General features: G+C 45.1%; 2 protein-coding genes and 4 long non-coding RNA genes across 16 annotated transcripts in view; 2 read left to right on the plus strand and 4 right to left on the minus strand.

Moving 5' to 3' along the window:
* The window catches only part of LOC126991313 (uncharacterized), an 8,542-nt gene extending 4,988 nt beyond the window's left edge, over window positions 1-3,554 (minus strand). Inside the window, exons 1-2 of the long non-coding RNA XR_007745400.1 lie at window positions 3,194-3,554; window positions 1,505-1,694 (exon numbers count right to left, since the gene is read on the minus strand). This is a non-coding gene — a long non-coding RNA (uncharacterized LOC126991313). The remainder of the gene's footprint in view (window positions 1-1,504; window positions 1,695-3,193) is intronic.
* Window positions 3,555-15,105: 11,551 nt separating this feature from the next.
* LOC126991310 (V-type proton ATPase subunit e 2-like) lies at window positions 15,106-26,313 on the plus strand. The gene is made up of 4 exons (XM_050850093.1): window positions 15,106-15,621; window positions 21,227-21,274; window positions 23,209-23,296; window positions 24,762-26,313. Exons 1-4 carry the CDS (start codon window positions 15,524-15,526, stop codon window positions 24,792-24,794), a joined length of 267 nt encoding a protein of 88 aa, XP_050706050.1. The 5' UTR covers window positions 15,106-15,523; the 3' UTR covers window positions 24,795-26,313.
* A 1,206-nt stretch (window positions 26,314-27,519) lies between these two features.
* Window positions 27,520-30,516, plus strand: LOC126991311 (uncharacterized). Of its 3 annotated transcripts, none has more exons than XR_007745398.1 (2): window positions 27,520-28,890; window positions 28,959-30,516. It is a non-coding gene; the product is annotated as an uncharacterized LOC126991311 (long non-coding RNA). The 3 variants fall into 3 exon arrangements; XR_007745396.1 differs by having other exon boundaries at window positions 27,520-28,822; window positions 28,891-30,516; XR_007745397.1 differs by having other exon boundaries at window positions 27,520-28,822.
* Window positions 29,197-47,307, minus strand: LOC126991312 (uncharacterized). The gene is made up of 8 exons (XR_007745399.1): window positions 47,167-47,307; window positions 45,659-45,842; window positions 45,371-45,527; window positions 44,519-44,586; window positions 44,109-44,323; window positions 36,910-37,060; window positions 30,345-35,300; window positions 29,197-30,188 (listed from the first exon to the last, which is right to left on the minus strand). It is a non-coding gene; the product is annotated as an uncharacterized LOC126991312 (long non-coding RNA).
* Window positions 47,308-48,475: 1,168 nt separating this feature from the next.
* LOC126991308 (uncharacterized) lies at window positions 48,476-54,343 on the minus strand. Of its 9 annotated transcripts, XR_007745393.1 has the most exons (5): window positions 53,877-54,343; window positions 53,481-53,777; window positions 52,394-52,789; window positions 48,949-49,146; window positions 48,476-48,653 (listed from the first exon to the last, which is right to left on the minus strand). XR_007745393.1 is itself a non-coding variant. In XM_050850090.1 (4 exons), the coding sequence occupies exons 1-4, from the start codon at window positions 54,341-54,343 to the stop codon at window positions 50,772-50,774; spliced, it is 1,014 nt and encodes a 337-aa protein (XP_050706047.1). In that variant the 3' UTR covers window positions 50,582-50,771. The 9 variants fall into 9 exon arrangements, 6 of the variants coding, with proteins under 6 accessions (XP_050706047.1, XP_050706045.1, XP_050706044.1 ...); XM_050850090.1 differs by lacking the exons at window positions 48,476-48,653; window positions 48,949-49,146; window positions 52,394-52,789 and adding exons at window positions 50,582-50,922; window positions 51,999-52,097; XM_050850088.1 differs by lacking the exons at window positions 48,476-48,653; window positions 48,949-49,146; window positions 52,394-52,789 and adding exons at window positions 50,582-51,021; window positions 51,999-52,097.
* Window positions 54,344-56,285: 1,942 nt separating this feature from the next.
* Window positions 56,286-59,060, minus strand: LOC126991315 (uncharacterized). The gene is made up of 3 exons (XR_007745401.1): window positions 58,887-59,060; window positions 56,630-56,718; window positions 56,286-56,415 (listed from the first exon to the last, which is right to left on the minus strand). It is a non-coding gene; the product is annotated as an uncharacterized LOC126991315 (long non-coding RNA).
* Between the last annotated feature and the right edge of the window lie 9,530 nt (window positions 59,061-68,590).

Consider the following 68,590-nt stretch of genomic DNA (forward strand, 5'->3'; position numbering starts at 1 on the left):
TCTTACACACACACACACACACACACACACACATGCAGAGGCAGTGTGGTCTCCCCATAAGAAGAAACACATCAAGAAACTAGAAAGAATACAAAAGATGGCAACAAAAATGGTTCCAGGGATTGACATACGAGGAGACAGTAAAGGAAATGGACTTACCAACACTAGAACAAAGAAGAGAAACAGGAGACCTAATACAAATCTACAAATTAGAGCAAAATGGAAGAAGTAGACAACGAGGAGTTACCACTAAAAGAAGAAATTACCACCAGGAACACAAGAGGACACAGTCAAAAATTGAGGAAGGGAAGATGCTTGAGAGACATAAAGAAATATAGCTTCCCGCAAAGAAGTACAGAGGTTTGGAACAGACTAAGTGAGGATGTAGTATCAGAAAGGAGTGTGCAAAGCTTCAAGGAAAAGTTGGATAAATGTAGATACAGAGACGGGACCACACGAACGTCAAGCCCAGGCCCTATAAAACTACAACTAGGTAAATACAACAACTAACTAAACACACACACACCTGATGTGATAATCTGTTGATGCAGTGGGTTAAAGGAGAAACAAGGCTAAGAGGAGATGACCAACCATCAAGACTTGACCTAATTTTCACAAAAAATGTTGAGTTAGATGAAGGAGTCAGTCACGAGTGCCCCTTAGGAAAGAATGGCATCAACTATGACAGATGAAAACTATGGAAGGATTTGAATACCAAGATGAGGCATGTAAGGAAAAAAGGAAAAACTATGCAAAGGAAGATTATGAGGTTGGACTCAAGACAGAGAATTGCAACAAAATGGTCCCAGAACTCTCGAATATGATGTATGAAGACAGATTGAGGGAGATGGACTTGACGACACTGGAACAAAGAAGGGAGAGAGGAGATTTGATCACACTGTACAAGTTGGTAAATAAGTTTGATGAGGAAAGAGTTGGAAAGTTTTGTTTATTGGGTGCAACATCTGTGGTCATATGCCAGGGAGAGACAGAAGGGGAAGGAATTATAGGAGAAGGGAACAGACCCCAGGAGACGAGACACAACCCCCGATTAATACCTGGTAGTACCCATTCACTGCTGGGTGGACAGGGGCGTAGGGTATCGGAAAAGCCGCCCAGATTTTTCCAATCCGCCCGGGAATCGAACCCGGGCTCTCTCGGTCGTGAGCCGAGTGTGCTAACCACTGCACCACGAAGCCCCCTGTTTGATGAGGTGGATAGAGATGATCTCTTCTTAGCATCAGTAACGCAGGGGCTGAGAGGACACGGAAAGAAACTTAACAAAGGAACCTGATTGAGTGACTGGAAGAAGTAAAGTTTTTCACACAGAAGTGTTAACACATGGAACAGCTTGCGGGAAGAAACATGGAAGCATGGACTGACAGGCCGCAGAAAGGAGTATGTGGAGCTGGAAAGGATACAGAAAATTGTAACTAAAATGGTCCCAGAACAGATTGAGGGAGATGGACTTGACGACATGGACACTAAACCCTTCATAGAGCACCCTGGTGTTGGTGGTGGTGGTGGTGTGATCTGGCCTCAATGGTGGTGGTGAATGGTGTTGATGTCCTCGCTGGTGGTGGTGGTGGTGGTGTTGAGCCTTGGGAATGGTGCGTGTGGTCAACTCCACCACCTGGTTGGCGTTCTGGAAGGTGCTCCGATGGACCAACGCGTTGCGACCTGACATCTTCACGCTGAAATAATAATAATAATAATAATAATAATAATAATAATAATAATAATAATAACAAATATGATAGAGGCAATTTCCTATACCAGTGTAAGCTATGAAGAAATAAAAATTGTAGTAGAAATAATAATGATAATAATAATGATAATAATAATAACAATAATAATAATAATAATAATAATAATAATAATAATAATAATAATAATAATAATAATAATAATAATGTGTATTGTTGAGGGAGGGGTAGCCTATTATTTTTGAGACCCTGACTATTTATTTCTGTGCAAGGCATGATGATATTTACTATGGAGGCAATGTTACTTTCTATGTACCACTAAATTTGTAAAGTTTGGTTTAGTCGGCACAACATCTATGGTCATATGCCGGAGAGAGACAGAAGGGGAAGGAATTATAGGAGAAGGGAACAGACCCCAGGAGACGGGACACAACATCTGTGGTCATATGCCGGAGAGAGACAGAAGGGGAAGGAATTATAGGAGAAGGGAACAGACCCCAGGAGACGGGACACAACATCTGTGGTCATATGCCGGAGAGAGACAGAAGGGGAAGGAATTATAGGAGAAGGGAACAGACCCCAGGAGACAGGACACAACATCTGTGGTCATATGCCGGAGAGAGACAGAAGGGGAAGGAATTATAGAAGGGAACAGACCCCAGGAGACAGGACACAATCCCCGATTAATACCTGGTACCCATTCACTGCTGGGTGGACAGGGGCGTAGGGTATGAGAAAAGCCGCCCAAATTTTTCCACCCCGCCCGGGAATCAAACCTGGGCTCTCTCAGTCGTGAGCCGAGCGTGCTAACCACTGCACCACGAAGCACCCTATGTACCACTAAATGAGTGAGTTTTCAGCGCCTGGGGCCAGCACACGATATCCCTGTTGTGGACCACATGAAACACCCTGAATTTTCTCTTTTCTACACTCTCACATGACCACAGTGTGTAGCTTAACACACGAGAAATTAATCCCGACAAGGAAAGGTCTTGCCGGCCCCGGGGATTAAATCGGCGCCCACCGAGACGGGAGAGCCGCGTAGCACTCCTTAACCAGTCTGTCTGAGGCTGGCCCCTCTGAGCTATGGGAGGCTCGGACTACACACAGCTCTAACCTATCTTAATGCTGTGCCCCCCTCAACTCCCTCTATTTTCCCATGTTGTAGCCAAACAATGGTAACTCTAGCTTAATATTGAAGGATTTTGTCAACACATTTGTTATAGGCCTTTGCCGGAAGCAATTACCTAACCCACTGGGGGTCCTCGGCACATCAACAGCGGGCCTCTTCCTCCACTTGTCTAGTACTGATTTGTTTCTAATACTCAGTTATCCATGCATAGGCCTACCCTGAAAACCTACCAGTAAACTAACTTCAAACACACCTATCTGAAACATCTTTTTCAATAACAACATTTTCCTTCTTCAATGTAGGAAATGAAGATGGCACGTCACATCAGTAAGTAAATTATATCGTACTAAGATACCTTAGTGTGGTGATTTGGTGGTGGTGGTTGTGGTGGTACTGGTTGTGGTTGTGGTGGTACTGGTTGTGGTAGTGGTTGTGGTGGTGGCGTAGTGGAAGGGCACTTTCGTCACATGAAGGCTTCTCTGCGGTGTTTCTTCCTTTCCCTGGCCGCCACTGTCCTCTCCACCTTCTTCTCACAGGCTGTGGATCTTCTCGTCATTGTAGTTTGAAGGAAAACACGAGAAAAAGTAAGGTTTATGGCGCTACGCAGGCCGGCCCGTGGACCTACTCTTCTTCTTCTTCTTCTTTTGGGCATGATGACGCCAGCCGGGTGGACGTGGAATTCAGCCCACACGGGATTCAGCCCATGGAATTCAGCCCACACGGGATTCAGCCCATGGAATTCAGCCCACGCGGGATTCAGCCCACGGAATTCAGCCCACGCGGGGTTCAGTCCACACGGGATTCAGCCCAAGGAATTCAGCCCACGCGGGATTCAGCCCACACGGGATTCCGCCCACACGGAATTCAGCCCACGGAATTCAGCCCACACGGAATTCAGCCCACATGGGATTCAGCCCACGCGGGATTCAGCCCACGCGGGATTCAGCCCACACGGGATTCAGCCCACGCGGGATGCAGCCCACAGGATTCAGCCCACACGGGATTCAGCCCTCGGAATTGCGAATGTGAACACACCCTCTCTCTCATCACGTATATATGCACTCGAACGAAAACACACACATAATCTTCTCTAGCTTAGGGGAGAGTGTGCGTGTGAATGTGAACACACACACACACACACACACACACACTCTCTCTCTCTCTCTCTCTCACACACACACACGTTGTAGGAGTTTTAGTATACCCAACACACGTTTATATGCAGACTCGAGCGAAAAAACACATATAATCTTCTCTAGCTTACACACACACACACACACACACACACACTCTCTCTCTCTCTCTCTCTCTCTCTCTCTCTCTCTCTCTCTCTCTCTCTCTCTCTCTCTCTCTCTCTCTCTCTCTCACACACACACATTAATATGCAGACTCCTACAAAAACACACAATCTCTAACTTAGGTGAGTGCGTGCGTGTGAATGTGAACTCTCTCTCTCTCTCTCTCTCTCTCTCTCTCTCTCTCTCTCTCTCTCTCTCTCTCTCTCTCTCGTATATACATGCAGACTCGAGCGAAAACACACACATCTTCTTCTCTATTTTACCAGTTTAGTGAGAGATAGATAACGAATAAAATGATCCCTCTGTAGCGTACAATAGTAGACTGGAACAGGACACGTTCGCACCGTGTACAGCGCCTCGCAAGTCCCTGTTCTGAACACAGCTCTTGCATCATCAGTGCCATTTGCTGCTCTGCTCTGCCCACGTACGCACTCGCCTAAGCTAGATAAAATGGCATACTTGACGGAAAGAGGAAACCAAGTGAAGAGGGTTGGGGGCTTTGAGTATGTCCTGAGGAAAGACCGAATGGGAAAGAACGGAGAACTCACCTGGAGATGCAGAGAAAATGTGAAATTCAAGTGTCCAGCCAGTATAAGAACCTTACAGGGGATAGTTCTTGATGGTCAAGGAAACCCTAATCATTCACACCCTGGGGATCCTCTAACTGGAGAAGTCAGGCAAGTGCAGTCACACATCAGGTCTGCTGCGACAGCTGGGCAAGATTCCACCAGGTCAATTTTGGCAGAAAACATGACTGGCTTGTCACAAGATGTTCTCCAAAGGCTACCCAAAAGATCAACCCTGGAAGACAACGTGAGGGCCAAAAGGCGTGCAACCAACCCTGTTGAACCAAACCCTCAATCCTTGAATTTTGCCATACCTGCCAGGTTCACAGATATTGTCCTGCATGACAGTGGTTCTCAAGATCCCAGCAGGATCCTGATTTTGGGAGACATGAACTTACTTCATGTCTTAGAGAATGCTGAGGTGTGGCTTGGTGATGGAACCTTCGCAGTTGTTCCCAGTATCTATTTACACCATACATGCCAAAGTGGGTAATAAGTTCCCACCTTGTGTGTATTTTCTTCTACCAAACAAAATGCAGGTCACCTATGTGCAAATGCTGGAAGCTCTTGCAAATATAATTCCAGATGCAAACCCCCAGACAATTCTGACGGACTTCGAGAATGCTGCACAGAATGCTTTCCGCCAGGTACACCCCAATGCAGACATCAAGGGTTGTCTTTTTCATCTTGGGCAGTCAGTCCAACGAAAGGTCGCAGAACTTGGCTTGAAAGTGGACTACGAGAGTAACGTAGAATTCAACATGTCTGTGAAATCCTTGGTTGCTCTCTCTTTTGTGCCTGAGGAAGATATACTGGTCATCTTCAACACCTTGGCTGACAGCTTTCCTCCTCTGGATAGGGTAGAAGAGTTAATTGCCTACTTTGAGCTGACTTATATTCAGGGGAGGGACAGGGGCCAGGGAAGAGACAGGGGACCACCCAGGTACCCACCAGTTGTCTGGAACCATTTTTCAGCTCCAAGGAATAACATTCCACGAACCACAAATGCTGTTGAGGGCTACCACAATGGATTGAACAGTCTGTTCCTTTCCCAGCATCCTTCCATCTGGAAGTTAATGGATGGTTTGAAAAAGGATATTAGTCTTCACTTGAAAACACTAGCAGACAACGAGGTGGCAAACAACCATCCACCAAGAAACAAATACATTGTTCTATCAGAGAGGCTGGCTGCAAGGGTGGACTGCTACAATGATGTAAATGACAAGTTGCATTACTTGCGATCAGTGGCACATATCTTTAGCAACTAAAATCAAATACAAATAAAAAATGATTAAAATCATATAAAAAAAACTTCCCACTAGGGGAAAAATAAGTGATTAGTTTAAAGCACAAGCTCCATAAAAATAATAATAAAAAATCGAAGCCTCACAGAAAACATCTAATATTTACAAACTGAATTTCCAAAGAAAAAAATTAATTGGAAAAACAAAAAGTAAAACAGAAAAATAAGCCTCCCCCAGAAAAAAAAACTAAGTTACAAACTGAAGAAACTAAAAAAAAACTATTAGAATATATATATATATATATATATATATATATATATATATATATATATATATATATATATATATATATATATAAAAGGCTTGCTATGGTGCTCAACCTCCTCGTGGTGCAAGCTGGGTTCGGCGAATAGAGCACTAACTACTGTAAAAATAATGAATAGTCAAAGAATAATATTGCTTTAAGTTATTTACTTTTCTTTTCTAAAAATCCGTTCAGTAGAAATGGTCATATTTCTAAGGGTTCCATGTCAATTAAACCCCTATTCAACTCAACAGTGTGGGCCCGTGAGTTAAGTCCCGTGTGGGCTGAATCCCGTGGCCTGAATCCCGTGTGGGCTGAATCCCGTGTGGGCTGAATTCAGTGGGCTGAATCCCGTGTGGGCTGAATCCCGTGTGGACTGAACCCCGCGTGGGCTGAATTCCGTGGGCTGAATACCGCGCGGGCTGAATTCCATTGTCTGAATAACGTGTGTGCTGAATACCCTGTGGGCTGAATTCCGTGGGCTGAATTCAGTGGGCTGAATTCCGTGGGCAGAATCCCGCGTGGGCTGAATCCCGTGTGGGCTGAATTCCGTGGGCTGAATCCCGTGTGGGCTGAATTCCGTGGGCTGAATCCCGTGTGGGCTGAATTCCGTGTGGGCTGAATTCCGTGGGCTGAATCCCGTGCGGGCTGAATACCAATGGAACCCAATTTTTCTTCCTTTTTTTCTTTCTTTCACTGAATATTAAAGTTAAATGCTCCCTCATCGCACTTGTCTTAAATTTTCTTCTCTTCTTTTTTTACTGAATATTAAAGTTAAATGCTCTCTCATCACATCAATTTTTCTTCCCTTTCTCTTTCTTTCACTGAGTATTTAACTTGAACGCTTTCTCATCCAATACAATCTTACCATAAATGAATATTGATGTTGACTTCCAATGTAATTCTCTTTTCCATGTGTTACTTTTTCCGCTACATTTTTTTTATATATATCCAATTTTTTCTGTTGTTACTTTTGCTCTTTTCATATATATTCAGTTTTGCTGTTGTTGTTGTTGTTGTTGTTGTTGTTGTTGTTGTTTTATGTTACGTTGAGCTTAATTAAAACTCATTAGCGCAGTTTTATATATTTATTTTCTTATTTTTCTTTCATTATTTATTTGTTAATTTTATTCATTTATTTATTTATTTATTTATTGCTTTATAAAGATGGACGCTGCTCTACTTTTTCTCTCTTATGTTGCTTTTTCGCTACAATTATTCATCCTTTTTTTCCCTCGTTTCGTCAAGTTCTGTGTTTAAAAGCGCATTCAAACTCTTTCACGGGCGTAATTTTGTCTTAAAACAACAAAGTCGTGTATTTCTCTCTCTCTCTCTCTCTCTCTCTCTCTCTCTCTCTCTCTCTCTCTCTCTCGTTTTTCTCTTTTTTCATGCTAAATTCATTCATGTTTTCTTGTCTTCATTCTTATTTAAAAGGTGTTTCCTGCTCTCTGTGTGTGTGTGTGTGTGTGTGTGTGTGTGTGTTCTCCTTTCATGAAGCTTAATTTATCCTTAATCTCTCTTGTCTTACGAAATTTGAGCTTCATTTTCCTTCATTAGTTCATTCTCATTTATAATACCAACGTTATCCTGTGATATAACGCACGCAGCATAATGCATGTCGTATAACGTAGCGCGGCTCTCTGTGGTCTGAAAGGTATCGCCGTGACTCAGCCTCGTAAACGTTTCATGCGACAAGTCTTCAGGTGAGTGACGAGGATAATATGAAGTTATGAACGCTTAAGGGGGGATAACTTAACGCTCATCCGCCGTTACTCCTTCACCAGCGCGGACTTATTGGGAATGCTGGACGCTACTCTGCAGTAAACTTTTTTTTGTTTCTTTTTATAACCGAGCTCGCTTATCAGGGACTCGTTGTATGATGCTAATACTTAAGAATGAGTTATTGGAATCTACTCTCTCATTATTCTCTCACCAGGGCGGACTTGTTTTAAAAGATTGGAGATACTTTGCGATATAGTAATTTACCTTTTAGGTGAATTTTCAGAGGAACGATTATAGGCTATTCAAGCGAAGGGTTCCTCTAGCTACCTGACCGTGTTTGAAAGGCTTCTAATGATTGGCTGGATTCCTTTATCGCTCTCCTGAAAAAAGAGGAGGAATATAGGGAAGAAAAAGGAATGAAAAGAGAGAGAGGAAGGAGGAGGAATACAGGGAATGAAGGAAAAGGATAGAAAGGGAATGAAAGAAAGAAGAAGAGAAGTAATATAGAGAAGGAAGACAAGGGAAAGAAAAGGAAACGACAAGAGGAGGAGGAGGAGGAGGAGGAGGAGGAGGAAGAGGAGCAGGAAAATAAAGGAAAGAAAGTGAAGGAAAGCAAGAGGAGGAGGAGGAATGTAGGAAAGGAAGACAAGGGAAAGAAAGGGGAAACAAGAAGAGGAGGAGGAGGAGGAGGAGGAATATCGCTCGTTCATTACTTCGGTGTTCAAGTCAGCTTCTAACTTCTCGGCCCAGAAAGAAAAAGTTTGACTGCGCTGCGATCGAGGACCCGACAGAGAGAGAGAGAGAGAGAGAGAGAGAGAGAGAGAGAGAGAGAGAGAGAGAGAGAGAGAGAGAGAGAGAGAGAGAGAGAGACCGTCACTGTGCCTCGCCTCGTGTACTCTCTCTCCCATTAAACTTTCGTCGTAAGAGAGAATTCTGAGAAACTCCTCCACCTTTGAGTCCCTCCCTGCGCCGCCTTTTGCTGCTCTTGAGGCGCCTGACGTTGACTAAAGACGCTGAGTGACTGTGCTGACTCATTTCACGGAGGCTGGCGAGGTGGGGGCAGGATGGACGGCGAAGGGATGGGAAGGGAAGGCAGGGAAGGGCTCAACGCAAGTCTAAACATTTTCTCATCCTGCGTCTGTTGTCCCAGGGCCCAGATTCACTAACGCCTCGCAGATACGACAATCTTAAGTGGATCCAATATGGCGGAAATAAGAATGTCGTGATGTCATTTCAGTATTTTCATAGAGGTGAGGCCATTTACTGAGCAGCAGAGCTTAGCAAACACATCACTGGGCACTGCCCAGTGATGTGGCTAGGATTTGGAGTGGAGCTCAGACATTGTCAGCTGTTCAGATAAGGGGAAGTAGATAAAACGGCATACTTTCCAAAGAGCAGCTTGCTGTATTATGGCTTAAAACACTGTCGCTCTACTATAAGTGCTATGACAATAAGCAAAAAGCTCTTTCATAGTGCCTGGGATAAACTAACTTCCTAATAAAACATAGATACTTTAAATTCACTATTATAACTTAGTCGTTGTATTTCTTTGTTTTCTTCATTTCCACAGATTAAGTTTATTAACTATGTAAACTTTCTACTTCATTCCTTCTTAACCTTTAACTACTAGCCACTCACGTTTACCTCTGGCTCTCTCTCTCTCTCTCTCTCTCTCTCTCTCTCTCTCTCTCTCTCTCTCTCTCTCTCTCTCATGACCCTGGGTCACACCATCAGAATGCCTCAACATCGACTACCAAGGCAAATGCTACATGGCCAACTTAGTGAAGCAGGTAGAACTGCAGGAGGTCCATATAGAAGCGTTATAAAGATCAATGCAAAACCCTTCTAAAGAGGTGCAACATCCAACCCAAAGACCTGGAGACACTGGCGACGGACAGGCAAGCCCGCCAGGGACCATATTCTCAAACGCTGCGCCGCTTACACACTCGCATTTGACAGGGTTTTTGAAGGGGTATTGGGCATTTCCAGAGGTACATTTATGACCCTGGTGGTAGTTTTGTAATGCGGGAAAACCAGAACAATCGATCATCTAAAATAATTAAGGTATTAACTGTGAATTATGTGATGGCGTGTAGTGCGGCGACTATGCCTGATGAACGAGCTTCCCATAACTCACTTATAGCATCTTCCATTTAGCATAACCCGTTTCTGGGTCGTGATCTGGCGTGTTCCATTTAACGGAACCGATCAGCTGACGCCGCAGCCTGCACCCATTTTAGAGGATCTGGGTGACCCGGAGGGACCCTACTGCCGAGCAGGGTTAGCCAGATCACTTTCGACCCAAGACCCAGGCCAGGACCAAGACTATCGCCCGCCATTTGCATGCCTTATTTCCCATATTTGGGTATTTTTTGCTACAACCACTGCATCCAGGTGGTGCCTGGTGATCCGGAATTGTAGGTACTCTATGCCAGTTACATATTTACCCATAGATATGTGCCGAAAACCATCAATAATAAGTTAAAAGTGGTGCAGTGGGCGAGGCGTTGAAATTTTCATTTCGGGCCCAGCAAGAGGCCTGTAGTGGCTTTAAACGAAAACAGTTGGATGAATAGATGTGTGGAGAGCCATATATGTATGGCGGGGCAAGGGTTTTGTGGCCGGGCGAGGGAGGGGAGTGAAACGCGACTGCAGTGTTTTATATAGAATAGCACCCACCCGGGCGCTGTGTCCAGGGGTAATGGGCTCCCTCCCACCACAGGCTCAAGGGCCAATGCGACGGAGATGAGCACCGAGGCCACGCGCTGCTATAGCTTATGCCCCCAACTTTACTTTTACCTTACAGTGACTGACGTGTTTATTGCCGATACATGTTGACTTATTATTTATCATTCCCTACCCAGTTAATTTTCATCATCATTGGTAACCCCCATTTATGCATAATGTAAAGATGAATCGTTTGTTTCAGTGACTTTGTGTTATTTGGGTCACTGATATCACAAAAAATACCAGTTAGGTTAGATTATCAATGAGTGAAGCAGTAACAATTCAATGTTATATTTAAATGGTAATCAATCGGGCAAAACTTAAGAATAACCACTCCAAACCAATATTCGTATTAATTTAGCACGTGAAAGAATTATTATTATAATGCATTTTCGTATACGTTTTACCTTGGGGAGGGGCCAGGGGGGCAAGCCTCTTTAATTATAGAGTTAGGTGGCTCGGATTTTATAAGTCCATTGTTATTGTTTCACAACCGCCTCTATACACAGACTGAGCCTCATACCTGCCTTGCAGTGCGCGCAGGTCGTAAAGTTCGGTTGGAGTAGTTTAAATATATTTGACATGTGGCGTGGCCCATCAAAACTTACGTGCCGCGGGACGGATTGGGAGGGCGGCGGTGGGGGGAGGGGGGAGGGGGGCAGTATGCCCACCATCTGATGAGATGCCTGACACTTGTCAACAGATTGAATGCTAGGTCATATTGGAATAGACTACAAGAGTATGCGTTAGGGACTTTCCTTACTTTCGAGACTTGGGAATTTTTCCTGATTTAGGGATTTTTCCAGGGAAATTTTGGAAGGCCATTTTTCAGTGATATGGGCTCCCCCCCCCCCCAATACCCCAGTTCCCCACAGGTCCCCAGGTTTGTCTTGGGGGGTAGGGGGGGCTGGGGTGGTGGAGGGGGTGGAGTGGTAATTCTTGAGATTTACCGTGGTTCTCCCGTCACGCTGGTCGCGGGTAACCCCAAGATAAGTACAAGATAGCTAATAATGCGGCTATAGGTCCAAATAGGTTAAGTTTCCTAAATGACAAGTTTTGTTTAAAATTATATTCCATCATATTTTTGTTGCCGAGGTATAATTTGAAGGCATGAATAGTATTTCAATTGTCGTAGAAAGTATCCAATTTGGATTATCAATATACAGTCATCTATCAAAGGTGGCATATGCTGGGGGGGGTGTCGCCTCACCCACCCTACAACGCCAAGTCCGAGGGTCCCTCTGGACAAGTCTCCATGCAGGGCCCCCTTTCATTCTGAGTACCTCCTGGCAGGATTTATCAACTTGCTCAAGTCACAAACTCTGTAGGTGTCATTATTAGTTTCTTCTGATCTTTGAGTGAGTCAAAACTGTAAAGTTAACATGTACCCAGTTATGATAATCATTATTAATAGTTTCGTGTATTTTTTAATTTTGTGTCAACGTGTTCCATCAATGTCCCCAATCACACCTGGGAACCCAGCAATGTCTTGAAATTCAGTTTCTTTCTTGATTAATCTGTGTAATAAGAAAAAAAACAATTTTTGTACCTGTTGATAATTGTGCTCAATGTTTTTATTAGTTAAATAAATGCATTTGTACAGTTGTTTTGCTTTATTTTCTTATGCCGGAGGATAGAATTGATCTTGATTTTCATGATCCTATTTGTGCTGAGTGAATGAGAGAGTTATAGTTCAGCAGTGTTATCATTAGGTAAGGTTGGAGGCATTTGATAAGCTGTGTGTTGTCTTGATCTTGACAAGTAATGCACAGGGCACCAGTACAGGTGCATAACACGGATATTTGTGTTGGCTGCTGGGGGAACTGGGGTGTGTAGGGAAGGGAAATGAATAGGTGTACTACTAGTTAGTCGATGTGTTGTGACAAGTGAGTGTGTATTTGTTTTCTGAATGAGTCTATTGTACCACAGTCTAAAGTCTGTAGGTGGAGGCTGTTCCAGTCACGTGTGGTGCGTGGAAAGTATGAGTACGTACATGTGTCAGTGTTTGTGTGATATGTTTGGTATTTTTGGCTGAGTGTGTTACGAGTACGCTGACTGTTTGCGTCCTGTAAGTATGTGTGTGGGTCAATGTCAATGTAAGTGTATGTGATCTTGTACAGAATTTTAAGTGTGTGCTTGTCTGCACATGTGAAGAGGTTACATATTAATCTGCTGTTTGATCTGTGTTATGATGCCTGGTGTTCAAGTTCATTGTTTATAATGAACCGAGCCACCTTGGTGTTGATTAGTGCTAACTTATAAATGTTTGTGTGTGTGTGTGTGTGTGTAAGGATCCCACACTGTGGAACAGCATGCTAGTGTTGGTCTCACAAGTGTGTTGTTCATCAGCGCTTATTTGTCTCTGGCCCTTAAGCCTGCGTCAAGTGAGAACCTATTACCCAGGGACACAGGCAAGTATCTAATGTCTAAGTTAAAAGTGTTTGCTTTCCCAGAAAACCCATTCATCCATCAGCCTGATAGGGTATCAGGACACCTCTCCTCCCGAAATTGATCTTTCTTTCGGCCACCTCTTTTAATTATTTTTTGGGAGCAGCGAGTAGTGGGCTTTTTTTATTATTGTTTTCTTTTTTGGTGCCCTTGAGCTGCCTTCTTTGTTGTAAAAAAGGGAAGATGAACAGGTGGTGTGCCATCTGCTTAGGCTGGGCCTATGAATTTTAGAGTAAAAGAGTCGACATTAAGATGGTACAGCAAGACACAGAAGCTAGAGGGAGTAGACTGGCATGTAGGAGACTGGGGGAGCAAGCTGATGTTTAAAGCAAGAACGAGAACCCCGCAGCTAAATGGCAGGAATAGGGAAGGGGGAAACCAGAACTGTAGCTGTAGGACAGGGGAGAAAGAATCGGTGGAACACCTAATAGTAGAATGCAGCAACTATGAGAGGCAGAGAGGGGAGTTATTAGTAGCACCAGGGAGGAGTGGGCTAAGAGGCTGGAGGAGGACACCGGGGCCATCGCACGGTACGTGTTAAATGGAGATGCAGTGCTGGGAAAAAAGGGCACAAATTGTTGAATAAGTGCACGGATAAGCAATGTCAGTAAGTTATTCCAGCAACAAACTGAAAAGTAAAGTGTGATAGTATATTGCAGTGAAGAAAAATTAAGCTACACAGCACAATTGAAAGGAAAAGTGTGGGAATAAACAGGAGAGACGCCTGAGAGGAGGAGGACAGGTCAAAAGAAGAAGAGGAAGATTATTTGTTTACATATCCGCCTAAATGCGTTCCATTTACGGCGCGAAAACCCGGACATGGGTCTGGGTTTATCCCCGGACCTGCTGGTTCCGGGTTTTGTGTCAAATGGAAGATGCTATTATTACCCGTCACGCTGCTCGCGGGTTCAATCCCAGGCAGCGGGCGAATACCCTCTCCTGGCCTTGATTAATTTCTCGTGTGTTTCATTACGCGCAGAGGTCGTGTAGGAAAATAGAGGAAAAAGAGTAAAATAAGCTCTCGGGGCATGACAGTTTGACCCCTTTTCTAAACGTGAAAAAACACCCAAGAAAACCCGATTAAACTCCATTTTAGCCGTTGGAAATAATGAGAGGTGGAAGCGTCTGAGAATACCGATCGGAGGGCTGCACGTGTAAAAGGAACCACGCACCAGAAACGAACAAGAGTACTCAAGAAAAAGAGCAGCTGGGGCCATATCTGAAAACAATTCGCGCCAACCACACATTTGACACGGTTTTCGAAGGAGTTTGGGGCATTTTCAGGGGTAGTTTAATGACCCTGGTAGTAGTTTGACTCTTCCTCTGTACCATGAACCTAAAAAATTCTCATGAGAACCAGAATGATCTCCTTTTTGGCCTTTGAAAATAGTTGGTGTGATCGAGGCGGAAATACCAGAGCAACGTATCCAACGACACCACCGCAGCCTAGGAGCCGCACCTGTGGCACAACATCCCTGCCACAGGTGACGTGGTAAAGGTGTGGCTCCCGCATAGGACTCAACAGCCATCTCCTTGGTCATCGTCTTCATCATCATCATCATCATCTGCAAGCAAGCACGTGTGTGTGTGTGTGTGTGTGTGTGTGACCTGAGTTATCGAATGACTTTATTATTATTATTATTATTATTATTATTATCATTATTATTATTTTTAAACTTTCCTATATAGTGCATTTCTAGCGCATTTCATCCTTTAATCTAGCGCCCGACTCATTGGCACCGCCACCGTTGCCAGATTATCGTACTCAGAGCCTCATATTTACCGGTTTCTGAGCCATAGTTATTGCCAGAAAACACCAATAATAAACCATTTTAACGTTAACTATATATAAAGGCAGTTATTGGGGTCGAGGAGGCAGTTTTTGGGTCGGAAATCGGTAAATATAAGAGGCTGAGTACGACAATCTGGGTCCCATTGGCAACACCACTATCAGTCAGCTGATCGAGGCAGGAGGCGCGTGACTTTACCAACGGGGAGCCGCGCCGCCCTACTGCCTCATACCACTAACTGCTCCCACCACACAGCACCGAGGGACCAGAGAGTGCCACGAGAGCCACACAGAGCCACCAGAGGACCAGTGAGTGCCGCGAGAGCCACACAGAGCCACCAGAGGACCGTCGAAGGCTACAAGCACCAAATAATTGCGGAGTGCCAGTAGAACCCAGTGTGTAGGGGCGGTGCACGGCGAAGAGGAAGTAGAAGAAAACAAGAAGAAAAAGAGGAAGAGGAAGAAGAAGAACAGGAAAAATAAAAAAAGGACCTGACACATACAAGTAAACGACAAGTACAAGACAAACTGCGGCTATTTTGACCCCCCCCCGTGAGGCCGTCTAGAGGGTCAGGTCAGAGGTCATCATGGGTGCCGACGCCGTGCCCATAGCGGTGATGACTGGGCTCTTCGCGGTGGTGGGTGCGGTGATGCCCTTCATCGTGGCCAAGGGTCCGAACAAGGGGTGAGTGATGACTGGACTCACCACCATCATCACCATCACCACCACCACAGTCATCATCACCATTATCATCACTTTCATCATCACCATTGTCATCACCATCATCACTACCATTATCATCATCACCACCATCATCACCACTGTTATCATCACTTTCATCATCACCATTGTCATTACCACCATCATTGTTACCATTATCATCACCACCACTATGACTATCATCACATTATTATTATTATTGTTATATTGCTATGTATGGGTGTTCAGCCTTTTTATCAGTATTTCTCTAGTCTTACACCCGCTGCCTCCCCAGACTCACCAATAAGTCCGCAGGATAGATGGGTTGATTTACGTTTCCTCAGTTTATCATTATACTTTTGCTAGATGAGTTTAGGTGACGGTGGGGGCTTCGTGGTGCAGTGGTTAGCACACTCGGCTCACAACCGAGAGAGCCCGGGTTCGATTCCTGGGCGGAGTGGAAAAATTTGGGCGGCTTTTCCAATACCCTACGCCCCTGTCCACCCAGCAGTGAATGGGTACCAGGTATTAATCAGGGGTTGTGTCCCGTCTCCTGGGATCTGTTCCCTTATATAATTCCTTCCCCTTCTGTCTCTCTCCGGCATATGACCACAGATGTTGTGCCGACTAAACCAAACTTTCCAAACCTTTCCATATTGTACACTTGCAGAGATATATAGCACACGCGTGCTCATGCCTGTTTAAGTATGTGCTCAAGTATGTGATCTTTGTGTTTCCAGCACTACAGTAATCCCTCGTTTATCGCGGGGGCTAGGTTCCAGAACCCCCCGCGATTGGCGAAAATCCGCGAAGTAGCGACCTTATATTTATTTTATTATTTATATAATTCATATATTATATTTTACATATATTACTTATATAATCACGCATATCTCTGTGAATCTCGCCTCAGCCCGTGTGAACAAGGTCACCCAACCACTAGTTTCTCGAGAGATTCAAAGTTGGCTACATTTCACTAGAAACTCATCGAAATTCTAGTCAGAAACTCGTCACCAACATATCAGTTACTCGTGTGGTCGGTAAGTTGCGGTCACAAGAAGAAGAAGAGCGTATCAGCTGTTCAGTTCAGTAGCTCTCCACGTGTTTATTCCAGCACTGCAAAGAGTTCCACGAAACTAGATAAGCCTGGAATACTTATTTTGAGCAAGTTAGTCTTGTTCAAGTGCAGTCATTGCCTCATCATGTTTGGGTCCTTACTGCCAATTTCTCGAGCATTTAACGGTAGCAAGCTGTAACACACTCTCCATTTGTCTCCGAGCTAACCACTGACGAACCAACAAATGCTACAGTTGCTGAGCCAATCAGCGCCCAGGTTACAGAACACAGTGCTCTGGTTGGTCGCCTCCCATCCATCAGCCAATAGTGTGCCGTGTACAATCACACGTGGGCAAACTAGCTCAAGCGGAAGTGGCCGTAGCTGCGTTTTACATACATGCGAATCTTTGTCTATGCATCTGCTGTGCGCTACGTATTTTATTTCAATTTAGTATTATTTTAACCCAGTAGCAGCGGGGATCATGATTCTTAATGGTCCCTCTAAGCAAGGAAAGTGAGAAAAAATCACCCCTCACACAAACCATTTCATAATATATATCAAAGTATTTGTGATCAGTTTATGCATCATCTATTTTGGGGGGTTAAAATCATGGGACAAATTTGGCCCGTCGCTGCTACACAGCAAAGCCACAAACTTGGCCCGTCGCTGCTACCGGGTTAATATGTTCTTATTAATACTTTCTAAATTTTTTTATGTTGTTTACAATTTTTTTTAGGCTAGGAAATGCTTCTTTTACTGCAAAATAAGTCAAATAATAAATATATTAAAATACCTCTATACCGCACAATCCCGCGATATAGCGAAAAATCTGCGAAACGATACTAAATATTTACAGTCTTAAAATCCACGATACAGCGAGACCGCGATAAGTGAACCGCGATATGGCGAGGGATTACTGTATATTATTACTATATTATTTATACAGTCATACCTCGGTTTATGAGTTCAATTCGTTCCGGAATTTTGCTTGCAAACCAAAATGTAGTGCTGACTTGCCTGATGGGTGAGCCTCCCATAACTCACTCTGCCAGGGGGGCACCTCTTTGGCCGACTGGTTAAGGAGTGGCTCTCCCGTCTCGCTGGTCGCGGGTTCGATCCCCGGCACCGGCAAATCTTTCCTTGTCTGGATTAATTTCTCGTGTGTTTCGTTACACACGGTGGCCGTGTGGGGGTGTAGTAAAGAGAAAATTCTGGCATTTCAAAAACACTCATCAACCAAACGAATTTCCCCATTGAAATTAACCTGGTGGTGGTAGCAGCAGGGATCATGATTCTTAATGGTCCCTCTAAGCGAGAAAAATGAGAAAAAATCACCCCTCACACAAACTATTTCATAATATATATATATATATATATATATATATATATATATATATATATATATATATATATATATATATATATATATATATATATATATATATATATATATATATCAAAGCATTTCTGATCAGTTTATGTATCATCTATTTTGGGGGGTCATAATCATGGCACAAATTTGGCCCGTCGCTGCTACACGGTTAAAGTGAATCCAATTGATGCGTCCCATATCCCAAAAAATATTAACATAAAATCATATTACTTGTTATTCAATACAGAATAAATGTAATTTTACTAACAAACAGCAATGATAAATAATATAAATGATATTGTATGATAATATGAATATAAATGATATAGTATAATATATAAATAATATAGTCATAATATAGTGCTGAAAACACAAAGATCACACACTAGACTGCCGAGTGGCTTAAAACTACCCACATGCTGTCCAGAAGACCACCTATCAACCCGGACTCTAGATTCTAGGATTGAAATGAGCTCCGGGGGGCAGCATGAGCCAGTGCATGATGGCACCACTATAAACACTTGCCTGCATCACAACGGGCTGGGCCATACCATCAGACCCCTCCAAACAAGCCTACCGGCGTGGGGTGCTACCTTTGCGAGTGTACAATGCAGACTGAAAGGAACGCCACTGAGGCTTGCCCCCCCGTTCCTGTTGTGAGCATAGTATCCGCCGTTCCTGTTTTCTCCTTTGCAGCACCATCCCTTTTAACCATCTTTCTGGGGGACATTGTTAACCTGGTAACAGCAGGGATCATGTTTCTTAATGGTCCCTCTAAGTGAGAAAAATGAGAAAAAATCATCACTCACACAAACCATTTCATAATATATATCAATGCATTTGTGATAAGTTTATGCATCATCTATTTTTTTGGGGTTTATATCATGGCACAAATTTGGCCTGTTGCTGCTACACGGTAAAGCCACAAATTTGGCCCGTCGCTGCTACTGGGTCAAAGCACAAAGACCGCACACTGTAGGGCTGAAAATACTAAGATCGCACGCCAAAGCACAAATGCAATCGGACACGAGTGCACGGATATTATCTCTACCAAGATCTATAGTAACAGGTCTCCTCACTTTACCTCCACTGTGCAGCCTGTGACGTCAGCTGGCTGTGAGACAGTGAGGAAGACGGGGAACTATTCTATATTCCCCGTTCTCTCTCTCTCTCTCAAGAATACCCCATATTTGCCCCCAGATGTTGATGCTGTCATTATTATTAGTAGTAGTAGTATTGTGTGTGTGGTGTGTGTTCACTCACAAACGCAAATGTACGCATAACAGCTGTAATATTTTGTATATCTCCCTACTTCATATTTTTTCTATATGTAATTCTTATAATGTGCTTTGTCAATGACTATGAGTAGATACCCTCTACTCCATTTTTATTACTAGCTTACATGTGTGTGTGTGTGTGTGTGTGTGTGTGTGTGTGTGTGTGTGTGTGTGTGAGAGAGAGAGAAACTGGGAGCGACTGCCAGCTAGCTGTTACTACACGGAGGTTGGAAGAGCGACTGACCCCATCGGCCCCGCTGAACCTACCCTCGAACAGCCTGGTGACGTGAGTGCGCCAGCATCTGCGAAAATACGTCGGAAATGAGGAGACCTGGTACTGTAGATCTTGATCTCTACGAGTTTACAACGCGGACTGAGACTAGGGTTGCCAACTTGCCACCCTTTTCTTAAAATACATAATGCCATTTGTTCCGTATTTGGCTGTCTGAATGGTTAAGCAGATAAAATTTAGTATTTTAAAACTAGTGAGTGCATTTTTGGGGGAACCACAAAACCAGTCCTTAAAATTATGTCATGTGTCATCGGGGGGCTTCATGGTGCAATGGTTAGCACACTCGGCTCACAACCGAGAGAGCCCAGGTTCAATTCCCATGCGGAGTGGAAAAATTTGGGCGGCTTTTCCGATACCCTACGCCCCTGTCCACCCAGCAGTGAATGGGTACCAGATATTAATCGGGGATTGTGTCCCGTCTCCTGGGATCTGTTCCCTTTTCCTATAATTCCTTCCCCTTCTGTCTCTCGCTGGCATGTGACCACAGATGTTGCGCCGACTAAACCAAACTTTCCAACTTTCAAGTGTCGTCCTGAAATAGGTGTAAAATACACGTCATAACGTCCCTCCGTCTCTCCTCCTGCCTTCACCAGCAGCGGCTGTCAGTCATGGCAGGCTAGAGAAATTTTAGGGTTGCCACGCGTTCCTTAAAACATGGATTCGTTCTGTATTTGAGAATGGGATGTTGTGTTCCTTATTTTTCTGAGCTCAAGGTGGCAGCCCTGACTGAGACTATTCCCATTGTTCTCCTCTTTGAGCACTCTCGTCTTGCAGCGAGCAAAGGGAACACACGCTCACGTCTTCGACTTGTACAAAAAACCACGCCAGTCCTCGTTGAAAGACTGACTTAGTCGGCTAGGCTGACGTCACCAGATAGAGTCAGTCAATCGACTTCCTCCCCTCCCCTTCATGAGCCGTCCACCGCCAAGGGTCTTTGGTCCCCCCTCAGAGGGACGTACGCTCTTGACCCCGGCGGCTTCCATATAGCCTGTGTCTTCCAACACTTTCTAGCTTATTCTGGTCCTAAAATTTGGAATTCTGTGCCAAATCACGTTCAACTATTACCAACATTGCATACATTTAAGAAACAGTATAAACAGTATATTCTTGCTCAGTATTGATAATCTAATCTAATAGCTAATGTATATAAGTGGATTATTATGTTCTATGAGGGGTGAATATGTATCATGTAATGAATTTTTTTTTTTACATATGTGTCTATTGGCAACTAAACTAAAAAGATTACAAACATGCTGCCCAAAAAGCAAGATCTGCTTTAAATGGGCTGCCTACAAATGACTAAATTCATTTATCCTTATTAAAAACCATATTTTGTAAGCATAGTAAAGTGTTTCAAGTGTTTTGCCACCCTTCAGGTGGCGGGGGGGGAACTACTAACAGGCTGCTCGTATACCAAGTCACCGCCAAGTCAAGGCATGTTTTGTGATCTTTTTTGCCCATAAATCAAAACACTCGTTAAACCAAGGACTATTATTATGATTATTATTGTATTATTATTGTATTATTATTATTATTATTATTATTATTGTTGTTGTTGTTCAATGTTTGTTGACCGTTCTGTTTTGTTCCAGGGTGATCCAGGTGGTCTTGGTGATAACAGCCATCTCCTGCTGGCTATTGTAAGTGTGTGTGTGTGTGTGTGTGTGTGTGTGTGTGTGTGTGTGTGTGTGTGTATTTACCTAGTTGTAGTTTTACAGGCCTGGGCTTTACGCTGGTGTGGTCCCGTCTCCGTATCTACATTTATCCACCTTTTCCTTAAAGCTTTGCACACTCCTCACTGATACTACATCCTCACTTAGTCTGTTCCAAACCTCAATATTTCTTTGTGGGAAGCGATATTTCTTTATGTCTCTCAAGCATCTTCCCTTCCTCAATTTTTTACTATGTCCTTTTGTGTTCCTGGTGGTAATTTCTTCTTTTAGTAGTAACTCCTCGTTGTCTACTTCTTCCATTTTGCTCAATAATTTGTAGATTTGTATTAGGTCTCCCCTTTCTCTTCTTTGGTCTAGTGTTGGTAAGTCCATTTCCTTTAGTCCCTCCTCGTATGTCAGTCCCACTAGCTCTGGAACCATTTTTGTTGCCATCCTTTGTATTCTTTCTAGTTTCTTTATGTGTTTCTTCTTATGGGGAGACCACGCTGCCTCTGCATATTCCAACTTTGGTCTGATCATAGTGGTAATTAATTTTTTCATCATACCCTTATCCATGTAATGAAATGCTAGTCCTATATTTTTCACCATGTTATACGTATCACCAAATATCCGCTTTTACATGACTCTCTGGCTGTTTGTTATCTTGCATTATTATGTGTGTGTGTATATTTACCTAGTTGTATTTACCTAGTTGTGACATACAGGAAAAGAGCTACTCTTGCGTTGTCCTGTCTCCATATCCTCTCTTATCCAACTTTTCCTTAAAATCATGAATGTTTCTTGCACAAACCACCTCCTCCTCCAGTCCATTCCACAGCTCAATGCTTCTGTTTGGGAAGTTAAACTTTTTCACATCTCACCTACACGTGGTCGCCCTCAACTTCTTTCCATGTCCTCTCGTTTCTCTCTCGCTCCACACACACACACAGGTCCTCTCTGTCCAGATTCTCCACCCCACTCGTCACCCTGTACACCGCTATCAGGTCTCCTCTTTCTCTTCTTCTCTCCAGGGTTGTGAGCCCCATGCTATTGAGTCTGTGTGTCTGTGTCTGAGTGTGTGTGTGTGTGTGTGTGTGTGTGTGTGTGTGGCTGTGTTTACCTGGCTGTACTTACCAAGTTGTATTGACCTAGTGTTAGTATGCATGGCCTGAGTCTCTCTAGACCTCCCTTCATTTCTCTTCACTGTGATAAGTGTTTATTCACACAGCTGTGTTATACCAGGGGGGCTTCGTGGTGCAGTGGTTAACACACTCGGCTCACAACCGAGAGAGCCCGGGTTCGATTCCCGGGTGGGGTAGAAAAATTTGGCCGGCTTTTCCGATACCCTACGCCCCTGTCCACCCAGCAGTGAATGGGTACAAGGTATTAATTGGGGGTTGTGTCCTGTCTCCTGGGGTCTGTTCCCTTCTCCTATAATTCCTTCCCCTTCTGTCTCTCTCCGGCATATGACCACAGATGTTGCGCCCACTAAACAAAACTTTCCAACTTTCTGTGTTGTACCAGCCAACAATGGACACAAAACTACGAACAAGTTGCTTCAAATTAGAAACTGCTCTGGCTTCAATAATTTATAAAACTCAGATTTCCTTCTCTACATTTGTCTTTGAATCTGTCAGCTGCCTGGAGGTTGCGCCGACTAAACCAAACTTTCCAACTTTCCCCGTTTCGCTCTTCTTCTTTTCCTTCTTGCGTACTCTCTCCTCCCTGATGTCGGTGATTGCAATGAAAAACTTAACAAAACACCTTCACTTTCAATCACACCATTCATCGACAGCCCCAAAACCTGCCCTCCTTGCCCTTCTCACCTTTACTCTCTATCACACCATTATATCGACAGCCCCAAAACCTGCCCTCCTTGACCCCTTCCCTGCTTCCTGCTCACCCCTGTCTCTGCCCCTCAGTTGGATGCTGGCGTATATGCACCAAATGAACCCGCTCATCGGGCCCCAGCTCCACAACACAACCATCCTCGCCATACAGTACATTTGGGTAAGTGACTGGATACCTGCCTTAGTCTGGTAACTGGATGATGTAATTCATCTCTTGGTTTGCTGTGGGAGTTTTGGGCATTTCCAGGAGTAGTTTAATGGCCCTGGTGGTAGTTTGACCCTTCCTTTGTGCCATGAACCTAAGAAACACTCATTTGACAAGGCTTTCGTAGGAGTTCTGGGCATTTCCAGGAGTAGTTTAATGGCCCTGCTGGTAGTTTAACCCTTCCTCTGTGCCATGAACCTAAGAAACACTCATTAGAACCCAATTGATCCCCTCTTTGACCTTTAGAAATAGCTGGTGTGAGAACCAAAAGTGTCTTATAATACTGACCTTAGAGTGTAAAGTTAACTGTTGTGTGCTGTTATGTGTGTTGAGGCGGCTTTACACCTGGCAATTCCTCCAGTCGGCAACACAGCCGCGACGATCTAGCGGCTAGACCGGCTGTGTGCTCTCGGGAGCAAGTACGTTCACACGTGGGAGGAGCCGCCGGGAGCATCAAGACGTAAACTGCTAGTAAATGCAAGGGCATGAATTCATCCCAGACACCCCAAAAGGCTACTACCATATATTAAAACCACAATGAGTTTGGTCCATTAGCCTAATATTGTAGAAATACTTTAAGTAAAGGAGTTTTACCTTCAGTAGTACTGATTGATTGATTGTTCATTGTTGCATTTAACAACAAAGGAGAAGGGAGGAACATGCCATCCCAGGCATTACATAGTACTGTGATTATATAATACACGGAAATAATCGTTCCTTACCTCCTTCGATATCTCGCAAAGAGACAAACATTTCTCGGATGTTGCTGCCACTCCCTCAAAAGTTGTTTTGCGTAGACTCAGCTTCTCATACAGCTTATCTTGTGGCTCCCACAAGTATCTATGCTGCCTCACTTCTTCTAGTAATGCCACCTCGGCCTCCTGGCTCCAAACCTTGTTGTCTGTATCTGTCATTTCTTGTTTTATTGGCGCCGACATGTTGTACCCAGCCGCCAGTCGGCAATACAAGACGGACGCGCTCAGCTGCAGAAAACTTGCCGCGAGAAGGGCTCCCAGACCCAGACCCAGACCCAGAACAAAAATGCAGCCGCGCCCGTATTGCCGACTAGGAATTGTCAGGTGTAAAGCCGCCTTTAGAGGAGGAGGATGTTCTGGATGGCCGAGAAAAAAAAATGGATAAAAATAATGCTTCAGAATTCATGAGTACATTTGGATGATACAAAAAATAAAGTCCATATTAATTAACACCAATATGAAAGAAAAAAAAATCAATAAAAAAATAACTAAATAAATAAACAACAACACTACTCTATTTAGGAGCAGTAAGTAGCGGGGTTTTTCTTCATTATTGTTTTCTTTTTCTTCTTATGTCCTTGCACTGTCTCCTCTGCTGTAAAAAAGTTCACAGGCCAAGATAGTTTTCCAACTGCCGAAGTCACTCATTCATTCTTTATTTACAGGATGAAACCCTAAAACTTCCCGCGCGTGAGTGACGACCCAGCCGTCCGCCGCACCCTGCCACCATCGCCAAGCCCTCGGGGACACTAACTGCCATGTTGCGCGACGGTGTGGCTCTCAGGGCGGTGGCTGTGTTGAGGAGACGCTGCTGGTGGTGGTGGTGACCTGTTGGTGGGCATGGTCAGCTCTTTACACAGCCCGTCAACTGGCTCTGGGTATTCATCTGTTGTCTCCGTATGCTAAATTTATCCCGAGCCCAAATTACATGACATCGTTTTCTATTTTTTTCTGCTGTATTCACTTCTATAGTGGCGGCGGTGGTGGTCTGGCACTCTCTACATGGCCCATCAACTGGCTCTGGGCACTCATCTATAGACACCATATGCTAAACTAATCCTGTGCCCAAATTATATGACATCGTTTTCTATTTTTTTCTGCTGTATTCACTTCTATAGTGGTGGTGGTGGTGGTCTGGCACTCTCTACATGGCCCATCAACTGGCTCTGGGCACTCATCTATAGACACCATATGCTAAACTAATCCAGGGCCCAAATTACATGACATCGTTTTCTATTTTTTTCTGCTGTATTCACTTCTATAGTGGTGGTGGTGGTCTGGCACTCTCTACATGGCCCATCAACTGGCTCTGGGCACTCATCTATAGGCACCATATGCTAAACTAATCCTGTGCCCAAATTACATGACATCGTTTTCTATTTTTTTTCTGCTGTATTCGCTTCTATAGTGGTGATGGTTGTGGTCTGGCACTCTCTACATGGGCCGTCAACTGGCTCTGGGCACTCATCTATAGGCACCATATGCTAAACTAATCCTGTGCCCAAATTACATGACATCGTTTTCTATTTTTTTTCTGCTGTATTCGCTTCTATAGTAGTGGTGGTGATGGTCTGGCACTCTCTACATGGGCCGTCAACTGGGTCTGGGCATTCATCTATAGGCGCCGTATGCTAAACCCATTCAAGATAAGAGTTTCGAGACGCCTCTTCGCCTGAAATTGACCTCTCTTTTGCCCTCTTGATCGTTCTTTCTTCTTTTTCCCTTTATTTTCTTGTCATAAATAAATCCGTAAAAAAGAACAGCAAGGTCAACTGCTTACCAAACTCTCACTCTGCCCAAAACTTATCCTTTCTGCCTTTCCTCTCTTCCTAAAACTCCTCTTCCTCTCCCTAAATTCATCATCATCATCATCATCTTGTCATAAATAAATCGGTTAAAAAGAACAGCAAGGTCGACTGCTTACCAGACCCTCACTTGACTCAAAGCTTCATCCTTTCTGCCTTTCTTCTCTTCCTAAAACTCCTCTTCCATTCCCTAAATTACCCTAAAAATTGAAAAGAGGAAAAAAAACTCAGCCAGAAGTCCGTCCCCTCTTCCACTGCAGTAGGACATGGGGCCATATCCTCAAACCCTTTGGCTGCCCAGCATGTCTCTCCTAGGAGTTTTGGCCGTTTCCAGGGGTTGATTAATGGCCCTGGTGGTAGTTTGACCCTTCTTCTGTGTTATGATTGTGTAAAAGCACTCATGAAAACCCGACTGATCTCTTTTTTGACCCTTGGAAATAGTTGAATACCGACCCCGATTGCTTAGGTGACATAAGGGGGAGTAGCTGTGAACATTACCTTGGAGTGTGGGTGATGGAGGGGCCAGGCTCATGGGACCAGTTTAGTGTATGGTGACTATGATAACTTAGTGTACAGTGACGGGCATTCCTGTAGTGTAGAGATTGTGCGTGTGTGAAATGTCTGTGTCTGGTAGTGTGTGGCGCTATACGAGGGTCCGAGGGAACATGGTCTTTTAAATGCCACCTTTCCAGCCAGACACGTGCCTTTCTTTGGGTTTTCAGAGGCTGTGTTATGTCAATTTTTGGGTATAACTTTTTAACAGTGAGTCGGATAAGGGTGTGGATTTGACAAAGCGTGTGTCAGACCTTACTCTATGCACAAAACAAGTCCCATTGGTCTCAAATTCATAAATCCCATTGAAATAACGCCTCCATTCAGTGCATTTCTGTTTACGGATCTCCTCATAATGTGCCCCTGAACCCCCTACACAGACACGCACATATGCTCACAAACGTCCCATCGCCCCCAGACTCATAAATCCCATTGAACTAAAGGGAGGTTAGCTCAGTTTTCTTAGCTACTTGTCTGGCATTAAATAGAGGGTCTGCTAAGGGCCTTTGAGGAATACAGTCACAGGTTTTTGGGAAGAATTTCTAGGCGCGATTTCCTTGCTTAAATCCCTTGGCGTGGACCGGACCATACCGCCGACAGCCTCTAGTATAGCATGTCCTCGTCCGGGTGTGATAATAGAGTATACTTAACCAGGCGTGGGGTGACAGGGGAGCATACTTACAGATAGATTATGGCATTCACGAGCCTCTCTGTCATCGCACGCCTCATATATATATATATGTATATATATATATATATATATATATATATATATATATATATATATATATATATATATATATATATATATATATATATATATCTATCTATGGTGGGTTTGAAAGACTTGTTCTATAGTGAATAGTTATTGTATAGTTGATTCATGTGCCTTCAAGATATGTGGGAAAATGATAGTTAGACATGCACTCTATTTTATGCAGTCGAGGAGTGGTGTTAGTATATATATATATATATATATATATATATATATATATATATATATATATATATATATATATATATATATATATATATATATATATATATATATAGGGGGTTAAACAGATTTGTACTTTCCCTTCCCTCCCCTTCTCCTCCTCCTCTTCCTCTTCTGTTTCTTTCTGCTCTTTTTCCTTCTCCCTTTTCCTCCTCCTCTTCCTCTTCCTTCAATTCCTCTTCCTTTCCCTTCCCTCCCCTTTCTCCCTTTTCCTCCTCCTCTTCCTTATTCCTTCCTCCTCCTTCTCCCTTTTCTTCCTCCTCCTCCTCTTCAACTTCCTCCTCCTCCTCCTATTCCTTATTCCTCCCTCCCCCATCTCCCTTCTCCTCCTCCTCTTCCTCTTCTGTTTCTTCCTTCTCCCTTTTCCTCCTCCTCTTCCTCTTCTTCCTTAAATTCCTCTTCCTTTCCCTTCCCTCCCCTTTCTCCCTTTTCCTCCTCCTCCTCCTCCTCCCCACCTCTTTATCTCTCCCTCCCTTCCTTCCATCTCCTCCTCCTCCTCTTCCTATCAACTTGTTTCCAATGACATTTAAAAGGTCACCGTCAAGGGTCATAGCCATATTTTTAAGCCCTGAACGGGAAGAAACACAAAGGACTTCAAAGGTGTTTCCGTTCGTCGAGTTCCGTTGGTTCGACAGTGATTTTGATTATGCCGCGTTTACGTTCGTGTAGTACCGTCATCGTCGCGTCTTCCAGTCTCTTGTAACATTAGAAGGACCAGAGTCATCGCCGGCTGTTGTCTTGTCCCTTGAGCCCCACCCCACCTTCTTACCCTCCCTCTCTCTCTCTATGCTAACATTAAACTCCCTTCCAACTTCCTCACTTGGCTCAGATTGTGTTGTCCCTTGAGCCCCACCCCACCTTCTTACCCTCTCCCTCTCTCTCTCTCTCTATGCTAACATTAAACTCACTTCCAACTTCCTCACTTGGCTCAGATTGTGTTGTCCCTTGAGCCCCACCCCACCTTCTTACCCTCACCCTCTCCCTTTCTCTCTCTACACTAACATGAACCTCACATCCAACTTCTTCATTCAGCCCAAATCGCCTTGTCCGTATAATAAAACCACTAATATTTTGACCCGGGTAGTTCAGGGTGTTGTGTGAGCTTGCAATGATGGGAGAGACTCTTACATTGAATAAGCCTGAGTCTGTATATTCATTGGTAAGTAAACGACGTGTGTGTGTGCGGACATGATACAAGACTGGCCATAGAATCAAACACCATAGAATTTGCATTGCCAGCTATAGAATCAATGTTGTCTGTAGCCTTGAACTAGCATCACCCACGACACCAGACAGAGGACCAGGTGGAGAGGTGGAGTTAGGGCATTAGAAGGGGCAGGATGAAGCACACTAACTCCAGACAGAGAACCAGGTGGAGAGATGGAATTAGAACCTTTACCGGGGCAGGATGGAGCACACTAACACCAGACAGAGGACCAGGTGGAGAGATGGAATTAGAACCTTTACCGGGGCAGGATGAAGCACACTAACACCAGACAGAGAACCAGGTGGAGAGATGGAATTAGAACCTTTGCCGGGGCAGGATGGAGCACACTAACACCAGACAGAGAACCAGGTGAAGAGATGGAATTAGAACCTTTGCCGGGGCAGGATGGAGCACACTAACACCAGACAGAGAACCAGGTGGAGAGATGGAATTAGAACCTTTGCCGGGGCAGGATGGAGCACACTAACACCAGACAGAGAACCAGGTGGAGAGATGGAATTATAACCTTTGCCAGAGCAGGATGGAGCACACTAACACCAGACAGAGAACCAGGTGGAGAGATGGAATTATAACCTTTGCCAGAGCAGGATGGAGCACACTAACACCAGACAGAGAACCAGGTGGAGAGATGTAATTAGAACCTTTGCCGGGGCAGGATGGAGCACACTAACACCAGACAGAGAACCAGGTGGAGAGATGGAATTAGAACCTTTACCAGGGCAGGATTGAGCACGCTAACACCAGTAACAACTTACACTAACTCCAGGCAAATATACCTTATGGATGTGGGTGTGTTCATGGGTCAAATCATCTATGTATAAAAAAAAATCACTAGTATTTTGAGCTGAATGTTGAATGTTATGGTTATGTCATGATTCAAATTGACGTCTGTATAAAAAAACAACACATATCTTAGACTCAATTTTTCTTAAGGATGTTCATGGTTCAGATTGTCTTCTTATGCAGGATAGATTTTCACGGCTGTCACTCTGTGTTGTGTTCTGTGGTCGAGTTTAGTTTTCCTTTTTTTCATCTTCCTCTTTCTCCTCTTCTTCTTTCTCTTCCTCCTCTTCTTTTCCTTCTCCTCTTCTTCTTTCTCTTCCTCCTCTTCCTTCTCTTCTTTTCCTTCTCCTCTTTCTCCTCTTCTTTTTTCTCTTCCTCCTCCTCCTGCTCCATTTTCCTCCTCCTCTTCTTCTCCTCCTCTTCCTCCTCCTCTTCTTTTCCTTCTCCCTCCTTTTCCTCCACTTCTTTCTCTTCCTCCTCCTCCTTCTCCATTCTCCTCCTCCTCTTCTTTTCCTCCACTTCTTCTTTCTCTTCCTCCTCCTCCTTCTCCATTCTCCTCCTCCTCTTTCTCCTCCTCTACTTCTTTCTCTTCCTCCTCCTCCTCCTCCTCCTTCTCCATTCTCCTCCTCCTCTTCTTTTCCTCCTCTTTCTCCTCCTCTACTTCTTTCTCTTCCTCCTCCTCCTCCTCCTTCTCCATTCTCCTCCTCCTCTTCTTTTCCTCCTCTTTCTCTTCCTCCTCCATTTTCCTCCTCCTCTTCTTTTCCTTCTCCCTCCTTTTCCTCCTCTTCTTCTTTCTCTTCTTCCTCCTCCTCCTTCTCCATTTTCCTCCTCCTTCTCCATTTTTCTCCTCCTCTTCTTTTCCTTCTCCCTCCTTTTCCTCCACTTCTTTCTCTTCCTCCTCCTCCTCTTTTTTTCCTCCTCCCTCCTTTTCCTCCTCAGTGACCTCAGGGTAGGGGCATGGGCTGAGGGGGACAAGTTCGCTGGTGGTGGTGCCTCTGGGAAACAGTTCTAATGCATGTTCCTAATGTCATACAAATACATATCATTGTTACTAACCCTTGTTTTATTGAATGCCTGACTAATGCCTGTACCTCTCACCTCCCCTTTCATCAGCACTCCCAGCACCTGTCTCTAGCACTCATAGTAACCACCATTCATCAGCACTCCCAGTAAGCATCATCTAATATGGAAGTTTGTGAGCACACATCCCTAAGTCGCACAGCCCCCAAAACATCGCCAGTTGTTTCTCTATTTCTTCTGCTTTATTTGCTCACTAACAACGATCACAACTTCATCAATAGTAATACACAAGGCACAGCTCTCATAATGGTAGTCACTGAAGAGCTCATTTCAACACTCGCTAAGTCAACACACTGATGCTTTGAGGTCCCTGAGTGTTCCGTGTTACAGTGACTATTAAATCCTAACAAATATTTCTTTGCATTTTGTCCAGCCACATGTCGGGGGCTTCGTGGTGCAGTGGTTAGCACACTCGGCTCACAACCGAGAGAGCCCGGGTTTGATTCCCGGGCAGAGTGGAAAAATTTGGGCGGCTTTTCCGATACCCTACGCCCCTGTCCACCCAGCAGTGAATGGGTACCAGGTATTAATCGGGGGTTGTGTCCCGTCTCCTGGGGTCTGTTCCCTTCTCCTATAATTCCTTCCCCTCCTGTCACTCTCCGGCATGTGACCACAGATGTTGCGCTGACTAAACCAAACTTTCCAACTTTGCCATGTCATAAAATCATATCTCTTTCCACAGCCTCCTGCTGGACCACGGCCTTCTGTTGCCACCCCTTGTGTTTCCTTCCTCCCTTTCCTCGTGTCACTCCACAGAGCTCTGTTGCTGCCTCAGGAAAGTTTCCCTTTTAGTGATTCTCATTCACAACTGAAGCTGAAAACTTATATCCTGACTCATCAATTCTGGTTTGCAAAGCTGCATTTTCCTCACTCTATTCATTGTAATTTTTTTCATATTGAAGGCTGTCACATCAACACACACACACACTGCTCAGTGTCAGCACACACACACACACACACACTGTAACGTGTCCAACAAGCCCCTCCTGGGAGTGGTGAGTAGTGTGTCACTTCGCCTGTGTGTCTGCCTCTCACCAGCAGCAGCAGACCTCATGTGTTTCTGCACCAGCCTTCTTGAAGGTAATTTATTTCCCAGTTTTCTTTCTCAACAAGTCCTCAGCACCTTCAGTTCCTGGTTCTTACACACACTTAACACTGTGTCATCTTTTTTATTTCCATCTCCATAACCCTACACAGCCACTGTCTCCTCCAGTCCTGCCTCTGCTGCGTGGCCCTCCGCAGCGTCCTGGCCAACAGACCCTCGGCTGCAGCACCCCAGCTGTCCCACCCTGCAGCTTCTCATAAAGGTCCTGACTGAGCTGTGCCGGCCATCCTGTCTGTGGCACACGGCCTTGTCAGGTACAGTCGTAACCTTCATCACTGTGTCATCATATCTCACTGTTTGTGTCACATGGTCTGCAAGTTCATGGTAGTTGTTGTTTGTTGAGTCATTCAGTTCATAAGTTTCATATTGATCATTTTTCTTCTATCTAACCTTCATGTCCTGACAGTTGTTCATGGTGCAGTAAAACTCCAAATTTTGTTGTTACAGCACATGATTATATTTGCCTGTTACTTAACCCGTCCGCTGCGATTGGCACGGATTTTGCCTTCACTGGTAGCCTGGTAACATACACTCCCAGGTCTTTCTCTGCTTCTGTGGTGGATAGTGGAGTGTTTCCCATGTAGTATTGGTGTGCTGGATGTCCCCTCCCAAGGTGCAGGACTTTACATTTTTCTTCATTGAATTGTAGCAGCCACTTTTTGTTCCATTCCTGTAGCTTGGTGATGTCTTCTGGTAGGAAATCCTCAGTCAAGGGGTTAATCTCTTAGAAGCCTGCTTTTATGGTGCTCACAGTCCACTGCCTTGTTATAATCATGCGATGCTGCAACATTTTATTCTGGATTTTGTCTTGCCAAGGCCTTCACTTCTTCAGATAGAAACAACAGTTTTACCCTCAGGTCAGTGTATGCTGCAAGAGTTATATAATTCACTTAGTGTGTATAAAGGAGCAGTATGTTTGGCATGCATTAGAAACACTAGCCCAGGCAGTAGCAGAGGCAAGTAACAGCTTTGATGCATTACTTTGCACATGAGTGGCGTAGCATTACTAGTGACCCGATTATTTTGGATATTGTACAACATTGCCACCTTGATATCAAAGTTGAGGACATTGACCATTTATTCTTAAGTGAATTAGACATGAGGTGTTTAGTGTAGACCGGGCGACCAAACCAACGAAGTCAGTGTTCTGATTTTGGCGTCATCTGGCAGTGGCTTATTTCTTGCTGCACTGTGTGGTGAAGCAAGTTAAGGAAAAAGCAACCTTAAAGCAGTTGATTCTAAAGCCCATAATTGCGTGACTTTTGTTGAACTTAGCTGGGGGCTTTGTGGTGCAGTGGTTAGCACACTCAGTTCACAACCGAGAGAGCCCGGGTTTGATTCCCGGGTGGAGTGGGAAAATTTAGGCAGCTTTTCCGATACCCTACACCCCTGTCCACCCAGCAGTGAATGGGTAACGGGTATTAATCGGGGGTTGTGTCCCGTCTCCTGGGGTCTGTTCCCTTCTCCTATAATTCCTTCCCCTTCTGTCTCTCTCCGGCATATGACCACAGATGTTGCGCCGACTAAACAAAACCTTCTACATTTCACTCACCGCTCGCAAAGATCACAAGTGGACAAACTAGAACAAAACCAGGTTAATTAATGTTTTTCCTGCCGTATATCCCACCAGTGCGCATGCGTGGTGGACACCAGAGTGACTTATTTCTGCAAGGAGGTATTTCTCGGAACACCAGTCCGCGAACTGGACCACACACACCGCCGCCATGTCCCGTCCCGCGCTGCGTATTGCCGCGCCCCACACCGCGTGTCCAATACATTTACTAACCAAAGATAACTTAACCTAACCTACTTAAGTGGTGGTCTATCCCCCCTCGACACTCTTAACCCTTTCATTGCTAAACGCTTGCAGCGGGCATTAGGCGTATTTGCTGGTGGTGCTAAACACTCACTGCAACCTCCACCCGCATATGAGAGTGTTCCAACACTAAATCTCACAACACAGGATTCCCAATTGAGTGGATTCTTCACTAAATTTGGTGGAAAATCATATCAGCCCAGCGCGGCAAATGTACGGACAAGCAACTGGTGGATGTTCTTGCCCAATATAGCGGCATTTTTGCATAGCTTCACCTGTCACTGACTGATTCTTTGACCAAATAGTTGTAAATATTGCCAGAATCTGAAGAAAAGATGTCCGCAGTTCCCTCAATACAGCTGATCATCCCGCACGCACCGACGTAAGTGTTAACATTCAACACTCCGTGAACGTGCATGTACGTTCGCAAGAGAGGCATACATAACCGACTCCGATAGATCTGGACCTCCTCTTTCCAATGGTGATTTTGTTTTTTAGCTGTGATGAATAGTTTTTGAGATACAGAGGTTAAAAGAGACCCCCCATTGGGCTCCCCGACAGCGCCTGAGGGGATAGTCGCGTCCGCACCGCGCGCAAGGAAAGGGTTAGGCTGTGCCTGTACTGACACTCGCAAACACTTGGCTATTTTCCATTACATTACGCCCTGGATTGATGCATAAGACTTTCTTGTGGTATAAATACGTTCTTCATTTGAATGGAAACCACGAGGAGGAAATATTTCATGAGGTGGGCCGAGGCAGACTACAGTAACCCAGGGATGGGGCGGCAGATAAAGGGAGGAGGGTGAGGTGACCAGCAGACGCTGTTGTAGTTACCAGAAGCGGGTGGTTCAAAAACTATTCTCAGTCGGTCCGCGTGGATTTCTAACCCTCTGACCTTGTCCGTTATATCCAAAATCCGTTATAAGCGGGTCCGTTATATCCAGGGTTTACTGTATAGTTGAGGTCAATTTGCCTACAGTTTAGATACAATTAGTTTTATACAGTTTAGAGTTAGCTTTTTCTCTTTTTTTCTGTTATTATAATATTGCCTTTGTTATAGAGTTCAGCTTCCTCTCAATAGGTAGGCATATCCATAGGCCTATACAGTTTGCTACATACAGATTAGAGATCTCTCTCTCAAGTTAATATTGCCTTTGTTAGAGAGTTCAGCTGCCACTCACTAAGTAGGCATATTCATAGGCCTATACAGTTTAGTTAGCTTTCTTTCTCTATAACATAAAGTCTTATATGGTTAGCCATACAAACAATTGACAGTTTATTTTGTTTGTATCTTCTTACCTTGCCTTGTTGCCTTCTCTCTCTCTCTCATAGGAATATAACATATTTCAAATTAACTTTTTATTAACAGAAAAACACACACACATATACTTTATAGTAACATTGATAAGGCTATGTGGGCAGTATGTTGGCTAGGGGGGTCCTCAACATACTGTAGGGGGTATATCTGTGGGGTCCTGTGAGCTGTGGAGAGAGAGAGAGAGAGAGAGAGAGAGAGAGAGGGGGGGGGGGGGGCCTCTCTTTCTCACCTCTCAAGTCTCACTCTCTATGATCTAATGTATAGAATTATGCATATGTTGTATAATATGATTGTATGTATATAATGTATGTTATAGGGACTAATAAAAATGGATAATATAAAAAAAATAGGTGTTTGTCTTATGTGCCTGTGTGTGTGTGTGTTTCTTCTTCTCTTCTTCCTCCTCTTGTTCTTGTTCTTCCATTCTTCCTCCTCCTCCTCTTCTTTTCTTCATGTTGCCTCTATCATCATCATCTTTCTTCTCCTCCTCCTCTTCTTCTTCTTCTTGGTCAACACACCTGCGGAAAATAACTTTATTAATGGGATAAATGGAAGAGAGAGAGAGAAGTATAAGTGGAAATAGTTTAATAGGAAGAGAGATAAATAAACAGAAGGAAAGACAGATCGAGATAGCGTAAAGCAGAACAGCAAGGAAGGGAAAAGGAAATATAGTAAGGAAAGAAAAAATGTAGAGAGAGAGAGAGAGAGACCAAATGAGGAAGAGGAAGAAGATGCAATAACAGGAGGAGGAGGAGGAACTATTATGCTAAAGAGGAGAATTATGAGAGGAAGAAGGAAGAGAAAGAAGTGGAGGTAGAGTGAGGAAGGAAGGAAGGGAGAGAACCAAATGGAGGGAGGAAGGAGGTAAGTGGAGGAAAAGGGAGAAGAAATTGGAAGTAGAGAGAAAGAGAGAGAGAGAAAATGCTAAAGTTATGGAAAGAAGAAAGAGAGAAAGAGAGAGAAAAGATGCTAAAGTTATGGAAGGAAGAGAGAGAGAGACATAATATTACATAGAAAAACAACACATACACACAAGGAACTGAGATTTGCCTGCCTGCTTATATATTGACAATGTATTATAGTGGTCTGGTGCTGGTCCAGTCCACAACACCGCGGGCTGCCAGGCCTGGAATGACCCACCGCTGTTATCATGCACTACACTACCAAGGTACAGCAGACCCTGGATATAATGGGCTAATTGGGAGGGGGGGGACGTAGTCCGTTATAAGCGGAGGAAATTTAAAGATACAGGACTGGTCTTACAGTCACCCATTTTCGTTCGCTAGCCAGCGAACGAAAGCCTTCCACGCGCGATCGGGTCTTACAGTCGCTCTCAACAGCTGCTTTTCGGTTGCTCGCGAACGAAAAATCGGCGTTTTCGTAAGAAGATTTTGGGGAGCGGTTGAGGTGACTCAACCGTTTTCTCGTTTTCGTACGCTGCCCAATAAAACACTACAAAAAAAATAAAGGTGTTTTGAATAATTATTTGCCTTATATATGCTTTCTGCATGCTAAGTAAGTCATATGACATACCTAGCATGCAGAAAGCACATATAAGGCAAATGATTATTGAAAACACCTTTATTTTTATTGTACAAGCGTTTTATTGGGCAGCGTATCGTACACCGCCAGCACAACAGAGTCTGTCGTCTCAGCTAATGCAATGGATATTTTTGCTAAGTATATTTAGTGTTTTATTTATCTATTGACATTTCTTTTTGAAAAAGTTGTGTGTAGTTGTCTTCATGGCTCATATGGGTGTGCTAATTTGGTTAACAAACCATTGCATATACGTGTGGATTAGTGGCACTCAGTCAACATGAATTATATTATGAAATATTAAGAATACTTAAGCCAGCCACCCAAAAAGCATTCACGGTATAATGGAACTATTCATAATAGCTGCTCCCAGGCAGAGGGGGAGAAACAACACAGAACTATAGAATTACACCCATCACAGGTGGTCACCAGTTTACTTCTGATATATTTTTATGTACTAATCAGTACGACTGTCTGTGTTATGAATAACTAGATAAGAGGTGATAGGCTACTGTCTTTCAGTGAAAGGTAACTATTTTAGCTCTGATAGATTATTAGTTAAAGGGCATTAGGTTACTAATTATGTACCTATTGTCATTGAGTGTAACAAGGCAGGGAGATGCTGAGGAGGGTGTGGGCCCCAGGAAGGCAGCACCGGGCTCCTCCAGCGTCCCCGCGGTGGTCACACGGACCCAGCAGCTTGGCCAGGCACCTCATTTTTACTTCAAGGGAGTTCAGTCTGTAGAAAGGAATGTGCTTTTGAGTCGTATTTTAACATGGTAGCAGTGGGGATCATGTTTCTTAATGGTCCCTCCAAGTGAGAAAAATGAGAAAAAATCATCATCCACACAAACCATTTCATAATATATATCAAAGTATTTGTGATCAGTTTATGCATCATCTTTTTGGGGGTGTTATATCATGGTACAAATTTGGCCCATCCCTGCTACTGGGTTAAAACATTTCAGGTTCCCATTATGACTATTTCCCAAGGTTACAGAGAAGATTAACCAGGTTTTTGCGGTTGATTTTCCAGTCCAGCGTGCAGACCTGGTTGTGTAAAACTATCACTAGAATCACAAAACAGCTCAGGACAAGTCCAGAAACTTCTACTGTCATGCCCCGAGAGCTTATTTTCTCTTTTTTATTTCCTCCACATGACGTCTGCGGGTATCGAAACACACGAGAAATTAATCAAGACAAGGAGAGGGTATTCGCAGGCTGCCTGGGATTGAACCCACGACCAGCATGACGGGAGAGCCACTCCCTACCGAGTCGGCCAAAGAGGTACACCCCGCTCGCCAAGTGGGTTATGGGAGGCTCCCTTATCAGGCCTAGTCGCCGCACTACACTACGAGAGGCTTTTTAAACAGTGAACTGAGAACCTGAAAAAAATACCGGCTTTTGTTATGACTGAACCTTTTAATGGAAGAATATCACTTGGTATTTCTCATTCTTGGCCTTGGTTGAAGATTAAAATATATACTGCCTTTCCTTATTTCTTTATAATTGGATTTAGTTCATGGTAACATCCCCAAACTCCATGATTCAAACTTTCCTTGGGTTTCCAGCTCACACAGAAGTCTGATACGGCAGATGTGGACTTACAAACACTGACATGAACAATATTTCCCGTGTACGTCAATGAAGACAGAAAGCAGTACTCATCATCACCATCATCACCATTGTTCAACGTCCATTTCCCTATAGTGAGGTTGGACGGGATATGAGCCTCCTCCACTGTTGCCGGTCCATAGCCATTTCTTCCGTGATGTTCAGCCTCCTCGTATCTTCCTCCACCACCTTTCTCCGTGTCTTCCTTGGCCTTCCTGGTGGTCTTCTGCCCTCTACCTCAAGTTCAGTGCACGTCTCAGTACCCACTCCTTTAATTTATCTGCTTTGATGGCGAAGAATTCCTCGGTGCAGTGACACGACCTCCATGACTTTCACCTTCACCTCGATTTTGGTCGAGTGTCAGCTTCTCTTGGCACAGTGCCGGGCCAGACTGAGAACTTTTGATACAGGTTTTCTTTTCACAGGAAGTTGTGTTAATCATCAGATTGTTTTCATTGTACATAAATGATACAAAAAAAAAAATTGTGTATATTTACGAAATGGAAAATAAAGTAAACTTCACTTCAAAGAAAACAGAATAATTAGGCTTTCAAAATGATAAACTCTTATTTAGTGACTGAAAAATTAAGTTACAAATAACATGGTCATAGCTTCCCTCATTAAATTTTGTTTATCATCAATTAACTTTTTCTTTATCTGCAAATGATGTTTATATTTCACTTGATGAGATACTTGCTGCTGACTGCTAGCAATGATGTTATCAATGCGTGGGGGTAGGCGGTGGCTGAGTGGTAGCGTCCTGGGCCCACATTCACCGTGTGATGGACGACGTGGGTTCGGATCCCCACGCTACCATCTCGGATTTTTCAGCCATCGCCGAGTGGCTTAAAACTACCCACATGCTGTCCTGAAGACCACCCATCTACCTGGACTCTAGAGGAAACCGTCAAAGTGAATCAAGAACGAGTGCCAGGGGGTAACATGAGCCAAGAGAAGACAGCACCACTATAAACACTTGCCTGCGCCGTGACGGGCTGGGGTCAACTACCATCCAGGCCCCTCCAGAGAGCCTACCAGTGCAATAGGCACACACATAAAAATAAATAAATAAATAAAAAAACTTGATAAACTAACACGCATGTCATCTTCAATCCTTAATCTTGACCTGTATTTAATTTTCAGTACTGTCATGGCTGAAAAGGTTGACTCACATAGGTAGGTGGTGGTGAAAGGTAACAACCCTTTCATAGCTGCTCCATGAGAAATCATGAACTCATGAAGACATTGAGCCCAGAAGGTTTCTAGTGGCACTGCACTGAATCGAGTCTTCATGGTACCATCAGATGATAGGCCAATGAGCTCCTCTAATAATTTTGACTGTGAGGCTTCTGGGAGCTTCATCTCAATATTCTCAAAGAAGGGCTTTTCTATCCACTGGTAAGAAGCAGCCTGCTCCTCAGTTAGCTCGGGGAAATAGCTGTTGAAATTCTCCAACAACTTTGACAGGTGCAGTGTTACCTGTGCTTTGACTACATTGAAACTAATGCCTCTGTCTTGAATGAATGCCTGCAGATTTTCAAACATACCAGTGATTCCTGATGAGGTATGAACACCCCACAACTTGAGCTTTCTTTTGAAAGCCTCAAATTTTTGGTACTGAAAAATGTTGTTTGTGTTTGCACGTTGCATTGCTTTGTTCAGCTTATTTACTTCGCTGAATATGTCTGCCAGGTAGCTCAGCTGAAGAAGCCACTTATCATCATTAGAAGAAATCTGCAAGCTCAGGCTTCTTTTCTGAGAGGAATGTACACAGCTCCTCCCTTAGGCTGAGTAAGTGTGTGAGCATCCGCCCGTGGGACAACCATCTCACCTCTGTATGCATAAGTAGAGATATATAGTCTGCACCTACTTCCTCACAGAGTACAGCAAACAGTCTGAAATTTGCTTTAACGAAGTTTACAATTTCTACAGCAGTGTTCATAACTGCCCAGGCTCCAAGTCCTTTGCAGCCAGCATTTCTCTGTGCACAAAACAGTGAGTTGCAATGGCACAGGGAGCAACTTCTGATATTCTGGTCACGACTCCTTTATGCCTGCCAGTCATGGCTGCAGCACCATCAGTACGTATTCCGATGCCTGGACATCTCGATTAAGACACATTGTGTAATTATGAATTATAAAAAACTGAGTCATGACAGGATTAACCCGGTAGCAGCGACGGGGCAAATTTGTGCCGTGATATAAACTCCCCAAAATAGATGATGCATAAACTGATCACAAATGCTTTGATATATATCATGAAATGGTTTGTGTGAGTGATGATTTTTTCTCATTTTTCTCGCTTAGAGGGACCATTAAGAAACATGATCCCCGCTGCTATCGGGTTAACTGTAATATGTTGAATTCCCCGTTCTGCAGACCCCTTGATAGGTTTCTGCGGCCCCCTGGTTGAGAAACACTGCTATAGAGGACTTTGGTCAAACACTCTAAGCCAGTCTGCAAACTTCCAATGCTGTTTAAGTTATTCTCTCTCTCTCCTCCTGATGCTGTGGGCACAAGACTTCCCACCCTTGGCCAGTGTTATAGAGGAATCTAATTAAACACTAAGCCAGTCTGCAAACTTCCAATGCTGTTTAGGTTACTCTCTTTCTCCTCCTGATGCTGTGGGCACAAGGCTGAGTGCAATGGTTTCAGACTCCACAGCTCTCCTTGTCAAGTGTTCCATCTCCTGGGCTTCTTTTTCTTCCCTTGAGGAGCCTCCACACCCAGCACAAGGATCTGTTACACTGGCTTGTCGTCCTTGCCTGCCCGCCCTCCAGCTTGGCAAGGGCTTCAGTTGCTGCCGTCCTCCAGCCGCTGTCACGCACTGCTGCTGCCTCCAGGGACACCCCAGCCTGGGCACAAAGCTCTTCCAGATTTTTTATACGAATTGAATTATCCATTCCAAACTTTTCTTTCCCTCAGTGTTTTCTTCTGTACAAATTTCTTGTCTATTTTAATGAACTCTGCAGCTCATAGTGTACATCCCCAAGCAAGAACAATCTTACCAGTGAATCTGCTGTTCTTCTTTTGAGCAAAAATGGCCTGAACAAAGTGTGTGATATACAAAGATGGGCGTTATGCTATGAATTTTTAGTCAAGTGTTGCAGTGTCTCAAACTTGGAAACATCGGAAGCATTGACAGCACTAAATATTGCATAAAACAACAAAAATTAAATAGCACTGTGAACGATTTAAAAAGAAGAGTGTTGTGTTGTGAATGCCAAAATAAGTATTGCATCATTGTTGCTCGGAGCGTCCAGCTGTGGTCGCCATCCATGGGCTGAACACCACACAGCAGCAGCCAACTGTGGAACTGCTGCCAGACAGCGAGGAAGAACCTTGGCTGACTCCAGGCTCACAGTGACCTGCTTCCCTCCATCATTAGGGAAAACATTTATCATGGAGGAACTTGCTCTGTCATTCACTGAAATGATCCGTGCCCTCACCCTGGCATTGTTACCCTGGATGGCACACAGCACCCCGGGCACGGCACCCCCCAAAGACTCACAGCGGCCTGCAGCCATATAGTGGCTGTGCAGGGCAGGGTAGGTGTTGGCGAGGTTAGTGCATGGGGCCCCAGCCTTGTCTCTGTACTGGGTGAGATGCACTATGTACCTTGAGGCACTGAGGCTCCTTTTGACCTTGAAAGTCACTTCCCAAAATCTTGGAATACGTTGAGGCACATCAGAGGTTTTTACCACATTTCCGCCCACCTGGCACTCACTAACACAACCTGCAGCTCCAGGTCTCGGTGGCCACATTTCCTTCGTGCCTTCTCCAGCACTATGAGGATTTCCTTAACTTCAGAGGGAACTGCTGCAGTGTGACATCTATATCATCAAACACTAGACGGCAGCACCTCTTCAGGGTGGTAGCTGCCCCCTGCGGGCTGCCCGTCAACAAGCGCAGGAGGCAGGGTGCTGTGGTGACCAAGACGTCACAACCACTGCAGAGTTGCCTGCCTGTGCTGACCTCCTCCTCGTGTCCACAGCCTCCTCAAGCTGTCATGATCTTGAAGGGTGCACTGGCTGGCAGGAGGGTGACCACATACTCTGCCACACACATGCCACTGCCAACCATTGCACACCACCACCATCACTGGGCCAATGCCTGGGCTGAGTCGCTCACTGATGAGCTTCTGTATATCCAGAATGGTGGACAACAGAGGCACAACACAGCCCATTGTCTTCCCACAAGACTCCTCACCAACAACGACAGCCGAGCGCCCCTTGGCAATGACTGGCCAGGTGTGGGCCTGGAGACCAATGGCTTTCATTCCCCTCTTGAGGAGTGCACTGACAATTTGATCATTAAGAGCTGTGGACACCATGTGTTTGTTTTTTATGACCTCTTCCTCTGAGACGCTGTGCTCGCCAGCCATGAACACTTGGTACAGCTTGGTAATGTTGGGCGCCTCAGGGGGAGTGTCCTGCCTGACAAGGGCTAGGCTGGAGGAACACTGCTCGGTCTCAAAGCCCTCGTCAATCACCAGGAAGGATGTAAATAAAGGCTCACATACTGTATCACTGTTGGCGGTAAATTCCCAAGGGTGACTTTCCTCTGGGAGGTCTTCTTCTTCATGGTCCAACTCTTCCATTAAGTTCTTTGTGGCATCAGGTCCTGGTACTTTAAATTCATCACAGAGACCTGCAGCCACTGTTGCTTTAATTTCTGCATATCTAACAAAGTCGTTCATATAATCAAGTGGCTTCAAGTGGACTTTCTTGGGTCTGCTGCTTGATCCAGAATACGCTTTGCAAAGAGGCCTGGAGGACAACACTGAAGTCTTCTCCCCTGTACAAGCAGCATGACTGGTGAAGCTTTCCTCTCCAGACAAACTACTAATGGTGTGTCTCTTCTCCAAGGAGTCGTGCAAACTACATTTTCACCTTTCAGCTCACCCCTGCAGGAAGGTTTGCATAGATATCACGCTTTCTCTTGAGCGTTTGTAATGCCAAAATTTAGTTAAGTACGGGAAAATGTAAATTAGGGAGGAAAAGTAGTGTTAAGTATTATAAGTAGATATAAACTCCACCCAGCAACAGTCCTGGTGACACTTATATCTACTTATAATACTTAACACTACCTTTCTTCCCTAATTTACATTTTCCTGTACTTAACTAAATTTTGGCTTTACACATTCCCCTCGGCTGCTGAAGTGTTTTCAAAATCACACAAAGAAGTAAAGAGAGCACCTTGCTGGAATCCTGCTGAAGCCTGACCTCCATTCTGGCCAGCAGCAGCAGTATTCTGTAGCCAGTTTTAAGTAGAATGTCTCCTGGTGAGTGTAGTGCTGCTTGTGTGCATGACTCATTGTTAACCCAGTGGTGGTGGTAGCAGCGGGGTCATGTTTCTTAACGGTCCCTCTAAGCGAGAAAAATGGGAAAAAATCACCCTCACACAAACCATTTCATAATATATATCAAAGCATTTGTGATCAGATTATGTATCATCTATTTTGGGGGTTTATATCGTGGCACAAATTTGGCCCGGCGCTGCTAAACGGTACAGCCACAAATTTGGCCCGGCGCTGCTAAACGGTACAGCCACAAATTTGGCCCAGCGCTGCTAAACGGTACAGCCACAAATTTGGCCCAGCGCTGCTAAACGGTACAGCCACAAATTTGGCCCAGCGCTGCTACACGGTACAGCCACAAATTTGGCCCATCGCTGCTAAACGGTACAGCCACAAATTTGGCCCATCGCTGCTACCGGGTTAAACATACCTCTTGGGAGATGGTCCAGGGGGGAGCATCAGTGTCAAAAACTGGTCCTGTCATTTCATCAAATCAGCAAAAAACTATCAATCCATCAAATTTTCCAGATGTTTTCATTTTGTCAAAAACAGCTTTTTACCCTTATCCCATCAGTGTGTCAACAGTTTCATATCATTTCAGTGCATCAAAAGTGAGAAGTCATCAATACATCAATAAATCCAGATGTTATCAAAGCATCAAATTGTCAAAAGTCATCAAAAAATACAAAAAATAAAAAAAATTCAGAAGTTATCAAAGCATCAAAAGTCTAGTCCATGATGATACTATGGGGTATTACGACTTTGACAACAAGACACCATCACAACGTTGAGAGGCTGACACCCTTGGAATAGTCTGTTTTGTTTACATTCCCTGCATGTTCGCGTATCAGTAATCTGTCAGCAGCAACACTAACCAGTCTCAGAGCCTTAATTAATTGGTTCTTCATTCCAGTTCTTGATTCTTGGTCCAGGCTGCTCTCCTCACCCACGATATAAGGCACGGGTGAATGGTCTTTTCTGGTGAGTCTCCTGAGTTTGGCCGCCAAGAAACACTCCTCCGTCCAGGGGTGAAGAGCTGAGGCTGAACCCGGTGGTGGTAGCAGCGGGATCATGTTTCTTAATGGTTCCTCTAAGTGAGAAAAATGAGAAAAAATCACCCCTCACACAAACCATTTTATAATATATATCAAAACATTTGTGATCAGTTTATGTATCATCCATTTTGGGGGGTTTATATCATGGCACAAATTTGGCCCGTCGCTGCAACGCGGTAAAGCCACAAATTTGGCCCGTCGCTGCTACCGGGTTAAGGGTTCTGCTTCACCTCCACCTGCTGTCTTGGCCCCAGCAGCCACTTCCCTCCTGGCTTGTGGTGGCTTGACATCCTCACACCTGCAACAGTCATCATCATCATCATCATCAGCCCAAGTTTCACCTCCTGCCAAAGTGTTGCCTCTCACCGGCTGTCACTAACAAGGATTGGAACTTACAAAGAGTCTGTTGGAGAAAATCCTGAGCTGCTTTTGCCTATTCGAGAATGCAAGAGGATTTTCTATAGTAGTTTTGATGAAAAATATGCATCTTTAACCCCTTGACTGCAAATTTCCTACCAGAAGACCTCACCAAGCCACAGGAATGGAACAAAAAGTGGCTGCTACAATTCAATGAAGAAAAATGTAAAGTCCTGCACCTTGGGAGGGGGTATCCAGCACACCAATACCACATGGGAAACACTCCACTATCCACCACAGAAGCAGAGAGAGACCTGGGAGTACATGTTTTCATGGTACCAGTGAAAGCCAAATCCGTGCCCATCGCAGCAGACAGGTTAAAGATGCTTTATATTATAAGTTTTCCCAAGGATAATTTCCAAAAAAGCTCGAGGCTTCTCACCTGGAAAAGTTGGAAAGTTTGGTTTAGTGAGCGCAACATCTGTGGTCATATGCCGGAGAGAGACAGAAGGGGAAAGAATTATAGAAGGGAACAGATCCCAGGAGATGGCTGGGACACAACCCCCGATTAATACCTGGTACCCATTCACTGCTGGGTGGACAGGGGCGTAGGGTATCGGAAAAGCCGCCCAAATTTTTCCACTCCGCCCGGGAGTCGAACCCGGGCTCTCTCGGTTGTGAGCCAAGTGTTCTAACCACTGCACCACGAAGCCCCCGCTTCTCACCTGGACATTGAAGTGTTCCTCGGGATACTCTCGGTGCTCCCGATGACAAGGGCGGCGGTGGCCTGCTGCTGTGCCTTGAGGGAGAGCTTTCAGGGAGAGACTCCTCGTCACTGCTGAGGGCGCCGGCCTCTGTGAGTGCTCCCAGACAGGCGGCAACCTTGGAAACATTTATAGAAAATAAGAAGATGCAGAAGAGGCACTACTGGCCACACTTACAAGTACCATGTCTGTTTTGTTTATATTCCCTGCCTGTTCCCTTGCCAGTAATCTGTCAGCAGCAACACTCACCAGTATCAGAGCCTGGCTCCACCTGGGCACTCTGAGCCTGTGTCTGCACCACTGCACAGCCTTCAGACACCAGTACCAGCACAAGACCTTCTGGCAGCCAGTCTTTGGGTGTCTCAGGGAGGCCGCTTGCCTTCAGCCGGGGCACCAGGCCGCCCAGCACTCCCTGGCAAGGCTCACGGCCAGCCTGTTGCTCACACAGCCCGAGAATAAGGAAATAATCAGAATAAAAATATAATAACATGGAAACAAATACCTCACATACACAGTTTCTTAGTTTGCTCACTAAGAGTGAATTTTCATATTCTTGTCAAAACATTCAATCATTATACTTTAGGAACACTTTGTGGATATCCATGTCATGCACAATGATGTAAAATGATACAACTAAATATTTACTGCAATATCAAAGTGAGACGTCAACCAAACATGAATCAATCAAGAGGTTATCAACGGAACATGACAATGGATCTGTAGTGACCCTCTAAATCTTCCCGTTTTCTTCACCTTCATTTCTTCAGTCTGCCCTTTAACTCACCACGTTCTCTTTCTCTTCCGACTTCTATTACACACACCTTACGGAACCTTACGGTGTTACTGGACGCAGGCCAAAGCTAGGCCTCTATGTCCAGATCATTGTCACTGTCAAAACTGATATTCAGGTGGTGTGCCGGGCTGGTTAACAATTTTTCTTCAAAATTATATTTAATTTGTTGGTTTGACCAAAACTTATCTAAACGTTTCTCAAATGATATCACGCTCACTGCCTCTACTACATCCTTGGGAAGGCTATTCCAGGCATCAACGACTCTTGAATTGAAGAACATCTGCCTCTTTTGCGTCCTGGACCTCATTTGCCATAGTTTCAATTTGTGTCCACGTGTTGGCCCTGTATGTCTCTCAAGTTGGATGTTCACATCCTCATCATATTTACCTTTGAGGATTTTATATACCTCAATCATGTCTCCCCTTAGCCTTCTGTAAGTCATTGTTGGTATCTCCAATTGTTTCAGTCGTTCTGGATATGTGAGGTTCTTGAATCCTGGTAATAACTTGGATGCTCTTCTCAGGACATTTTCCACAATCCTTATATCCTTCTTCTTGTACGGGGACCATACTGACTGAGCATACTCAAGATGAGGTCTTACCATGGTCTTGAAGAGACATCTAAATGTATGTACATCAAGAGTAGTAAATGTACGACGTATCATACCCATTATTTGGTTGGCCTTATTAACTTTTTCAGATATGTGCTTCGAATGTCAAAAGCCCATCAGTCAAAATTCCCAGATCTTTCTCTCTTTTAACCTTCTTGATTTCTGTTCTATCCGATCCCTCTTCACGAATGTAATATACTGTCTCCTCTGGTGCTCGGTGACTGCTATGTATCTTGAGGTGACTACACTTGTCAGGATGTCACACGCCTATCTCATCCCCCACATTTCATCGGGTCGTGGGTCACTACATCATACACATATACCAAATCATCACCTATATTATAACAAACTCACCAATGTACATAATTACACCAGGCTGCCGCTACAGATCCATGCACACCCTCATGGTTGAGGCCGACCGCCTCAAACTCCATCTCGGTGACTTCCCACATGCTGACCCAACAAGGCTTGCAGCGGCCGGGCCCAGCGCTGGAAGTCTCTGCAGAAGAAAGTCGAAAACAGTGTTTGTAGAAAGAAGAAAAATATGCCGCAACAACCACAAGCTTACCTCTTTATGTGTCCATGAATACACTGGAAACAAGAATGGAAACTAATTCAGTCTTGCTAAATAACTACCGAGCAAGCCCTTCAGTTCGGCAGAGAATGATTCAACAACCACAAGCTTATCTCTTTATGTTTCCATGAATATACTGGAAACAAGAATGGAAACTAATTCAGTCTTGCTAAATAACTACCGAGCAAGCCCTTCAGTTCGGCAAAGAATTGGAAAAAAGAAAAAATACACTCCCAAACCCCAGTGCTTGGTCTGCTGGAGGATCCTGCTGATCACTGTACTGCTGAACAACAACCAAACATGACAACCTTTCATTCCTCTCAAACGACAAATTTCACATCAGGGTCACACACTAATGCACACCCCATGCAAGAAAATGCCATTACAATACTATGTTTATCCCCTTGACTGTGGATTCTACAAGAAGACCTCACCAAGCTACAGGAATGGAACAAAGTGTCTGCTATAATCAAATGAATAAAAATGTAAAGTCCTGCACCTTTGGAGGGGATATCCAGCACACCAATACCACATGGGAAACACTCTACTATCCACCACAGAGGCAGAGAAAGACCTGGGAGTGTATGTTACCAGGCTACCAGTGAAGGGGTATCCAGCACACCAATACCACATGGGAAACACTCCACTATCCACCACAGAGGCAGAGAAAGACCTGGGAGTGTATGTTACCAGGCTACCAGTGAAGGGATATCCAGCACACCAATACCACATGGGAAACACTCCACTATCCACCACAGAGGCAGATAAAGACCTGGGAGTGTATGTTACCAGGCTACCAGTGAAGGGATATCCAGCACACCAATACCACATGGGAAACACTCCACTATCCACCACAGAGGCAGAGAAAGACCTGGGAGTGTATGTTACCAGGCTACCAGTGAAGGGATATCCAGCACACCAATACCACATGGCAAACACTCCACTATCCACCACAGAGGCAGAGAAAGACCTGGGAGTGTATGTTACCAGGCTACCAGTGAAGGGATATCCAGCACACCAATACCACATGGCAAACACTCCACTATCCACCACAGAGGCAGAGAAAGACCGGGGAGTGTATGTTACCAGGCTACCAGTGAAGGGATATCCAGCACACCAATACCACATGGGAAACACTCCACTATCCACCACAGAGGCAGAGAAAGACCTGGGAGTGTATGTTACCAGGCTACCAGTGAAGGGATATCCAGCACACCAATACCACATGAGAAACACTCCACTATCCACCACAGAGGCAGAGAAAGACCTGGGAGTGTATGTTACCAGGCTACCAGTGAAGGGATATCCAGCACTCCAATACCACATGGCAAACACTCCACTATCCACCACAGAGGCAGAGAAAAACCTGGGAGTGTATGTTACCAGGCTACCAGTGAAGGGATATCCAGCACACCAATACCACATGGGAAACACTCCACTATCCACCACAGAGGCAGAAAAAGACCTGGGAGTGTGTTATCAGGCTACCAGTGAAGGGATATCCAGCACACCAATACCACATGGGAAACACTCCACTGTCCACCACAGAGGCAGAGAAGGACCTGGGAGTGTATGTTACCAGGCTACCAGTGAAGGGATATCCAGCACACCAATACCACATGGGAAACACTCCACTATCCACCACAGAGGCAGAGAAAGACCTGGGAGTGTATGTTATCAGGCTACCAGTGAAGGGATATCCAGCACACCAATACCACATGGGAAACACTCCACTATCCACCACAGAGGCAGAGAAAGACCTGGGAGTGTATGTTACCAGGCTACCAGCGAAGGGATATCCAGCACACCAATACCACATGAGAAACACTCCACTATCCACCACAGAGCCAGAGAAAGACCTGGGAGTGTATGTTACCAGGCTACCAGTGAAGGGATATCCAGCACACCAATACCACATGGCAAACACTCCACTATCCACCACAGAGAAAGACCTGGGAGTGTATGTTACCAGGCTACCAGTGAAGGGATATCCAGCACACCAATACCACATTGCAAACACTCCACTATCCACCACAGAGGCAGAGAAAGACCTGGGAGTGTATGTTACCAGGCTACCAGTGAAGGGATATCCAGCACACCAATACCACATGTGAAACACTCCACTATCCACCACAGAGGCAGAGAAAGACCTGGGAGTGTATGTTACCAGGCTACCAGTGAAGGGATATCCAGCACACCAATACCACATGGGAAACACTCCACTATCCACCACAGAGGCAGAGAAAGACCTGGGAGTGTATGTTACCAGGCTACCAGTGAAGGGATATCCAGCACACCAATACCACATGGCAAACACTCCACTATCCACCACAGAGGCAGAAAAAGACCTGGGAGTGTATGTTACCAGGCTACCAGTGAAGGGATATCCAGCACACCAATACCACATGGCAAACACTCCACTATCCACCACAGAGGCAGAGAAAGACCTGGGAGTGTATGTTACCAGGCTACCAGTGAAGGGATATCCAGCACACCAATACCACATGGCAAACACTCCACTATCCACCACAGAGGCAGAGAAAGACCTGGGAGTGTATGTTATCAGGCTACCAGTGAAGGGATATCCAGCACACCAATACCACATGGGAAACACTCCACTATCCACCACAGAGCCAGAGAAAGACCTGGGAGTGTATGTTACCAGGCTACCAGTGAAGGGATATCCAGCACACCAATACCACATGGGAAACACTCCACTATCCACCACAGAGGCAGAGAAAGACCTGGGAGTGTATGTTATCAGGCTACCAGTGAAGGGATATCCAGCACACCAATACCACATGGGAAACACTCCACTATCCACCACAGAGCCAGAGAAAGACCTGGGAGTGTATGTTACCAGGCTACCAGTGAAGGGATATCTAGCACACCAATACCACATGAGAAACAGTCCACTATCCACCACAGAGGCAGAGAAAGACCTGGGAGTATATGTTACCAGGCTACCAGCGAAGGGATATCCAGCACACCAATACCACATGGGAAACACTCCACTATCCACCACAGAGCCAGAGAAAGACCTGGGAGTGTATGTTATCAGGCTACCAGTAAAGGGATATCCAGCACACCAATACCACATGGGAAATAGTCCACTATCCACCACAGAGCCAGAGAAAGACCTGGGAGTGTATGTTATCAGGCTACCAGTAAATGGATATCCAGCACACCAATACCACATGGGAAATAGTCCACTATCCACCACAGAGGCAGAGAAAGACCTGGGAGTATATGTTACCAGGCTACCAGCGAAGGGATATCCAGCACACCAATACCACATGGGAAACACTCCACTATCCACCACAGAGCCAAAGAAACACCTGGGAGTATATGTTACCAGACTATCAGTGAAGGGATACCCAGCACACTAATACCACATGGGAAACACTCCACTATCCACCACAGAGGCAGAGAAAGACCTGGGAGTATATGTTACCAGGCTACCAGTGCAGGGATATCCAGCACACCAATACCACATGGGAAACACTCCACTATCCACCACAGAGGCAGAGAAAGACCTGGGAGTGTATGTTACCAGGCTACCAGTGAAGGGATATCCAGCACACCAATACCACATGGGAAACACTCCACTATCCACCATAGAGGCAGAGAAAGACCTGGGACTCTATGTTACCAGGCTACCAGTGCAGGGATATCCAGCACACCAATACCACATGGGAAATAGTCCACTATCCACCACAGAGGCAGAGAAAGACCTGGGAGTATATGTTACCAGGCTACCAGCGAAGGGATATCCAGCACACCAATACCACATGGGAAACACTCCACTATCCATCACAGAGCCAAAGAAACACCAGGGAGTATATGTTACCAGACTATCAGTGAAGGGATACCCAGCACACTAATACCACATGGGAAACACTCCACTATCCACCACAGAGGCAGAGAAAGACCTGGGAGTATATGTTACCAGGCTACCAGTGCAGGGATATCCAGCACACCAATATCACATGGGAAACACTCCACTATACACCACAGAGGCAGAGAAAGACCTGGGAGTATATGTTACCAGGCTACCAGTGCAGGGATATCCAGCACACCAATACCACATGGGAAACACTCCACTATCCACCACAGAGGCAGAGAAAGACCTGGGAGTGTATGTTACCAGGCTACCAGTGAAGGGATATCCAGCACACCAATACCACATGGGAAACACTCCACTATCCACCATAGAGGCAGAGAAAGACCTGGGAGTGTATGTTACCAGGCTACCAGTGAAGGGATATCCAGCACACCAATACCACATGGAAACACTCCACTATCCACCACAGAGGCAGAGAAAGACCTGGAGTGTATGTTACCAGGCTACCAGTGAAGGATATCCAGCACACCAATACCACATGGAAACACTCCACTATCCACCACAGAGGCAGAGAAAGACCTGGGAGTGTATGTTACCAGGCTACCAGTGAAGGGTATCCAGCACACCAATACCACATGAAACACTCCACTATCCACCACAGAGAAAGACCTGTGTGTGTATGTTAACTGGCTACCAGTGAAGGGATATCCAGCACACCAATACCACATGGGAAACACTCCACTATTCACCACAGAGGCAGAGAAAGACCTGGGAGTGTATGTTACCAGGCTACCAGTGAAGGGATATCCAGCACACCAATACCACATGGGAAACACTCCACTATCCACCACAGAGGCAGAGAAAGACCTGGGGGTGTATGTTATCAGGCTACCAGTGAAGGGATATCCAGCACACCAATACCACATGGGAAACACTCCACTATCCACCACAGAGCCAGAGAAAGACCTGGGAGTGTATGTTACCAGGCTACCAGTGAAGGGATATCTAGCACACCAATACCACATGAGAAACAGTCCACTATCCACCACAGAGGCAGAGAAAGACCTGGGGTATATGTTACCAGGCTACCAGAGAAGGGATATCCAGCACACCAATACCACATGGGAAACACTCCACTATCCACCACAGAGCCAGAGAAAGACCTGGGAGTGTATGTTATCAGGCTACCAGTGAAGGGATATCCAGCACACCAATACCACATGGGAAATAGTCCACTATCCACCACAGAGGCAGAGAAAGACCTGGGAGTATATGTTACCAGGCTACCAGCGAAGGGATATCCAGCACACCAATACCACATGGGAAACACTCCACTATCCACCACAGAGCCAAAGAAACACCTGGGAGTATATGTTACCAGACTATCAGTGAAGGGATACCCAGCACACTAATACCACATGGGAAACACTCCACTATCCACCACAGAGGCAGAGAAAGACCTGGGAGTATATGTTACCAGGCTACCAGTGCAGGGATATCCAGCACACCAATACCACATGGGAAACACTCCACTATCCACCACAGAGGCAGAGAAAGACCTGGGAGTGTATGTTACCAGGCTACCAGTGAAGGGATATCCAGCACACCAATACCACATGGGAAACACTCCACTATCCACCATAGAGGTAGAGAAAGACCTGGGACTATATGTTACCAGGCTACCAGTGCAGGGATATCCAGCACACCAATACCACATGGGAAATAGTCCACTATCCACCACAGAGGCAGAGAAAGACCTGGGAGTATATGTTACCAGGCTACCAGCGAAGGGATATCCAGCACACCAATACCACATGGGAAACACTCCACTATCCATCACAGAGCCAAAGAAACACCTGGGAGTATATGTTACCAGACTATCAGTGAAGGGATACCCAGCACACTAATACCACATGGGAAACACTCCACTATCCACCACAGAGGCAGAGAAAGACCTGGGCGTATGTTACGAGGCTACCAGTGCAGGGATATCCAGCACACCAATATCACATGGGAAACACTCCACTATCCACCACAGAGGCAGAGAAAGACCTGGGAGTATATGTTACCAGGCTACCAGTGCAGGGATATCCAGCACACCAATACCACATGGGAAACACTCCACTATCCACCACAGAGGCAGAGAAAGACCTGGGAGTGTATGTTACCAGGCTACCAGTGAAGGGATATCCAGCACACCAATACCACATGGGAAACACTCCACTATCCACCATAGAGGCAGAGAAAGACCTGGGAGTGTATGTTACCAGGCTACCAGTGAAGGGATATCCAGCACACCAATACCACATGGGAAACACTCCACTATCCACCACAGAGGCAGAGAAAGACCTGGGAGTGTATGTTACCAGGCTACCAGTGAAGGGATATCCAGCACACCAATACCACATGGGAAACACTCCACTATCCACCACAGAGGCAGAGAAAGACATGGGACTATATGTTACCAGGCTACCAGTGAAGGGATATCCAGCACACCAATACCACATGGGAAACACTCCACTATCCACCACAGAGGCAGAGAAAGACCTGGGAGTGTATGTTACCAGGCTACCAATGAAGGGATATCCAGCACACCAATACCACATGGGAAACACTCCACTATCCACCATAGAGGCAGAGAAAGACCTGGGAGTGTATGTTACCAGGCTACCAGTGAAGGGATATCCAGCACACCAATACCACATGGGAAACACTCCACTATCCACCACAGAGGCAGAGAAAGACCTGGGAGTGTATGTTACCAGGCTACCAGTGAAGGGATATCCAGCACACCAATACCACATGGGAAACACTCCACTATCCACCACAGAGCCAGAGAAAGACCTGGGAGTGTATGTTACCAGGCTACCAGTGAAGGGATATCCAGCACACCAATACCACATGGGAAACACTTCACTATCCACCACAGAGGCAGAGAAAGACCTGGGAGTGTATGTTACCAGGCTACCAGTGAAGGGATATCCAGCACACCAATACCACATGGCAAACACTCCACTATCCACCACAGAGGCAGAGAAAGACCTGAGAGTGTATGTTACCAGGCTACCAGAGAAGGACAAATCCCTGACAATTGCAGTGGACAGGTTAATCATCAACAGTCCACTACAGGATTATGGCATTTCCTAGGATGCTCTAACTCTCCTGTCATGTTAGTATATTCCTCTGTCTGGCGTTAGTGTGCTCCATCCTGCCCCAACAAAAGTTATAATTCCACCTCTCCACCTGGTTCTCTGTCTGGTGTTAGTGTGCTCCATCCTGCCCCAACAAAAGTTATAATTCCACCTCTCCACCTGGTTCTCTGTCTGGTGTTAGTGTGCTCCATCCTGCTCCAACAAAAGTTATAATTCCACCTCTCCACCTGGTTCTCTGTCTGGTGTTAGTGTGCTCCATCCTGCTCCAACAAAGGTTATAATTCCACCTCTCCACCTGGTTCTCTGTCTGGTGTTAGTGTGCTCCATCCTGCCCCAACAAAGGTTATAATTCCACCTCTCCACCTGGTTCTCTGTCTGGTGTTAGTGTGCTCCATCCTGCCCCAACAAAGGTTATAATTCCACCTCTCCACCTGGTTCTCTGTCTGGTGTTAGTGTGCTCCATCCCGCCCTGGCAAAGGTTATAATTCCACCTCTCCACCTGGTTCTCTGTCTTGTGTTAGTGTGCTCCATCCTGTTCCTACAAAAGTTATAATTCCACCTCTCCATCTGGTTCTCTGTCTGGTGTTAGTGTGCTCCATCCTGTTCCTACAAAAGTTATAATTCCACCTCTCCACCTGGTTCTCTGTCTGGTGTTAGTGTGCTCCATCCTGTTCCTACAAAAGTTATAATTCCACCTCTCCATCTGGTTCTCTGTCTGGTGTTAGTGTGCTCCATCCCGCCCTGGCAAAGGTTATAATTCCATCTCTCCACCTGGTTCTCTGTCTGGTGTTAGTGTGCTCCATCCTGCCCCAGCAAAGGTTATAACTCCACCTCTCCACCTGGTTCTCTGTCTGGTGTTAGTGTGCTCCATCCTGCCCCAACAAAGGTTATAATTCCACCTCTCCACCTGGTTCTCTGTCTGGTGTTAAGTGTGCTCCATCCCGCCCGGTAAAGGTTATAAAAAACTTATAATTTCACCTCACACCCTGGTTCTGTCGGCCCTGACATCTATAATTCCTAGCAAGTCACTATCTTAGAGTCAACAACAACAACAGGTACAACACACACAAAAAAGTATGGGGTGAGGGGAACAATCCATGGTGTGCTGCTTATAATATCAATTAAAAGCAGCCATCAACATGTACACTTCCATATTTGTAACTTTTTGGGGCTAAATTTGCTCAGCATAAATGCAGCTTGCCATTTCTCCTTCCCTTACTCTAGACCATGTTGCACTGACTGGGTTTTTTTGTTTCTTTGAATAATGAATATGTAGGGAGTTACTGTGGGCCAAACTGTTGGTGGACTGCAACAACTACCGTGGTATTACACCGCTCAGTGTGCCAGGCAAGGGGCTTGCCCACCTATTGCTGGTGCATTCGCAGCCAGCTGCTGAAGCTGCAGAGACCTGAACAGTCTGGGTTCACGCCTGCTAAGTCAACAACTGGCCGTATCCTAGCGTACTGGTGGAACACCAACGTGAGTTTGGACAGGGGATGCTTGCAGCCTATGTCCATCTCAAGAAGGCGTTTGACTCAGTGCATCGCGAGGCACTCTGGGATCTTCTGCGACTCCGTGGGATTCCTGCGAGGACTATTGGTCTGCTGACTGGCCTGTATTATGGGACAGAGTGCTGTGAAGTGTGTGTGTGTGGTGGTGGTGGGGGGGGGGGGGGCTTATACATTGGCAATACCAGGGTCACTGACCTTGTTTTTGTTGATGATGCAGTAATCCTGGCGGAGTCGCTGGGGGTTTTGGTGATGGCTCTCAAGGCACTGCACGAGGAGGCAAAGCCCATGGGACTTCAGGTCTCCTGGGCCAAGACCAAGGTACAGGTGTTTGGAGGCTTGCTGGATGACACAGTACAGTCTGTTCATGCGTGTGGCGAGGACGTAGAGATCTCAGAAAGTTTCACGTATCTTGGTAGCGTAGTTTGTAACAACGGTGAGTCTCGCCAGGAAGTCTAACGGCGGATTGGTCTGGCCCACGGTGTTATGGACTCGCTCAGCACGAGTATATGGCGTTGTCGGTACCTGTGCAGAAGGACAAAGATCCGGACCTTCAAGTCCCTTGTGCTCCCTGTCTTACTCTATGGTTGTGAGACATGGACAATAAATGGGGACTTGGAGAGGCAGCTTGATGCCTTTGGTAATAAGTGTCTACGCAGAATCACGGGATATCGCTGGAATGACTTTGTGTCAAGCTGGCAACTACTCCGTGAGACTGATTTGACATATATTACCTTACCTGCATAGCTATAGTCCGTCAATGCCAACTCCGGCTATACGGGCACGTGGCACGTTACCCTGAAGCTGATCCTGCTCATCGGGTTGTCTCTGTAAGAAACAATCTTGAGTGGAGGAGGCCAAGGGGACGCCCACGGAGCTCGTAGCTTGAGCAAGTCAATAGATCTTTCCAGGAGGTACTTTTTTTTTTTTTTTTTTTTTTACAGCAAAGGAGACAGATCAAGGGCTTAAAAAACACACACACACACACACACACACACACACACAACTAACTGCCCCTAAAAAGATTGGAGAGGAGTGGCTGAAAGAGAAGTCAACTTCAGGAGGTGTCCTGTTACCCTCCTCTTGAAAGAGTTCAAGTCGTAGGCAGGAGGAAATACAGATGAAGGAAGATTGTTCCAGAGTTTACCAGCATTAAGGATGAAAGAATGAAGATGCTGGTTAACTCTTGCATAAGGGGTTTGGACATTGTAGGGATGAGCTTGAGTAGAAAGTCGTGTGTGGCGAGGCCGCGGGGGGGGGCGGGGGGGGCATGCAGTTAGCAAGTTCAGAAGAGCAGTCAGCGTGGAAATATCGATAGAAGATAGAAAAAGAGGCAACATGGCGGCGGAATTTAAGAGGTAGAAGACTATCAGTAAGAGGAGGAGAGCTGATGAGACGAAGAGCCTTAGACTCCACTCTGTCCAGAAAAGCTGTGCAAGTGGAGCCCCCCCACATGTGAGATGCATACTCCATACGAGGGCGGAGAATGCCCTTGTATATGGATAGCAACTGTGCGGGGGAGAAGAACTGGCGGAGACGGTACAGAACGCCCAGCCTCGAGGAAGCTGATTTAGTGAGAGAGAAGATGTGAAGTTTCCAGTTAAGATGTTGAGTTAAGGATAGACCGAAGATATTTAATGTTGAAGAAGGTGACAGCTGAGTGCTGTTGAAGAATAGGGGATAGGTGTTTGGAGGATTGTGTCGAGTTGATAGGGAAGGGGGCCTGCGCGGAGACTCGCCAGGGGGGACCTGGGCTTGGCGTCATAAGGTGGGCGCGGCGACGTGCCCCCCGGCGTATGCCCCCACTGATTGATTGATTATAGTTACAGCAAGTGTGTGGCATTGGGAAGATGAACCTTATGCAGGGGTTCCAATCCCCAATACCCGCCCATGAAATTTCAAGTGGCCGTTGGGGTCAGTAGGTATAGTCTTTTAACTCTTCTCGGGCTTGGATGGCAAGAGGGGGCTCCCTCACCCCCCTTCTCAGAACGCATGGGATTGGCTTTGGGTGGGTGCGGCTTGGCCAATGGGAACACCATAAGAAAGGAAGTCACTTTTCCTACCCCGGCTACCTTATTCCTTTTCCCACTGGTATTGTGCTTTCCTCTCTCTCTCTCTCTCTCTCTCTCTCTCTGGTTATTCAAACTTAGTCCTTGGTTTCAGTACAGACCTACACAAGTGTACATGTATTTACAGTCTGAGTCAGCGTGAGGAATCGCCTGATGACCGATGACACCAATCACGAGGCCACGCGCCCCGCCTCCAGCCTCCTGTAGCTGGCTCTCCTCCTGCTCCGTGTCTACCAAGCATGGCGGTCACCTCCACCAAAGTCCCCCAGCTGTTGCCACCCACAACAGCCTGAGCTTCGCCCACACAAGGTGGTGCCACACAGAGCTTGTGTTGCAACATGTGCATTTCTTTCATTTTTGCTTTAAAAATTTGATCATATTTTGATAAAAAATGTTCAGAAAATTTAATTGAATAAAGGTTACACTTCCTGATCTGGTGAACATGTGATAACAGGGCCCTGAAAAGGTATGGGAATGTCCTGAAAAGGTAGCACACACACTGCAATGAGGCAGCAAGAAGGTCCTGCAAAGCTCACAGGTACATTGCTCCACAACCTTTCTGGGAGTGGACAAAAATCTTATCCCACAACACTTCACAGAGTCCCAAACAACGTACTGGAACCATTCATAACGTTCTGACAACGCTGCGGCAACGTGATGTTGTTTGCCGGGTTTTCTCAGACGCTTTTGGCCCACAGCTTTCTGAAGGCCACAAAGAAGATCCGTCGGGTCTTCACGTTCATGGAGCAGAAGCCTTGTCAAACTATCACTGGGCTCATAAAGCTGCCCATGGCAATACAAACACAACCTCTACGAAAGCCTTTTGTCAGTGGGAGTGTGAGCCCCAAATGTTTGAGAATGTGGAACACCCCCCCTGGCAGTCCCTCCCAGCAGGCCTTCATGCAGGCCCCTTCCCATCTTAAATACCTTGCGGCAGGGTCCATGGAGACGCGGAATCTGTGAGCCTCGTGGGCATTCCCTCAGCCTCCTCCACTCTGAAACAGCCCGGTGAGCAGGGTGGGCAGCGTGCCACATGCCCGTACAGCTGGAGTTGGCACTGCCTGACCATGCAGGAGATATCTGAGGAAAGACAACCTGTAAGGAGGAGGAACTTGGAAGCTGCCACATGTCTGAATAACTACGTCTTGGTCTGAAGTGGCATTGCTTGGTGAGGGAGAGCTTGGGACACAGATGAAAAACACAGGTCTCAAATTCTCCACCAGACAACGAGGAGAGAACAGGAGAGGAAGAGTCAGATGGACAGATGAAAAAGGTGAAAAACAGTTTAGAAGCTGCCATAGATCTGAACTGACGTGAGGGAGAGCTTGGAAAGGAGAGAGGAGGAGGTGAAGGAGGAGGAAGAAGGTAAGTACAGAGTTGAGGAATAGTAATAACATGGAGAGAGAAAGGAGGAAAATAATGGAAATAGAGTAAAAAAGAAATACATACGATAGATGAAAGCAAAGAGATAATAAGGAAAGAGTAAAGCATTGATGAGAGAGAGAGAGAGAGAGAGAGAGAGAAACCACAACAACTGTATAATCTATTCTAAGGTGAGAGTAATCAAAAAGTCATCGGTTACTAATCCGTTACTGGCCACAATAGTAATGGAAATAATCGATTACTGAAGAAAAATTATCGCCCATCACTAGTCATCACTGCATCTGTTTTCACCCCGGAGATGTGCACTCAGGCCGCGCGCACCTCTAGACTACTCCCCCTAATCAACACAGGCTATACACGTGAACACTATCTATTATTACCCCGGAGATGAGCACTGAGGCCTCGCGCACCTAATCAACACAGGCTATACACGTGAACAAGGTAACCACTATCTATTATTACCCCGGAGATGAGCACTGAGGCTTCGCGCACCTAATCAACACAGGCTATACACGTGAACACTATCTATTATTACCCCGGAGATGAGCACTGAGGCTTCGCGCACCTAATCAACACAGGCTATACACGTGAACACTATCTATTATTACCCCGGAGATGAGCACTGAGGCTTCGCGCACCTAATCAACACAGGCTATACACGTGAACACTATCTATTATTACCCCGGAGATGAGCACTGAGGCCTCGCGCACCTAATCAACACAGGCTATACACGTGAACAAGGTAACCACTATCTATTATTACCCCGGAGATGAGCACTGAGGCTTCGCGCACCTAATCAACACAGGCTATACACGTGAACCATATCTATTATTACCCCGGAGATGAGCACTGAGGCTTCGCGCACCTAATCAACACAGGCTATACACGTGAACACTATCTATTATTACCCCGGAGATGAGCACTGAGGCTTCGCGCACCTAATCAACACAGGCTATACTCGTGAACACTATCTATTATTACCCCGGAGATGAGCACTGAGGCCTCGCGCACCTAGTCAACACAGGCTATACTCGTGAACACTATCTATTATTACCCCGGAGATGAGCACTGAGGCCTCGCGCACCTAATCAACACAGGCCATACACGTGAACAAGGTAACCACTATCTATTATTACCCGATGAGCACTGAGGCTTCGCGCACCTAATCAACACAGGCTATACACTGAACACTATCTAAGATGAGCCTGAGATGAGCACTGAGGCCTAATCGCATCTAATATACACGTGAACACTATCTATTATTACCCCGGAGATGAGCACTGAGGCCTCGCGCACCTAATCAACACAGGCTATACACGTGAACAAGGTAACCACTATCTATTATTACCCCGGAGATGAGCACTGAGGCCTCGCGCACCTAATCAACACAGGCCATACACGTGAATAAGGCAACCACGTGTAACTATTTTCCCCTCAAGTCAACTATTTCCAAAGGGCAAAATAGAGCCCAATCGGGTTTTCGTTAGCGATTTTTTAGGCTCAAAGTACAGAGGAAGGGTCACACTGCCACCAGGGTCACAAAACTACCCCTGGAAATGCCCATGACTCCTACGAAAGCCTTGTCAAATATATCTTTTTAGGTTCACGGTACAGAGGAGGGGTCAAACTACCACCGAGGTCACAACACTACCCCTGGAAATGTCCATGACTCCTAGGAAAGTCTTGTCAAATGTTTTTTTTTTCTTTTAGGTTCACGGTACAGAGGAGTCAAACTGCCACCAGGGTCACAAAACTACCCCTGGAAATGCCCATGACTCCTACGAAAGCCTTGTCAAATATATATTTTTAGGTTCACGGTACAGAGGAGTCAAACTACCACCGAGGTCACAACACTACCCCTGGAAATGTCCATGACTCCTAGGAAAGTCTTGTCAAATGTTTTTTTTTTCTTTTAGGTTCACGGTACAGAGGAGTCAAACTGCCACCAGGGTCACAAAACTACCCCTGGAAATGCCCACAGCTCCTAGGAAAGCCTTGTCAAATAAATTTTTTTTAAGTTCACGGTACAGAGGAGGGGGCAAACTACCACCGAGGTCACAACACTACCCCTGGAAATGCCCATGACTCCTAGGAAAGTCTCGTCAAATGTGCATTTCTTTAGGTTCACAGTACAGAGGAAGGGTCAAACTACCACCAGGGTAACAAAACTACCCCTGGAATTGCCTACTACTACTACTAGGGAAGCCTTGTCAATGTGTGTTTTCTTATTGCACGGTATAAAGGAAAGATCAAGCTGTCACCAGGGTCACAAAACTACCCCTGGAAATGCCCAAAATCCCTACGAAAGCCTTGTCAAATGTGTGTTTCCTTAGGTTCACGGTACAGAGGAGTCAAACTGCCACCAGGGTCACAAACCTACACCCTACCTTAATGTTCCAATACTTACTACTGACAGGTACTCCTTGCGTCTTCCCTCACACGACTCCTAAGCCAACCAATACGTTCTTAATGACACAAGGACTGACAGGTGATTCAATTTTACCTCAAACCACTAAAAAGATCTTTGCACTGTTCATTAACTTCATACTGACAGGTGTTGAAATCTTAATTACCTCACACGACTATCAGCGCAGGTAACACACACACACACACACACACACACACACACACACACACGTACCTTCCCTCCTTCTCTCTTTACGTCCAGATAGCAAATAGCCAGTCCTTCTTCCTCTCTCTTCCTCCTCCCCCTCCCTTCCTCCTCTTCCTCCCTCCTTTCCTTCTCCTCTTCCTCCCTCCCTTCCTCCTCCTCCCCCTCCCTCCATTCCCTTGTTTCCTCCCCTTTTTATCCGTTCATAGTTAATTAGTTAGGTAGTTAGAGAGTTAAGTAGTTAAGTAGCAGTAGTAGTAATGGAGGTGGTAGTCTGTATGTGTGTATGTGTGTGTGTGTGTGTGTGTGTAATTCACCTCTTGGTCTGCTGCGAGTCTCTCAAGACAGCCAGCCGTTCCCCTACGGAAGAGCACAGAGCTCATAGTACCGATCTTTGGGTAGGACTGAGACCACTCACACAACACACCGCGACAACGAGGTCACAACTCCTTGCCTGACGTCGCGTACCTACTCACTGCTAGGTGAACAGGGGCTACACGTGAAAGAAGATAAACCCAACTTATCTTAACCCGCCCGGGGAATCGAACCCCGGTCCTTATGGTTGTGAGCCAGACGCTCTACCCCTGAGGTACCGGGCCGTGTGTGTGTGTGTGTGTGTGTGTGTGTGTGTGTACATACGTAAATTGTTATGTGCGTAAGTGTATGTGCGTATATTTTCATGTGCATGAATTTCATGTCCGTTAATATTAAATATTTTATGGGCGTAAATCTGAAAGAGAGAGAGAGAGAGAGAGACCACACAGACCCAGGTCACCACACAGATTATGGTCAGAAACTCCTTGCTGTCCGAGAAGACTCCAAACGTTGCATTTCTACTCTAGTTGATATTAAGTTGAAGAGTGACGGTCGAGAGAGAGAGAGAGAGCGTGCGTGCGTGCGTGTGTGTGTGTGTGTGTGTGTGTGTGTGTGTGTGTGTGTGTGTGTGTGTGTGTGTGTGTGTGTGTGTGTGTGTTGATGTGCTGAATTAGTCTTTTCTCTTGTAATTATTTTTCGCATATTTTATTTAGGCCTTCATATAAATCCCTCTTTCCTTTAAATTTGAGTTATTTATCTTATTATCTTGTTATATTTCCCCCTAAGGTCCATATAATTAATTATTTCCTCTTTGTCTGGTGCAAAGTTTTCTGAGGTTCTTTCTCAGACATTTCCATGAAGCACAAATGATTTCCCTTCCAAATATTCTTACATTTCCTACATTTTTTTCTAATTTTGCGTTGGTTTTCATGTTTTCTTTTTCATCTTAAATTTCACTTGGTCTTTTTTTCTTTTAATCAAACTGTTTTTGTCTTAGATTGGACTCTCTCTCTCTCTCTCTCTCTCTCTCTCTCTCTCTCTCTCTCTCTCTCTCTCTCTCTCTCTCTCTCTCTCTCTCTCTCTCTCTCTCTCTCTCTCTCTCTCTCTCTCTCTCTCTCTCTCTCTCTCTCTCTCTCTCTCTCTCTCTCTCTCTCTCTCTCTCTCTCTCTCTCTCTCTCTTAGACAATGAAATCTAGATTCCCTCTTTCCACTGAATTCAAATTACGGACATTTTTTCCTCATATATTTAATTCATCACTTTTTCCCCCCACTTTTCCTCCTGCTCAGACGGTCGCAACACCCTCCCCGCCCGCGTCTCGTCCGTCCTTCTTTGCATTGAATTTAAATTACGGACATTTTTTCCTCCTATTTTTATCATCACTTTTTCCTCCCACTTTTGCTCCTGATCAGATTGTCGCAACCCCCCCGAACCCGCGTCCCGCCCTTCCCGCGCTTGTCCCGTTACAACACCGCGGGGTGGGACTTTCTGTATGTGATAAGTATGCCGGGATGAGTGTCAGGCCTCTTAATTATTCTTACCTTTACAGTTCAAGTATGTTTAATAACGATACGAGCCACGCGATCCACGTTAGTGACCGCTACCACGGAGCACGATGGGAAGTCAGGGGTGGGTCCAGCTAATATGTTTATGAACGCTACGAATCATGCGTTAGTGGCCACTACCACAGAACACGATGGGAAGTCAGGGGTGGGTCCAGCTAATATGTTTATGAACGCTACGAATCATGCGTTAGTGACCACTACCACAGAACACGACGGGAAGTCAGGGGTGGGTCCAGCTAATATGTTTATGAACGCTACGAATCATGCGTTAGTGGCCGCTACCACAGAACACGACGGGAAGTCAGGGGTGGGTCCAGCTAATATGTTTATGAACGCTACGAATCATGCGTTAGTGGCCACGGAGCACGATGTGAAGTCAACAAACAGTGTCGCGGGACCATGCTGACGAGTGGCGATATCAGTATCAATGGAGGGGAGACTGTTTCACGGCCTCAACTTCCTGTGTGATGGAAGCCGCCGCCCCGTTATGCTCTTGGAGGAAGAATGGTTAATGATAAGCCGGAGTTACTTATAATAATAATAATAATAATAATAATAATAATAATAATAATAATAATAATAATAATAATAATAATAATCATAATCATAATAATAATAATAATATTAATATTAATAATAATAATAATCAGTGTGTGTGTGTGTGTGTGTGTGTGTGTGTGTGTACATGCTTAAATTGTTACGGGCGTAAGTGAATGTGCGTATATTTTCATTCATTCTGGAGAGAGAGAGAGAGAGAACTCTTATCATTTGTTCTCTCTCTCTCTCTCTCTCTCTCTCTCTCTCTCTCTCTCTCTCTCTCTCTCTCTCTCTCTCTCTCTGTCATGCGTATATTCATTTTCATTTTTTTTCTCGTTATTTTTATTTTTTGTTTTCTCTCTTCTTTTAGTTTCCTCCTTTCCTCTCTTCCTTCTCTCCCCCTTTCCCTCCGTCTCTTCTCTCTTCTCCTCTTCCCTATTTCTTTCCTCCTTCTCCCTCCTTCATATTATTCCTTCCTTTCTCTTCCCTTAATATTTCTCCCTCCTCTCCCTTCCCTTTTTCCTTCAAATTTCTACTTCCTCACTAATCTTTTCACACACACACACACACACACACACACACACACACACACACACACACACAGTCACCCTTTCAATCTCAGCGGCATTTTTTCCCTTCTCTGAATACGCCGATTTTCATTTTCTGCCCTGATGACCTCTAGTGTTGACCTGACCTGTTCACGATTGCGCCAAGAGTAATGGGAACTGGAAGGCGACGCGTTCTACTGGGGATTTGATTTTTTTTTTTTTTTTTTTTTTTTGCTTCTTCAGTGAGTCCAAAGGTTAGTTATGAGATGGATGGCCGACTCTTTTTAGCTTCCTCTTCTTCTTCTGCTTCTTCTCTTTCCTCCTCTTTTTCCTCTTAATATTTTTATCTTTATTTCTTCTTCTTCATCTTCTTATCTTCTGGTTCTTCTTCTTCTTCTTCTTCTTCTTCTTCTTCTTCTTCTTCTTCTTCCTCTCCTTTTACCTTTTTATTTTATTTTCGTTTCTTCTTCTTTTTCTTCTTCTTCTTCTTCTTCTTCTTCTTCTTCTTCTTTTACTTTTTCTTCTTCTTCTGCTTCCTCTTCGTTTTTCTTTTTATTTTAATCTCATTTCTTCTTCTCCTTCTCCTTCTTTTTCTTCTTCTTCCTCTTCTTCTTCTCTTTCCTCTTATTTTTCCTCTTTTTTATTTTTATTTTATTATTTTTTTTTCGTCTTATTTGTTTTTTTTCCCTTTTATCATTTTCTTTTTCGTTTTCGTTTTCCTCTTTTTTTCTTTCCTCTTTCTCTTTTCTTTTTCTTTCTTCTTCTCTTTCCTCTTTTTTTCTTTTCCTTCTTTTTCATCCTCTTTCTTTTCCTTTTCCTTCTTTTCTATTTTTCCTTTTTTTTCTCTTCCTCTCTTTCTTTTCATTTTTCTTCTTTCTTCCTCTTTATTCCTCTAATGTACTCTTTCGTTTGTTTTCTTCTATTTCTTCACCTTCTTCATCTTCTTCTCCTTCTTGTCGTAGTAAAAGGGGTCACGTGTACTCATGTTGTCAGCAGCGGAAACGATATCCTGTCACCAGCAAGCCTTTGTTGTCTCCAGACTCACACACGCACACACACACACACACACACACACACTTCTCATGTCAACTATTTGCAAGAGCTGAAAAGGATATCACTCGGGTTTTCATGAGGGTTTTTTTCACTTTCAGGGTACAGAAGAAGGGTCCAACCATCACCAGGGTCTTTCAACTAGCCCTGAAAATGACCCAAACTCCTACGAAAGCGGTATCAAATATGTGTTCCCTGGGCGCCGCATCGCTTGAGTGTATGGCTTGCAGGGAAAGGTTACCCGACCCCTTCCTGGGAGTTCACGAATACACACTGAAGCAGATTAACCGAACGAAGATTAAAGGGATTGGGACGTAAAATTAATCATAAGCGAACCGAAAGGGAGTTCACGAATACACACTGAAGCAGATTAACCGAACGAAACTTAAAGGGAATGGGACGTGAAATTAGTCATGGGAAAACCGAAAGGGAGTTTAAGAATGATACCTGATGATGCAACCTGGACGAAGACAAATTGACCACTGAGGCACAAAAATATGGGACACACAAACGAGAGAAGAGAAAAAATAAACATCAAGAAACACGATCAACAAACTTACTGAACGAAAGCATAAGGGAATAAGACGGGTCGTTAATTATATGAAGACGGAAAAGGCGCGAGATAGAGAGAGAGAGAGAGAGAGAGAGAGAGAGAGAGAGAGGAGGAGGAGGAGGAGAGAGAGAGAAGAGAAAGGAGGAGGAGGAGAGAGGAGGAGAGTGAGGAGGAGAGAGAGAGACTCAGACTTCGTATCACTCTCTCTCTCTCTCTCTCTCTCTCTCTCTCTCTCTCTCTCTCTCTCTCTCTCTCTCTCTCTCTCTCTCTCTCTCTCTCTCTCTCTCTCTCTCTCTCTCTCTCTCTCTCTCTCTCTCTCTCTCTCTCTCTCTGCTTTCTTTCTTCTTTGGTATTTTCTATTTTCCTTCTTTTAACCTTTATTCTTCTTCTTTAATTTAATCTTTTTATTGTTCTTGTTCTTGGTCCCTTGTTCTTCTTTTTTTTCCTTTGTATTCCTTTTCTTCTTTCTTCCCTTTCGTGTTCATCCTTCTCTGATCATTTCCCTTCCTTTCGTGACCATCCTTCTCTGATCATTTCCCTTCCTTTCGTGTCCATCCTTCTCTGATCATTTCCCTTCCTTTCGTGACCATCCTTCTCTGATCATTTCCCTTCCTTTCGTGTCCATCCTTCTCTGATCATTTCCCTTCCTTTCGTGACCATCCTTCTCTGATCATTTCCCTTCCTTTCGTGTCCATCCTTCTCTGATCATTTCCCTTCCTTCTGTGTCCATCCTTCTCTGATCATTTCCCTTCCTTCTGTGTCCATTCTTCTCTGATCATTTCCCTTCCTTTCGTGTCCATCCTTCTCTGATCATTTCCCTTCCTTTCGTGTCCATTCTTCTCTGATCATTTCCCTTCCTTTCGTGACCATCCTTCTCTGATCATTTCCCTTCCTTTCGTGTCCATTCTTCTCTGATCATTTCCCTTCCTTTCGTGACCATTCTTCTCTGATCATTTCCCTTCCTTTCGTGTCCATTCTTCTCTGATCATTTCCCTTCCTTTCGTGACCATTCTTCTCTGATCATTTCCCTTCCTTTCGTGTCCATTCTTCTCTGATCATTTCCCTTCCTTTCGTGTCCATCCTTCTCTGATCATTTCCCTTCCTTTCGTGTCCATCCTTCTCTGATCATTTCCCTTCCTTTCGTGTCCATCCTTCTCTGATCATTTCCCTTCCTTTCGTGACCATTCTTCTCTGATCATTTCCCTTCCTTTCGTGTCCATCCTTCTCTGATCATTTCCCTTCCTTTCGTGTCCATTCTTCTCTGATCATTTCCCTTCCTTTCGTGACCATTCTTCTCTGATCATTTCCCTTCCTTTCGTGTCCATCCTTCTCTGATCATTTCCCTTCCTTTCGTGACCATTCTTCTCTGATCATTTCCCTTCCTTTCGTGTCCATCCTTCTCTGATCATTTCCCTTCCTTTCGTGTCCATCCTTCTCTGATCATTTCCCTTCCTTTCGTGACCATTCTTCTCTGATCATTTCCCTTCCTTCCGTGTCCATCCTTCTCTGATCATTTCCCTTCCTTTCGTGTCCATCCTTCTCTGATCATTTCCCTTCCTTTCGTGTCCATTCTTCTCTGATCATTTCCCTTCCTTTCGTGACCATTCTTCTCTGATCATTTCCCATCCTTTCGTGTCCATCCTTCTCTGATCATTTCCCTTCCTTTCGTGTCCATCCTTCTCTGATCATTTCCCTTCCTTTCGTGACCATTCTTCTCTGATCATTTCCCTTCCTTTCGTGTCCATCCTTCTCTGATCATTTCCCTTCCTTTCGTGACCATTCTTCTCTGATCATTTCCCTTCCTTTCGTGACCATTCTTCTCTGATCATTTCCCTTCCTTCTGTGTCCATTCTTCTCTGATCATTTCCCTTCCTTCTGTGTCCATCCTTCTCTGATCATTTCCCTTCCTTCTGTGTCCATCCTTCTCTGATCATTTCCCTTCCTTCTGTGTCCATCCTTCTCTGATCATTTCCCTTCCTTTCGTGTCCATCCTTCTCTGATCATTTCCCTTCCTTTCGTGTCCATCCTTCTCTGATCATTTCCCTTCCTTCTGTGTCCATCCTTCTCTGA

Source organism: Eriocheir sinensis, unplaced genomic scaffold (assembly GCF_024679095.1).
Source record: "Eriocheir sinensis breed Jianghai 21 unplaced genomic scaffold, ASM2467909v1 Scaffold259, whole genome shotgun sequence".
Classification (NCBI taxonomy): Eukaryota; Metazoa; Arthropoda; class Malacostraca; order Decapoda; family Varunidae; genus Eriocheir; species Eriocheir sinensis.

Coding starts and splice junctions, on each gene's coding strand:
- LOC126991310 (XM_050850093.1), top strand. CDS start 15,524: ATGGGTGCCGACGCCGTGCCCATAGCGGTGATGACTGGGCTCTTCGCG. Junction 21,275..23,208: donor GCCATCTCCTGCTGGCTATT/GTAAGTGTGTGT, acceptor TCTGCCCCTCAG/TTGGATGCTGGCGTATATGC. Junction 23,297..24,761: donor TCGCCATACAGTACATTTGG/GTAAGTGACTGG, acceptor CTTTATTTACAG/GATGAAACCCTAAAACTTCC.
- LOC126991308 (XM_050850087.1), bottom strand. CDS start 54,343: ATGATTAACCTGTCCACTGCAATTGTCAGGGATTTGTCCTTCTCTGGT. Junction 53,778..53,876: donor CTGGTAACATACACTCCCAG/GTCTTTCTCTGC, acceptor ATACACTCCCAG/GTCTTTCTCTGCCTCTGTGG. Junction 51,022..51,516: donor CTGGTAACATACACTCCCAG/GTCTTTCTCTGC, acceptor ATAGAGTCCCAG/GTCTTTCTCTGCCTCTATGG.